This window comes from Mauremys reevesii, linkage group 17 (assembly GCF_016161935.1).
Source record: "Mauremys reevesii isolate NIE-2019 linkage group 17, ASM1616193v1, whole genome shotgun sequence".
Taxonomy (NCBI): Eukaryota; Metazoa; Chordata; order Testudines; family Geoemydidae; genus Mauremys; species Mauremys reevesii.
In genome coordinates this window covers 16,586,794-16,657,314 of record NC_052639.1, presented here as the reverse complement: position 1 = coordinate 16,657,314, position 70,521 = coordinate 16,586,794, and the positions used below count along the sequence as shown (strand labels likewise).

Here is a 70,521-nt window from a genome sequence, read left to right as displayed (position 1 = left end):
CCATCTCCCTGCCACGAGGCACCGGCCGTTGCTACAGCAGGCTCGGCAGCCAGCAGCAGGGTGCCGTCTGCAGCCGGGCAGGCTGAGGAGTCCAGGGGACCCACGGAGGCGGGAGCGGACGCAGCAGGAGGGTCGGTGGAGCACGGGGAAGGGGAAGCAGGGGTGAGGTCGGCTAAGTCGAGGCCCGTGGGCAGAGGGTCGTCCTCCCCCGGGGTGACCGGGGTCAGACCCAGGGCCTCGATCTCCGCGAAGATGGAGGGGAGCTCACCTCCCACCACCCCGGGGTCCTCCCCACTCGCACCTGAGGCGACGCTCACCTCGGGTATTGCGGGGGGCAAGGGGACAGGAGGGGCTTCATCGGAGGCCTCCGCAAGAAGGGACTGCGGAGGAGGGATGGTGGTACCTTCCGGTGCTGCCACGTCTTCCCTAGCCGTCATCGGCAGATGGGTCAACCCCTGGGGCACGGCGGAAGGCTCGGTGTCGGCGGCCCCCTTTCTGGTCTTACGGGGGGCTTCCGCCTCAGGTGGCACGGGCGGAGCTCGAGCCTTCCGCTTGCCCCGCTTACCCTCCACCCGGGTCCAGCCCTCCATGGCATCATCATTGGGCCGGTCGACAGGGGTTGGGTCGGGGGGCAAGGATGCCAGTTCAGGGGCTCGGAGAGGCACTGGGGGGACAGCAGGAGAGAGGGACGAGTCCCCCTGGGGAGAGCCCTCTCCCACGCCCGGCAGTATCCCTGCCGCACCCTCCTCCACAGGCCCCGCCAGAGTGCAGGCAGCAGAGTCAGGGCTCTCCCGCTCGGCTGGGCGCCCTGGAGGACGTACCCCTGAGGCCCGAGCGGGAGCGGTGATGGGCTGAGGAGGAGGAGGGGCGGCTCTGGGTACCGGGCAGCCGGGGGCGCCGGCGATGACAGGGCCGGTGCTGTGCCGGGGCTCGGGGGTCCCGAGAGCTCCTCCGAGCCGGGCCAAAGGGCAGTCCCTCCGGACGTGCCCCGTCGCCCGGCAGAGGTAGCACCGGGCCTCCCGTGGAATAGTGCACCGGTACTGGGCCCTGAAGGGGACCAGGAAGACCCCTCGAGCGCCTCCGCCACGTGCCGCCGGCGGCAGCTGAAGCTGCACCTGCCGGCGGAACGAGAGGACGTGACGGAGGGCGGGGTCCTTGCAGCCCAAGGGGAGAGGGCTCACAATGGAAATGGGCTTCCCCAGGGTCGAGAGGGCAGGTAACAGGGCAGCATTGGGCAGGAAGGGAGGGACGGAGGTCAAGACGACACGGACCCCCAGGTCCTCCAGCGGCTCCAGGGGGACGAACACGCCCCCCACCGCCAGGCCCTTCTCCACCGCCTCCTGGGCGGCGGCCTCCGAGGCAAGGAAGAAGACCGCCTTGCCGTACATTTTGGAGGCCGCCACGATGGCCGTGGGCCCCACCACCCTCGCCAACGCCCGCACGTAGGTCTCCACGTGGGGCGAGGCGGGCACCAGGAGGCAACGGACGCCGTGCTTCCGGGTCAAGGTGGGGAAGGGGCCCCGGCCGCTGTAGATGGTAGCGGAGGCGGCGGTCGGGGGAGATGACGTAGCGGCGGGCGGGGGGGCCGCCGCCACCTGGGCGTACGCTCTGGGGGCCGAGGGAGGGACACCCGCAGAGCTGGTGGAGGGAACAGCGGGAGGACGCGCGCCGGTGGCGGGGCCGCAGCAGTGGTGGCAGGCTCCGCCATGGAGGGCTTAGGCTGCCTAGCGGGGCCCTTTCCCTTCTTTTTGCCCCGACCCTTTCCGCCGGCCGGGGGGGCTCCCCCAGAGGCGGAAGGGGCGAGGGACGTGGCAGCAGCAGAGGGCACCCCGTCGGTCGCCGCTGCCGGCGCCTCAGCGGGAGTGGTGGCAGGCGGTCCAGCAGCGGCGGTTGAGGTCGAGACCGGGAGGCGTGTGGGGGGAGCAGGCGAGGGAGGGGGGACAGACGTCGTCCCGGGAATCCCACCCGCCACGCCACCCGCCATGCTGAATGGGGAGGGAGGGCAAACACCGGAGAAAGGGGGCGGGGGGGAAGAACAGGTCACCCACTCCTCCCTGCTAGGCTGTGGGCAGGGAGGAGGGTGCCAACAATGGGGGGGGGGCAGATACGGGGACTATCGAGGACTTGGGGGGGCGGGGTCAGGTACCGACACAGGAGCAAAATCCGGCTCCTCTAGTTGCACTAAGGGAGGGGGCGGGAAACAAGAACAATGGGGGGTGCAGTGCAGGAGAGGCAACTTAAACAGGGGAGAGGCACAAGCGCACAGATGGGACTATGGGCGCACGAGGGGAGGGGCTAATCAGGGTAAGGGGCCACGGAGGGAGGGGAGCAACCAGGCTGGGAGTGGGGCAGAGGGATCAAGGGGCTGGCCTCAGGGCTGGGGCAGGACAAACAAAGCTTCAAAGGGAGACGGGCGGGGCAGGCCAACACCCTGAAGCTGGGCGGGGGGGGGAAGGCTACAAGGGGCAAACCGAGCCGGCAACACGGGCCAAGCCTCGGGGGCCTGGTGCCGCGGGGACGGGGTCAGTCCAGGGGACGGGGGGGGGGCGTGCACCCACAAGCACTTGTGCACAGTCAATGGCTAGCTGGCTGCCGCTGGAGGCCCAAACGGTGGCAATAGGGCGTGGCAGGCCAGGCGAGCAGCTGAGTCCCAGAGGCAGGAACTGAGGCAGATGGTAAGGGGACTGCAGGGGTGGTGGAGGGGGCAGCGGTGGTGGTGGGGGTCGGGGGGGGGACACAGATGGACCAGGGGGCAGGCTCCACGCCACACCCCCGTGTCCCCACAAACACAGTCTAAACCCCCACCACTAGAGCACAGTCAAAAAGTTACTCAGTTTCTAAGGCCCCCTCCACAGTGGTCTTCAGATTTCTGTGCACTTCCCAGCAGCCGGTGGTCTTCTCAGCCCTCCTCCAGGCTCCAGCAGCTCCCCAGGACAAACAGAACTCCAGCAGCAGCAGCAGCCTCTCCTCCTCCAGCAGCCCTGGTGGTCAGGCAGGAAGGACCCCCCCAGGTGGTAGCTGTAGTGGTGGTGGTGGGGTCCTGGCTTCTCCCTCCAGAGGTGGGGGAGTGGGGGCTGGCCAGCAAGGCCCCCCCACCCCTCACTCACCCACTCACTTGCTCAGCAGTTGTAGCAGGAGCAGCAGTCCTGGGAAGAAGCACTCCAGCCAGCAGCAGCAGCCCAGGAAGGGAGAAGGGGCTCCAGCCAGCAAGGCAGCCAGAGAAGGGGGGGCACTCCAGCCAGCAGGGCAGCCCCAGCAGACAGAGAGGTCCCTGTACTATTGGGTTATCCGGGAGAGGGGGCGGGCGGAAGCCCGCCCCATGCTAACGGATCCCCCCCCCAGCCTAAGGGGAGGATCCACAGGGCCACGGAAACCCACTAAGTGCGGGGGACAACTAATAAAAGAACAGGGGCAGGAGTGAGGTCAAAGGGTCAGAAGGAGGGAGCCTGATGGGGACACCGAGCAGAGAACCCCGGACAGCGCCCACTGCTCCTTGAAGGCGTCAAGGGAGCCAGCGGACGCCGCCCAGAGGAACTCCGCCCGGAGACGTGAGCGGACAAGGGACCGGAAACAAGCCCCACAGTCGCAGGAGTCTCCGTCGGCCAACCTCCTCTCCCTGGTCGCGTGGATGGCCTTTTTAGCCAGGGCGAGGAGGAGGTTGACCAGGAGGTCCCGCGACTTTGTGGGGCCACGGATAGGGAGTGCATGGATAAGGAGGTGGGGGGAAAAGTGTAACCAGAAACGCAAGAGGATATTAGTGAGGAGCCGGTATAGGGGCTGCAACCTGGCGCACTCTAGGTAAACATGCGCCAGGATCTCCCTCACGCCGCAGAAGGGGCAGGTGTCCGGGACAGGGGTGAACCGCGCCAAGTACACGCCCGTGCTCACGGCCCGTGAAGGAGCCGCCAGCTGATATCCCGGCGGGCCTCGGGACCAGGGTGGAGTACAGGCTGGCCCACGGGCTCCTCACCTCCACAGGTGGCAGAGGTCCCGCCACTTGGTGTCGGGCGGGACACGAGGTGAGGAAGTGAACGGTATGGAGCACGAGCGCGTAGAGTTGTTTCCTTGGCGCGGTTTGAAACGGACCGCTGCAGATCGTGCAGCCGGCTGGCGGAGAAGGGGCGGGGCCGGTCGGGTCCACGGGCAGGGGCCCGGCGAAGAGGTCCGGAGGGCTCGGGGTGGGGTGGGCGGGCGTGCCTCACGCAGGACCCGGTCGAGGTAAGCCCGAGCAGCGGGCAAGCGGCCTTCACCTCCTGTAGTACGCGCCGGGAGTACAAGGTCTGAGAGCCCCATCCGCCGAGCGAGCGTCAGGGGATCCAGCCAGTCTCCCGGTCGTAGTCAGGAGGTCTCCGACCCTGGTGGCTTCTGCCAGGACCAACCTCTGGCGCATCGCGGGACTCCGCCACCTGCACACGGAGCTGAGGGTTGTGTAGCAGGGGCTCCGCGAGAGGTCTGCCCCTCGGTGGCCGCCACGGACCTGGTCGCAGAGAACAGCTTCCAGGTCCGGAGGAGGTCCTGGTAGAAGACCGCAGCCCGGAGAGGTCTCGCGGAAGGCCCTCGGGTCGAGATAAAGGAGCTGCCGGTCGTGTCGGAGCCCTCGGAGCGGCGCAGGAAGGCGTGCGCCAGGGCTCTCCATGCCGGACTACCCGCACCATAAAGGAGCCTCTGCAGTGCCTGGAGGCGGAAGACGTGGACCTGAGTGCGGAGGCACTTCAGGCCCTGCCTCCCTCCGCCAGGGGCAGGTGGAGTACCCCTGCAGGGACCCAGTGCAGTCCTGGCCAAAAGAACTCCAGCACCACCCTCCGAGGTCGGTCAGGAACACCGGGCCGGGACCAGGGTGTTGAGCCGGTACCAGAGCATGGACAGGACCAGTTGATTGAGCACCAGTGCCCTCCCTCGGAGGGAAAGGCACCGGAGGAGTCCTGTCCATTTCCGGAGCCGCTCCGCCACCCTGCCCAGCAAACCTTGCCAGTTCTCCGGCGGAGAGGGATGCGTGGCAGAAAGGTAAACGCCGAGATAGAGCAGCGGACCCGCGCTCCACCGGATGGCCTGAAGCGCTGGTGGGAGGAGCTCGCCTGCCACCCGTCCCCGACCACCAGGCCAGAGCTCTTGACCCAGTTGACCCGGGCGGAGGAGGCCGCCGAGTACACGGCTTGGCAGGCCTCCACCCGCGCCAAGTCGCCCGTGTCCTGGACCCCGAGGAGCACATCGTCGGCGTACGCCGACAGTACCAGCCGCAGCTCCGGCTCCCGAAGCACCAACCCAGTCAACCTCCTGCGGAGGAGACAGAGGAAGGGCTCGATCGCCAGGGCGTACAGCTGGCCCGAGAGGGGGCACCCCTGCCGCACTCCCCGCCCGAAGCTGACCGGCTCGGTCAGGGTCCAGTTGAGCCTGACCAGACACTCTGCGGAAGCGTACAGCACCTGGAGAAAGCCCACAAACTGGGGTCCGAAGCCTAACGCCTGCAGAGTGCCCAGGAGATACCCGTGGTCCACCCTGTCGAACGCCTTCTCCTGATCCAGGGACAGGAGGCGAACGACAGACCATCCCTGCACCCAAGCTCCAAGAGATCCCGGACCAGATACAGGTTATCGAAGATGGTACGGCCCGGGACGGTGTAGGTCTGGTCTGGGTGGATCACGTCCTCCAGCACGGACCCTAGCCGAATCGAAATGGCCTTCGCAACAATTTTATAGTCCGTGCTGAGGAGCGAGATGGGACGCCAATTCCGTAAATCGCGGAGGTCCCCCCTCTTCGGCAATAAGGCGAGCACGGCTCGCCTGCACGAGAGAGGGAGGACCCCGCTCCGCAAGGACTCGGCCCAGACGGTGACTAGGTCTGGGCCGAGGACGTCCCAGAACACGCGGTAGAACTCCACGGTCAGCCCGTCCATGCCCGGGGATTTATTGGTGGGCATGCGACGGAGGGCTTCCGAGAACTCGGCCAGAGTGAGAGGCAGCTCTAGCCGGTCCCGGTCGCCCGCGCTGACCATCGGGAGTCCGTCCCAGAGCACTTTGCAAGCGGCAGGATCGGTCGGGTCCGGGGAGAAAAGGCGCGCGTAGAAGGTCCGGGCCCTCTCGCACATCTCCGCCGGATCCGTGAGGGGGGAGCCGTCCTCCGCCAGGAGGCAGGTGACGTGCTTCTTGGCCCCCCTCCGTTTCTCCAGGGCGTAGAAGAAGCGGGAGCCGCGATCCATCTCCCGAAGGAGGCGGATGCGGGATCGAACAAAGGCGCCCCGGGCCCGATGGTCTTCCAGGACCCGGAGCTCCTCCGCTTCTCCGGCACGCTCCGCAGCGGGATGGATCCTCGGGCTGGCGGCCAGACGCCTCTCCAGCTCTAAGACCTCCCGCCCAACTGCCCTATCGCCGCATCCTCCGCCGGCTGGCGCCCGGGTGTAGTCACGGCAGAAGAGCGGCGCGCACCTTCCCACGCCCCACCACCGCCGCGCCGAGGGAAAGGCTCGCCGCTGCCCTCGCCAGGCCAGCCAGAACTCCCGGAAGGACGCCACGAAGCCCCCATCCTCCAGCAAGCTGTTGTTGAAGTGCCAATAGGCCGGCCCCGGCCTCTCCGCGCAGAGAGGCCGTCACGGTGACGAGGTGGTGGTCCGAAAAAGGGGCCGGCCGGATGCCGGAGGACTGGGCCCGTGAGAGATGGAACCGGGACAGATAGATACGGTCCAACCGGGAGTGGCACGACCGATGGGCTCCCACCCGACATAGGTGTACGTGGAGGCGCTGTCCGGTGGTGGTCGCGCCAGACGTCCACCAGGGAGTGGTGGGCGACGATCTCCTGAGGACGCCCGCGCGCGGCTGGGCTCTGCTCGGTCCCCGAGCGGTCCCGCTCCTCGAGGACGGTGTTAAAGTCCCCGCCCAGGACCAGGCACTCGCGAGGATCCAGGGAGCCGAGGAAGGCGGACGCCTGCCGAGCAGAACTGCAGCCGCCCGGGGCAAATGCCGGGCATAGATGTTGATGAGGTTGACCACAAGCCCCGCCATGCGGACCCGGAGGTGCAGCAGGCGGCCCGGCACAGCCTCGGCGACCCCCAGCACCTCTGGCCGTAGGTCGGGGGAGAACAGGGTAGCCACTCCAGCCTGATGGGTGGTGAGATGGCTGAAGTAGACCCCGTCCCCCCACTCCAGCCGCCAGTTAGCTTCGGCGGCCGGATCCGTGTGGGTCTCCTGCAGGAAAACCACGGAGTACCCCCCCTCCCGAAGGAAGGAGAGCACCTGGCTCCTGCGGAAACCCACCCTACAGCTCCGGGCGTTTAGTGTGGCAAAGGTGATGACTGCCATGAGGAGGGCTGGGGGGGATCCACGGCAGCAGGGGCGCTCACGGCCCCCGTTGGGCCACGCAGCAAACCGTGGCCCACCCCGAAGGCGAGCAGGGAGTCACGGAAGCCGCGCGCCCGGTGGTAAGCGACATTCTGCTTCCCGGTCCCCTTGCCCTCCCTATGAGGGCCCGTGGCCAGGAGGATCCGGTGGAAGTCCCCCCAGCGCTGGAGAGCAAGCACGACCTTGTTGCGGGAGCCCCGGACGTCCTCCAAGAACTCCCGCAATTCCTCTCGCAGCGTATGGGGGGATGGAGCCCCTGGCGCAGCCCCGTGGCCTACTGGGACGGGCAAGCAAGGGGCGGACCCCGGCTCAGTGGGGGGCGGCGGAGGGAAGATTGCAGCCCCTAGTGGGTCGGGACTGTGGAACTCAAAGGCCGCTCCCTGGGAGTCATCCTCCTGGAAAGGGAAGGAGACAGCCCAGGGGCGGCAATAACATCACGGGAGGTGGAGGGGCAGGGCTGGGGTCAGGAGCAGGGGCGGGGAGGGAGAGAGACGGGACCCTGGGCCTCAGGAGCCGAGCCATCAGTAAGTGGCTCCTCGCGCCAGGTACGGGAGTTGGAGGGGTAGGGAGGGGTCCCCAGTGACACCGGGCTCAGGCTCAACGGCAGGCAGAGCAGCCCCGGCACGGGAGATGTGGAACCTCAGGGGCTCCCACCCGGGAAGGAACCCGATTGCCCGCACCACCGAGGGACACCCCGTAGCCCATCTCCTGCCACGAGGCACCGGCCGTCACCTCAACAGGCTCGGCGGCCAGCAGCGGGTGCCATCCGCAGCCGGGCAGGTCGAGGTGTCCAGGGACCTCGGAGGTGGGAGCAGACGCAGCTGGAGGGTTGGTGGAGCACGGGGAAGGGGAAGCTGGGGTGAGGTCAGCTAGATCAAGGCCCGCCGGCAGAGGGTCGTCCTCCTGGGGTGACCGGGTCAGACCCAGGCCTCGATCTCCTCGAAGATGGAGGGAGCTCGCCTCCCACCACCCCGGGTCCTCCCACTCGCGCCCGAGGCGACGCCACCTCGGGTATTGCGGGGGTACAGGCGGCAAGGGACCAGGAGGGGCCGCAGCGGAGGCCTCCGCAGGTGGGGACTGCGGAGGAGGGATGGTGGTACCTCCGGTGCTGCCACGCCTTCCCTAGCCGCCATCGGCAGATGGGTCAACCCCTGGGGCACGGCGGAAGGCTCGGTGTCGGGCGGCCCCCTTTCTGGTCTTACGGGGTTTCCGCCAGGTGGCACGGGCGGAGCTCGAGCCTCCGCTTGCCCCGCTTACCTCCACTCCGGTCCAGCCCTCCATGGCATCATCGGTGGGCCGGTCGACTGGGGTTGGGTCGGGGGGCAAGGAGGCCAGTTCGGGGGCTCGGAGAGGCACTGGGGGGACAGCAGGAGAGAGGGAAGAGTCCCCCTGGGGAGAGCCCTCTCCCACGCCCGGCAGTACCCCTGCCGCACCCTCCTCCACAGGCCCCGCCAGAGTGCAGGTAGCGGAGGCGGGGCTCTCCCGCTCATCAGGGCGCCCTGGAGGATGACCCCTGAGGCCCGAGCGGGAGCAGTGATGGGCCGAGGAGGAGGAGGGCGGCTCTGGGTACCGGGCAGCCGGGGCGCCGGCGATGACAGGGCCAGTGCTGTGCCGGGCTCGGGGTCCCGAGCTCCACCGAGCCGGGCCAAAGGGCAGTCCTCCGGACGTGCCCGTCGCCCGGCAGAGGTAGCACCGGGCCTCCCAGAGTAGTGCACTGGTACTGGGCCCCTGAAAGGGGACCAGGAAGGACCTCGAGCGCTCTCGCACGCGCGCCGGGCGGCAGCTGAAGCTGCACCTGCCGGCGGAACGAGGACGGACGGAGGGCGGGTCCTGCAGCCCAAGGAGAGGGCTCACAACGGAAATGGGCTTCCCCAGGGTCGAGAGGGCGGGTAACAGGGCAGCATTGGGCAGGAAGGGAGGGACGGAGGTCAAGACGACACGGACCCCCAGGTCCTCCAGCGGCTCCAGGGGGACAAACACGCCCCCTACCGCCAGGCCCTTCTCCACCGCCTCCTGGGCGGCGGCCTCCGAGGCAAGAAAAAGACCACCTTGCCGTACATTTTGGAGGCCGCCACGATGGCCGTGGCCCCACCACTCGCCAACGCCCGCACGTAGGTCTCCACGTGGGCGAGGCGGGCACCAGGAGGCAACGGACGCCGTGCTTCCGGTCAAGGTGGGGAAGGGCCCCGCCGCTGTAGATGGTAGCGGAGGCAGCGGTCGGGAAGATGACGAGTGGCAGGCGGGGGCCGCCGCCACCTGGGCGCACGCCTGGGGGCCGAGGGAGGGACACCCGCAGAGCTGGTGGAGGGAACAGCGGGGAGGGACGCCGCGGCCGGTGGCGGGGCCGCGGCAGCGGGGGCAGGCTCCGCCATGGAGGGCTTAGTTTTCTTAGTGGGGCCCTTTCCCGTCTTCGTGCCCTGGCCCTTTCCGCCGGGTGGGGGGGCTCCTCCAGGGGCGGAAGGGGCGAGGGCGTGGCAGCAGCAGAGGGCACCCGTGGTCGCCGCTGCCGGCGCCTTAGCGGAGCGGCGGCAGATGGTCCGCAGCGCGGTTGAAGTGAGACCGGGAGGCGTTTGGGGAGCAGGCGAGGAGGGGGACAGACGCCGTCCGGGAATCCCACCGCCGCGCCTCCCGCCATGCTGCGTGGGGGCGGGAGGGCAAACACCGGAGAATGGGGGGGGGGGGGAAGAACAGGTCACCCACTCCTCCCTGCTAGGCTGTGGGCAGGGAGGAGGTGCCAACAATGGGGGCAGATACGGGGACTATCGAGGACTTCGGGGGGGGGGGTTAGTCACCGACAGAGGGTTGACAGAGGAGCGGCCGGCTCCTCTAGCTGCACTAGGGGAGGGGGCGGGGAAAACAAGAGCAATGGGGGGTGCAGTGCAGGAGGGGCAATTTAAACAGGGGAGAGGCACAAGCGCACTGATGGGACTATGGGCGCACGAGGGGAGGGGCTAATCAGGCGAGGGGCCGCGGAGGAGGGGAGCAACCAGGCTGGGGTGGGTCAGAGGGACCAAGGGGCTGGCTTCAGGGCTGGGGCAGGACAAACAAGGCTTCAAAGGGAGACGGGCGGGGCAGGCAAACAAACTGAAGCTGGGCAGGGGGGGTGGGGGGGGAAGGCTACTAGGGGCGAACGGGGCAGGCAACAAGGGGCAAAGCTAGGGGGCCTGTTGCAGAGGGGAAGGGGTCAGTCCAGGGGAAGGGGGGGGTGCGTGCACCCACAAGCACTTGTGCACAGTCAATGGCTAGCTGGCTGCCGCTGGAGGCCCAAACGGTGGCAATAGGGCGTGGCAGGCCAGGCGAGCAGCTGAGTCCCAGAGGCAGGAACTGAGGCAGATGGTAAGGGACTGCAGGGGTGGCGGAGGGGGCAGCGGTGGTGGTGGGGGTTGGGGGGGACACAGATGGACCAGGGGGCAGGCTCCACGCCACACCCCCGTGTCCCCACAAACACAGTCTAAACCCCCACCACTAGAGCACAGTCAAAAAGTTACTCAGTTGTTAAGGCCCCCTCCACAGTGGTCTTCAGATTCCTGTGCACTTCCCAGCAGCCGGTGGTCTTCTCAGTCCTCCTCCAGGCTCCAGCAGCTCCCCAGGACAAACACAGCTCCAGCAGCAGCCTCTCCTCCTCCAGCAGCCCTGGTGGCCAGGCAGGAAGGACCCCCCACAGATAGTAGCTGTAGTGGTGGTGGTGGTGGGGTCCTGGCTTCTCCCCCCAGAGATGGGGGAGTGGGGGCTGGCCAGCAAGGCCCCCCCCACCCCACACTCACTTGCTCAGCAGCAGCAGTAGCAGTCCAGGAAGGAGTCCTCCAGCCAGCAGCAGCCCAGGAAGGGAGAAGGAGCTCCAGCCAGCAAGGCAGCCAGAGAAGGGGGGGCACTCCAGCCAGCAGGGCAGCCCAAGCAGACAGAGCGCTCCCTGTACTATTGGGTTATCCGGGAGAGGGGGCGGGCGGAAGCCCGCCCCATGCTAACGGATCCCCCCCCCAGCCTAAGGGGAGGATCCACAGGGCCACGGAAACCCACTAAGTGCGGGGGACAACTAATAAAAGAACAGGGGCAGGAGTGAGGTCAAAGGGTCAGAAGGAGGGAGCCTGATGGGGACACCGAGCAGAGAACCCCGGACAGCGCCCACTGCTCCTTGAAGGCGTCAAGGGAGCCAGCGGACGCCGCCCAGAGGAACTCCGCCCGGAGACGTGAGCGGACAAGGGACCGGAAACAAGCCCCACAGTCGCAGGAGTCTCCGTCGGCCAACCTCCTCTCCCTGGTCGTGTGGATGGCCTTTTTAGCCAGGGCGAGGAGGAGGTTGACCAGGAGGTCCCGCGACCTTGTGGGGCCACGGATAGGGAGTGCATGGATAAGGAGGTGGGGGGAAAAGTGCAACCAGAAACGCAAGAGGATATTAGTGAGGAGCCGGTATAGGGGCTGCAACCTGGCGCACTCTAGGTAAACATGCGCCAGGGTCTCCCTCACGCCGCAGAAGGGGCAGGTGTCCGGGACAGGGGTGAACCGCGCCAAGTACACGCCCGTGCTCACGGCCCCGTGAAGGAGCCGCCAGCTGATATCCCGGCGGGCCTCGGGACCAGGGTGGAGTACAGGCTGGCTCACGGGGCTCCTCACCCTCCACAGGTGGCAGAGGTCCCGCCACTTGGTGTCGGGCGGGACACGAGGTGAGGAAGTGAACGGTATGGAGCACGAGCGCGTAGAGTTGTTTCCTTGGCGCGTTTGAAACGGACCGCTGCAGATCGCAGCCGGCTGGCGGAGAAGGGGCGGGGCGGTCGGGTCCACGGGCAGGGGCCCGATGAAGAGGTCCGGAGGGCTCGGGTGGGTGGGCGGGGCGTGCCTCACGCAGGACCCGGTCGAGGTAAGCCCGAGCAGCGCGGGCAAGCGGCCTTCACCTCCTGTAGTACGCGCCGGGAGTACAAGGTCTGAGAGCCCCATCCGCTGAGCGAGCGCCAGGGGATCCAGCCAGTCTCCCGGTCGTAGTCAGGAGGTCTCCGACCCTGGTGGCTTCTGCCAGGACCAACCTCTGGCGCACGCGGGACTCCGCCACCTGCACACGGAGCTGAGGGTTGTGTAGCAGGGGCTCCGCGAGGAGGTCTGCCCCCGGTGGAGCCGCCACGGACCTGGTCGCAGAGAACAGCTTCCAGGTCCGGAGGAGGTCCTGGTAGAAGACCGGCAGCCCGGAGAGGTCTCGCGAAGGCCCTCGGGTCGAGATAAAGGAGCTGCCGGTCGTATCGGAGCCCTCGGAAGCGGCGCAGGAAGGCGTGCGCCAGGGCTCTCCATGCCGGACTACCCGCACCATAAAGGAGCCTCTGCAGTGCCTGGAGGCGGAAGACGTGGACCTGAGTGCGGAGGCACTTCAGGCCCTGCCCTCCTCCTCCAGGGGCAGGTGGAGTACCCCTGCAGGGACCCAGTGCAGTCCTGGCCAAAAGAACTCCAGCACCACCGGAGGTCGGTCAGGAACACCGGGCCGGGACCAGGGTGTTGAGCCGGTACCAGAGCATGGACAGGACCAGTTGATTGAGCACCAGTGCCCTCCTCGGAGGGAAAGGCACCGGAGGAGTCCTGTCCATTTCCGAGCCGCCCGCCACCCTGCCCAGCAACCTTGCCAGTTCTCCGGCGGAGAGGGATGCGTGGCAGAAAGGTAAACGCCGAGATAGAGCAGCGGACCCGCTGCCCACGGATGGCCTGAAGCGCGGGTGGGAGGAGCTCGCCCGCCACCCGTCCCCGACCACCAGGCCAGAGCTCTTGACCCAGTTGACCCGGGCGGAGGAGGCCGCCGAGTACACGGCTTGGCAGGCCTCCACCGCGCCAAGTCGCCCGGGTCCTGGACCACGAGGAGCACATCGTCGGCGTGCGCCGACAGGACCAGCCGCAGCCCGGCCCCGAAGCACCAACCCCGCCAACCTCCCGCGGAGGAGACAGAGGAAGGCTCGATCGCCAGGGCGTACAGCTGGCCGAGAGGGGCACCCCTGCCGCACTCCCGCCCGGCTGACCGGCTCGGTCAGGGTCCAGTTGAGCCTGACCAGACACTCTGCGGAAGCGTACAGCACCTGGAGAAAGCCCACAAACTGGGGTCCGAAGCCTAACGCCTGCAGAGTGCCCAGGAGATACCCGTGGTCCACCCTGTCGAACGCCTTCTCCTGATCCAGGGACAGGAGGGCGAACGACAGACCATCCCTGCACCCAAGCTCCAAGAGATCCCGGACCAGATACAGGTTATCGAAGATGGTACGGCCCGGGACGGTGTAGGTCTGGTCTGGGTGGATCACGTCCTCCAGCACGGACCCTAGCCGAATCGAAATGGCCTTCGCAACAATTTTATAGTCCGTGCTGAGGAGCGAGATGGGACGCCAATTCCGTAAATCGCGGAGGTCACCCTCTTCGGCAATAAGGCGAGCACGGCTCGCCTGCACGAGAGAGGGAGGACCCCGCTCCGCAAGGACTCGGCCCAGACGGTCACTAGGTCTGGGCCGAGGACGTCCCAGAACACGCGGTAGAACTCCACGGTCAGCCCGTCCATGCCCGGGGATTTATTGGTGGGCATGCGACGGAGGGCTTCCGAGAACTCGCCAGAGTGAGAGGCAGCTCTAGCCGGTCCGTCGCCCGCGCTGACCGCCGGGAGCCCGTCCCAGAGCACTGTGCAAGCGGCAGGATCGGCCGGGTCCGGGAGAAAAGGCGCGTAGAAGGTCCGGGCCCTCTCGCACATCTCCGCCGGATCCGTGAGGGGGAGCCGTCCTCCGCCAGGAGGCAGGTGACGTGCGCCTTGGCCCCCTCCGCTTCTCCAGGGCGAAGAAGCGGGAGCCGCGATCCATCTCCCGAAGGAGGCGGATGCGGGATCGAACAAAGGCGCCCCGGGCCCGATGGTCTTCCAGGACCCGGAGCTCCTCCCGCTTCTCCCGGCACGCTCCGCAGCGATGGATCTCGGGGCTGGCGGCCAGACGCCTCCAGCTCTAAGACCTCCCGCCCAACTGCCCTATTGCCGCATCCCTCCGCCGGCTGGCGCCCGGGTGTAGTCACGGCAGAAGAGCCGGCGCGCACCTTCCCACGCCCCACCACCGCCGTGCCGAGGAAAGGCGCCGCTGCCCTCGCCAGGCCAGCCAGAACTCCCGGAAGGACGCCACGAAGCCCCATCCTCCAGCAAGCTGTTGTTGAAGTGCCAATAGGCGCCCCGGCCTCTCCGGCGCAGAGAGGCCGCCACGGTGACGAGGTGGTGGTCGAAAAAGGGCCGGCCGGACGCTGGAGGACTGGGCCCGTGAGAGATGGAACCGGGACAGATAGATGCGGTCCAACCGGAGTGGCACGACCGATGGGCTCCCACCGGACATAGGTGTACGTGGAGGCGTCGTCCGGGTGGTGGTCGCCAGACGCCCACCAGGGAGTGATGGGCGACGATCTCCTGAGGACGCCCGCGGCCGGGCTCTGCTCGGTCCCCGAGCGGTCCCGCTCCTCGAGGACGGTGTTAAAGTCCCCGCCCAGGACCAGGCACTCGCGAGGATCCAGGGAGCCGAGGAAGGCGGACGCCTGCCGATAGAACTGCAGCCGCTCCGGGGCAAATGCCGGGGCATAGATGTTGATGAGGTTGACCACAAGCCCCGCCATGCGGACCCGGAGGTGCAGCAGGCGGCCCGGCACAGCCTCGGCGACCCCCCAGCACCTCTGGCCGTAGGTCGGGGGAGAACAGGGTAGCCACTCCAGCCTGATGGGTGGTGAGATGGCTGAAGTAGACCCCGTCCCCCCACTCCAGCCGCCAGCTAGCTTCGGCGGCCGGATCCGTGTGGGTCTCCTGCAGGAAAACCACGGAGTACCCCCCCTCCCGAAGGAAGGAGAGCACCTGGCTCCTGCGGAAACCCACCCTACAGCTCCGGGTGTTTAGTGTGGCGAAGGTGATGACTGCCATGAGGAGGGCTGGGGGGGATCCACGGCAGCAGGGGCGCTCGCGGCCCCCGTTGGGCCACGCAGCAAACCGTGGCCCACCCCGAAGGCGAGCAGGGAGTCACGGAAGCCGCGCGCCCGGTGGTAAGCCGCGACATTCCGCTTCCCGGTCCCCTTGCCCTCCCCTATGAGGGCCCGCGTGGCCAGGAGGAGCTGGTGGAAGTCCCCCCAGCGCTGGAGAGCAAGCACGACCTTGTTGCGGGAGCCCCGGACGTCCTCCAGGAACTCCTGCAACTCCTCTCAGCACATGGGGGTGGGGCCTCTGGCGCAGCCCTGTGGCCTACTGGGACGGGCAAGCAAGGGGCGGACCCGGCTCAGTGGGGGCGGCGGAGGAAGAGTACAGCCCGAGTGGTCGGGACTGTGAAATTCAGGCCGCTCCTGGGGTCATCCTCTGGGAAAGGGAAGGAGACAGCCCCAGGGGCGGCAAGAACATCATGGGAGGTGGAGGGGACAGGGCTGGGGTCAGGAGCAGGGGTGGGGGGAGGGAGAGAGACGGGACCCTGGGCCTCAGGAGCTGAGCCATCAGTAAGTGGCTCCTCGCGGCCAGGTACGGGAGTTGGAGGGGTAGGGAGGGGGTCCCCAGTGACACCGGCTCAGGCTCAACGGCAGGCAGAGCAGCCTCGGCACGGGAGATGTGGAACCTCAGGGGCCCCCACCCGGGAAGGAACCCGAGTGCTCCGCACCACCGAGGGACACCCCCGGTAGCCCATCTCCTGCCACGAGGCACCGGCCGTCACCGCAACAGGCTCGGCGGCCAGCAGCGGGGTGCCATCCACAGCCGGGCAGGTCGGGGAGTCCAGGGGACCCGCGGAGGCGGGAGCGGACGTAGCAGGAGGGATGGTGGAGCATGGGGAAGGGGGAGCTGGGGTGAGGTCGGCCAGGTCGAGGCCCGTCGGCAGAGGGTCGTCCGCCCCCGGGGTGACCGGGGTCAGACCCAGGGCCTCGATCTCTGCAAAGATGGAGGGGAGCTCACCACCCACCATCCCAGAGTCCTCCCCGCTTGCGCCCGAGGCGACGCTCACCTCGGGTATTGCGGGGGGCACAGGAGGCAATGGAACAGGAGGGGCTCCATCGGGGGCCTCCGCGGGAGGACTGCGGAGGAGGGATGGTGGTACCCTCCGGTGCTGCCACGTCTTCCCTAGCCGTCATCGGCAGATGGGGTATCCCCGTGGGCATGGCGGAAGGCTCGGTGCCTGCAGCCCCCTTCCTGGTCTTACGGGGGGCTTCCACGGCAGATGGCACGAGTTGAGCCCGAGCCTTCCGCTTACCCCGCTTACCCTCCACCCGGGTCCAGCCCTCCATGGCATCGCCTGCGGGCTGGTCAACAGGGATTGGGTCAGGGGGCAAGGAAGATGGTTTGGGGGCTGGGAGAGGCACTGGTGGAACAACAGGAAGGAGGGATGGGTCCCCCTGGGGAGAGCCCTCTCCCACGCCCGGCAGTATCCCTGCCGCACCCTCCTCCACAGGCCCCGCCAGAGTGCAGGTAGCGGAGGCGGGGCTCTCCCGCTCATCAGGGCGCCCTGGAGGACGTACCCCTGAGGCCCGAGCGGGAGCGGTGATGGGCTGAGGAGGAGGAGGGGCGACTCTGGGCACCGGGTGGCCAGGGGCGCTGGCGATGACGGGGCCGGTGCTGTGCCGCTCGGGGGTCCCGAGAGCTCCTCCGAGCCGGGCCAAAGGGCAGTCCCTCCGGACGTGCCCCGTCGCCCGGCAGAGGTAACACCGGGCCTCCCCCGTGGAGTAATGCACCCGGTACTGGGCCCCCTGAAAGGGGACCAGGAAGGACCCCTCAAGCGCCTCTCCGCCACGTGCCGCCGGCGGCAGCTGAAGCTGCACCTGCCGGCGGAACGAGAGGACGTGACGGAGGGCGGGGTCCTTGCAGCCCAAGGGGAGAGGGCTCACCACGGAGATGGGCTTCCCCAAAGTAGAGAGGGCGGGTAACAGGGCGACATTGGGCAGGAAGGGAGGGACGGAGGTCAGGACCACTCGGACACCCAGGTCCTCCAGCGGTTCCAGGGGGACGAACACGCCCCCCACCGCCAGGCCCTTCTCCACCGCCTCCTGGGCGGCGGCCTCCGAGGCAAGGAAGAAGACCGCCTTGCCGTACATTTTGGAGGCCGCCACGATGGCCGTGGGCCCCACCACCCTTGCCAACGCCCGCACGTAGGTCTCCACGTGGGGCGAGGCGGGCACCAGGAGGCAACGGACGCCGTGCTTCCGGGTCAAGGTGGGGAAGGGGCCCCGGCCGCTGTAGATGGTAGCGGAGGCGGCGGTCGGGGAAGATGACGTAGCGGCGGGCGGGGGCCGCCGCCACCTGGGCGTACGCCTGGGGGCCGAGGAGGGACACCCGCAGAGCTGGTGGAGGAACAGCGGGAGGACGCGCGGCCGGTGGCGGGGCGCGGCAGTGGTGGCAGGCTCCGCCATGGAGGGCTTAGCCGTTCTAGCGGGGCCCTTCCCTTCTTTTGCCCTGGCCCTTCCGCCCGGCTGGGGCTCCCAGAGGCAGAAGGGGCGAGGACGTGGCAGCAGCAGAGGGCACCCGTCGGTCGCCGCTGCCGGCGCCCGGCGGAGCGGTGGCAGGTGGTCGGCAGCGGCGGTTGAGGTTGAGACCGGGAGGCGTTTGGGAGCAGGCGAGGAGGGGACAGACGTCGTCCTGGAATCCCACCCGCGCCTCCCGCCATGCTGAATGGGGAGGAGGGCAAACACCGGAGAAAGGGGCGGGGAGGAACAGGTCACCCACTCCCCTGCTAGGCTGTGGGCAGGGAGGAGGTGCCAACAATGGGGAGGGGGCAGATACGGGGACTATCGAGGACTTGGGGGGGGGGGAGTCAGGTACCGACACAGGAGCAAAATCCGGCTCCTCTAGCTGCACTAAGGGAGGGGGCGGGGGAAACAAGAGCAATGGGGGGTGCAGTGTAAGAGGGGCAACTTAAACAGGGGAGAGGCACAAGCGCACTGATGGAGCTATGGGTGCACGAGGGGAGGGGCTAATCAGGGTGAGGGGCCGCGGAGGGAGGGGAGCAACCAGGCTGGGAGTGAGGCAGAGGGACCAAGGGGCTGGCTTCAGGGCCGGGGCAGGACAAACAAAGCTTCAAAGGGAAACGGGCGGGGCAGGCAAACAAACTGAAGCTGGGCGGGCCGGGGGAGGGGGGGCCACAAGGGGCCAACGGAGCAGGCCACCAGGGGCTCAGCTAGGGGGCCTGTTGCAGAGGGCATGGGGCCAGGCCAGGGGAAGGGGGGGGGGCATGCACCCACAAGCACTTGTGCACAGTCAATGGCTAGCTGGCTGCCGCTGGAGGCCCAAACGGTGGCAATAGGGCGTGGCAGGCCAGGCGAGCAGCTGAGTCCCAGAGGCAGGAAACTGAGGCAGATGGTAAGGGACTGCAGGGGTGGTGGAGGGGGCAGCGGTGGTGGTGGGGTTGGGGGACACAGATGGACCAGGGGCAGGCTCCACGCCACACCCCGTGTCCCCACAAACACAGTCTAAACCCCCACCACTAGAGCACAGTCAAAAAGTTACTCAGGTTTTAAGGCCCCCTCCACAGTGGTCTTCAGATTCCTGTGCACTGCCCAGCAGCCGGTGGCCTTCTCAGTCCTCCTCCAGGCTCCAGCAGCTCCCCAGGACGAACACAACTCCAGCAGCAGCAGCAGCCTCTCCTCCTCCAGCAGCCCTGGTGGCTAGGCAGGAAGGACCCCCCACAGGTGGTAGCTGTAGTGGTGGTGGTGGTGGGGTCCTGGCTTCTCCCTCTAGAGGTGGGGGAGTGGGGGCTGGCCAGCAAGGCCCCCCCCACCCCTCACTCACTTGCTCAGCAGCAGTTGTAGCAGTCCTGGGAAGAAGCACTCCAGCCAGCAGCAGCAGCCCAGGAAGGGAGAAGGGGCTCCAGCCAGCAAGGCAGCCAGAGAAGGGGGAGTACTCCAGCCAGCAGGGCAGCCCCAGCAGACAGAGAGGTCCCCGTAGCAGGGTGGACCCTGCTCCGGCCCTGAGGGCTTGGAAATGCTGCCTGACAGGGCTTGAGAGCTGCAGCTGGAGGCTGGGCTGATTGGGGAAAGTGGCTGCAGCTGGAGGCCACGCCCCAAACTGAAGCCTTGGGGCTTATAAGAAGCAGAGAAGCCAGAGCCCAGGGAGTCTCTCTCTGCCTCCAGAGAGAGATGGGCCTGGCTGCTTAGGGCTTGAGCGCAGATACCTGAGTGAAGCAGGGCTGGGGAACAGGCTGAGGAGCTAGGGAAGCTCCAGCCAGGAAAGCCCCAGGCTGCGGCCTAGCAGTGGGCCATAGGTACTGTGGGTTGCAGAGGGCAGCCCAGGGGTAGGACGAAGCAGCAGGTCCAAACCCCCTTTGCCTGTGATGAGTGGGCTGATACTGCAGTCTGCCCCAGGGTGTGGGGCTAGACCATGACTGACAGTAGCCACTACTGAGGCAAGGCGGGGATAGTAGCGTGGGGTCCCCCTGGGAGGGGGAGACCCAATTATAGATAGCGGGCACCGGGTCCAGGGAGGGACGCCGGGGCCAGAGAACAGGCGGGTCACCAGCCTGCCGAGGGCGCTCCAGGGCCGGACCGAGGGACATTCTGGGACCGACCAGCAGGAGGCGCAGCAGGGGTGAGTACCGACCCTGTTACACACAGTCTTTGTTTAATCCTGAGCTGATGGTGTTAAATTTGCAGACGAACTGGAGCTCAGCAGTTTCTCTTTGAAGTCTGGTCCTGAAGTTTTTTTGCTGCAGGATGGCCACCTTAAGATCTGCTATTGTGTGGCCAGGGAGGTTGAAGTGTTCTCCTACAGGTTGTTGTATATTGCCATTCCTAATGTCTGATTTGTGTCCATTTATCCTTTTCCTTAGCGACTGTCCAGTTTGGCCGATGTACATAGCAGAGGGGCATTGCTGGCATATGATGGCATATATTACATTGGTGGATGTGCAGGTGAATGAACCGGTGATGGTGTGGCTGATCTGGTTAGGTCCTGTGATGGTGTTGCTGGTGTAGATATGTGGGCAGAGTTGGCATCGAGGTTTGTTGCATGGATTGGTTCCTGAGCTAGAGTTACTATGGTGTGGTGTGCAGTTGCTGGTGAGAATATGCTTCAGGTTGGCAGGTTGTCTGTGGGCGAGGACTGGCCTGCCACCCAAGGCCTGTGAAAGTGTGGGATCATTGTCCAGGATGGGTTGTAGATCCCTGATGATGCGTTGGAGGGTTTGAGCTGGGGACTGTATGTGATTGCCAGTGGAGTCCTGTTGGTTTCTTTCTTGGGCTTGTCTTGCAGTAGGAGGCTTCTGGGTACACGTCTGGCTCTGCTGATCTGTTTCCTTATTTCCTCGTGTGGGTACTGTAGTCTTGAGAATGCTTGGTGGAGATTTTCACCACGATTTCAACAGCTTCCACCCCTCCATCAACCTCAGCCTGGACCAATCTACACGGGAGGTCCACTTCCTAGACACCACGGTGCAAATAAGTGATGGTCACATTAACACCACCCTATACCGAAAACCTACCGACCGCTATGCCTACCTTCATGCCTCCAGCTTCCATCCCGGACACACCACAAGATCCATTGTCTACAGCCAAGCACTGAGCTACAACCGTATCTGCTCTAACCCCGCAGACAGAGACCAACACCTAGAAAATCTCCACCAAGCACCTGGCATTGGCCACTGTCGGTAGACAGATACTGGGATAGATGGACCTTTGGTCTGACCCAGTACGGCCTTTCTTATGTTCTTATTTTCTTATTTGACCATGCACTGCGTGGCAAGGAAAAGACGGCATGGAAAGCCTTCCACTTAGTGGCAATACATTTTCTCGGAAACAACAAGGCAGACAACTACAGGTTGTTGGTGGAAAACCTCCACAAGGCTTACAAAAGCCTTGGTTGCAACATGTCACTAAAGAGACATTTTTTGCACTCTCATCTAGATTTTTTTCCCACCCAACTGCGGAGCAGTGAGCGACGAGCATGGCGAGCAATTTCACCAGGACATTGCAACAATGGAGAACCGCTATCAGGGCAAATGGAGCCCATCAATGCTGGCAGACTATTGCTGGACAGTGACAAGAGATGCTCCATTTAATGAATACAAGAGACAAGCCAAGAAGCGCCGAGTAGAGACTGAATAGGACTAAACTATGTACAGAATAGCTTTTTGCCTTTTGTTTCCTAATACATTTAAGCTAGATAACCCTTTTGCTGATTTTTAAATTGTTACATAAACAGGAGAGGTGAAATATTATCATGTAAAGCAACCATAAACACACAAAAAGACCTAGGTTTAAAATTGATGATTAAAACTCTGCTATCTACACAATATACATAGACATAAAATGTAAAAGACTTAAATATCTTAGAAACAGAAGCCAATCAGTTGTTTTAATTGTCATAATTGAATTGAGCAAATCAAAATACATTCTAAATAGCACATTTGATCTCTGAAGCAGACGACTTCTGAAAAATTGTAGCCCAGTGTAAGCCAAGCAACCCCCTCCCTTGCTTTGTGCTGGGTGCCCAGCTGTGGGCTTGTGTGTGTGTGTGTGTGTGTGTGTGTGTGTGTGTGTGTGTGTGTGTTGGAGGGGGGGGTGTTGTGAGCACACTCCAGTCAGGGAAGGGGTGGAGTTGGCCAAAGGGGAAGGTTGAATCTTTAGCAAAGAATTCCTTTCTCCTTTGTGTTAGCTAAGTGTTGCTATTAAATGTCGTTAGACTAATGCAACATTTGAAACAATCTGACACTATCCCCACTGCCATCTCTGTTGCTGTAGTTCTCACACCCTCTCCTCTTGTCATGTCACCACAAAGCATGGTGTCTTATTCCCATAGCGTCCTGTAGGTTAGACAGGACTTAAGTTTAGAAGGGGAAAACTGAAGCATAACTTCCCAAACCCCTCATTCCCAGCCCCAACCCAGAGCCCGCATCCCTGGAGCCCTCACACCCCTGCACCCCAACCCTTTACTCCAGCTCTCAGCCTCTCATCCCCAACCCCACCCCACACACTGCACCCCCAGACAGAGCCCTTTCACCCCACCCTCTGCCCTACCTCAGACCCCTCCACACTCCTAACACTTCAGCCTCACCCTGCCACACACCATCCATCTGCAGAATGAAGTTTGGAATGAGCACCAATAGACAGGTGAGGTGTCACACCTCACCTCCGTATTGGTGCACTCAGCAAAATTCATTCCGCACACGGACATAGCAAATTAGAGGAAACAATGCTCTTACCTTCTCAAAGGGAAGTTTCTTTTCAGCACAATCCATGGTAGGAAAGGAGAAAACTCCACAGTCTTTCCTCCTCATGCTCACATCCATGAATCTGAATTCTCTCTCAGCCCTCGAGGAGAGACCTCGCGAAGGAGACTTGCGGCAGCAAAGCCGGGAGGTCTCAGAGACAGACCTGGCCCTGCACCTCTGTCCTGCCCGGCTGATGTCGGGGTCTCTCTCTGAGGTCACCCTCCCCACCACCTTGCCCAATAGGCCGCGGTCCTGCAAAAGGCCTTTGTGATGTCACTGCCACACCCACCCCTCCTCAAAGCTGATGTCCTGCCCTGGCCAGACTCGTTGGGTCTTTGAGTTGTTTCCTGGATCTGGGGTTGCCAACTTTCTGACCCAACAAAACTGAACACCCTCATCCCGCCCCTTCGCAGAGATCCCGGACCGCTCAATCCATCTCCCTCCGTCGCTCGCTCTCCCCCACACTCACTCACTCGCTCCTTTTCATCGGGCTGAGGAGGGCTGGGGAGGGTCCCTTTTCAACTGGGTGTTGAATGGACACACACACTCCCTTGTATCTCAACAGATATTTAGTTTTACTCTTGGTAAACTACAAGGCTAAAGGGACGGGCGGTGGCACCACATCTAAGGAATGAAACACAACACAATCATCATCCTTATGCCCATCGGTGCCTCTTGATTCTTCCTTTGTCTCTCTCTGACCACCGTCGCCCTCTGTCGGTTCACTGAGAGTGCCACACTCACTGCTTCCGACACACAAAGATTCACACACACATCTTGCATGCAAAACCTCACCAAGGAGTCAGATGCACCTGCTGGTTCCCTGCACCCCTGTTCTACAGAATCCAATCCCAGGGAAAGCTTGTCAGGCCCACAGCTGGTGGGGAGTCCTGGGCTGGAGGATTTAACCTACAGTGACGGCACTCGCAGGAAAGATGCTGAACGAGTGCAAGTTAAACATTGGGAGTTCCGCTTCCAGTCCCCTCACAGCTCAGTCCATCTCTCCAGGAAAGGGGCATATCTGAATTCGCAGCTGACACAGTCTACCTGAGTAGTTCTTGTTTACACCCAGTCAGCTCTGAGGCCTGTTTGGCACCCTGGGTTTGAGGAGACCGTCAGAACTGACTCTCTGCAATAGCAAAAGCAGGAGGCCGTGTTATTGCTCCTGTCCCAGCACAGACAGACAACGAGGGAAATGGTCTGTGTTGGAGGGTGGGGCTCCCTGCCCTTGGCTAAAGACCAGCACCTTCCTTTTCCCTTTGTCACTCGTGAAGCTTTTCTTTCAGCAGCGAGCCCTAGAGCTCAGTTGCTGGAGCGCTGCGTTTGTCACTGACGCTCGGGGAGCTGCACCATCACTGGGCTCTTCTGCCAGCAAGTCCAATGAAAGGACTGATTTCCTCATGTAGCCTGCTCCGGGACCGTCAAAAGGATCTTGTCCAATTCTTCTTCATGGAAGGCCATCTTGTAGCCTGCAACAACATCCATGGTGTGATGGCAGCCCTCAACATCGTTCACAGTCCACATGAGTGGAGACTGTTCGTTGATTCATCGAAGACAAGTCTTAAAGATGTTTTACTGCATAATGGCAATGTTTTGCCATCAATTCCACTTGGTCATGCAGTCCATATGAAGGAAACCTATGACAACATGAAACAACAACATGAAACCTCTCTGAGGCTCTTCTCTGCTCCACAGGGACGTCTGTCTTCTCACTCAATTAGCAGTGGAAAGGGAAAACCCCAAGGAGGCTCCTCCTCGCGCTCACAGGCGTGACCCTGTATTCTCTCACTCCTCAAGGAGACCTTGAGAAGGAGACTCCCTGCAGCAAAGCCATTTCCCCCACCCTGAAGCCTCTTTACCTGCCCCTGCTCATAGACTCTCTGTGAGGTCACCGCTTCCCAACCTCCTTTGACCAATCAGCCCAGCTCCTGTAAAAGGCTAGTGTGATGTCACCGCCCTGGACAGCCCCTTTGCATCTTTGAGCTGCTCCTGCTGTGTCACACCCACACCCCACTCACTCAGTGTTACTTCTGGACACGAAGCAGGCGACACATGAAAACATCACAGGCTGCTCAATGGCCCATACTTAGTTTTGCAGAGATTTGTAGACATTAAGGCAAGTAGAGACCTGTGGATCATAGAATCATAGGACTGGAAGGACCCCAAGAGGTCATCGAGTCCAGTCGCCTGCACTCAAGGCAAGACTAAGTATTATATAGATCATCTCTGACAGGGCTTTGTCTAACCTGCTCTTAAAAATCTCCAAGGATGGAGATTCAACAACCTCCCTAGGCAATTTATTCCACTGCTTAACCACCCTGACTCTTAGCAAGTTTTTCCTAATGTCTAACCTAAACCTCCCTTGCTGTAATTTAAGCCTCTTGATTCTTGTCCTATCATGAGAGGTTAAGGAGAATAATTTTTCTCCCGCCTCCTTGTAACAACCTTTTAGGTACTTGAAAACTGTAATGTCCCCTCTCAGTCTTCTCTTCTCCAGACTTAACAAATCCAATTCTTTCAATCTTCCCTCATAGGTCATGTTTTCTAGACTTTCATCATTCTTGTTGCTCTTCTCTGGACTTTCTCCAATTTCTCTGCATCTTTCCAAAAATGTGATGCCCAGAACTGTACACAAGAATCCAGTGGAGGCCTAATCAGCACGGACCTAGGCTGGGGAGACCTACAGAAGGAGACTCTCTGCAGCAAAGCCCCGGGGGTCTCTGAGATGGCCCCAGCCCTGCAGCCTGTCCTACCTGGCTGTTGTCATGGACGCTCTGTGAGGTCACCGCCTCCCAACCTCCTTTCACCAATCAGCTGAGGTGCTGCACAAGGCCCTTGTGATGTCACCGCCTCACCCACCCCTGCCCTGCAAGGCTAATGTCCTGCCCCTTGCCAGCCCCTTTCATGTTTCAGCTGCTCTCCCTGTGACACCCCCACGCACTCAGGGTTAGTGCTGGGGATCAAGCAGGCAGCACATGGAAACCTCAGAGGCTCTCAATGTGCCACACTCAGTTTTGCTGAGATTTGGAGACTAAGGCCACAAGAGACACTTAGATCATCTCATCTGACCCCTCTGCACAGCCCAGGCCTCCTGTATGGCACTCTAGCAAGTTTTGGACCAAAGCAGACTCCACAAAGGCACCTCATCAAGGGATGGATGGAGAAAGCACCACTTCCCTTGGTGGTCTGGAGGAAATTGATGCTGTCGGGGGCAGGGAATTCACCCCAAGGCCACGCTTGGGAGTCTGTATCATAACACGCATGCACAACAGCACTGCACAAAGTTTGTACACGTCACCTTAACTATGATGTTTCATAAAGTTTAAAGGCCCCAGGTGCAACTTGGAGCTGGGGTACCGCTGAGCCCTCTGTCTCCCCAGCCTGGGCTCCTCTCACACAGCTGCTGGGAGAAGATGCAGCTCGCTCCCGGCCCTGCACTCACACAAACCTTTGCACAGGCAGGGACACACCCAGCTGCAGGGTATGCTGTCCTCCCTCTCAATGTTTAAATTTGGCGTGGAGAGTGCCTGGACATTTCCCAACCGTCTCCCCTGAATTCCTAGTTTAAAGCTCTTTTGATCAGATGAGCCAGCCTCCCTCCTAGAAGTCTATTTCCTTCCCTACTCAGGTGGAGTCCATCCCGTGAGAAGAGTTCTCTGTCCCCGAAAGCCTCCCAGTGCCCATACGTCCCAAAGCCCTCCTTATAGCACCACTTCCTGAGCCAACTATTTATCATCACAATCCTGTCACCCCTTTGTCGCCCTTCCGTAGGGACAGGTAAAATCCCACTGAAGATCACCTGAGCCTCAATTTCCTTGAGCGTCTTACCCAGCCTGGCATAGTCTCCCTTGATCCTCTCTAGCGAGAATCTAGCCGTGTCATTCGTTCCTACATGAAGGATGATCAATGGGTTCTTACCTGCTCCTTTTAGGATCCTTTTCAACTGCAGGTCCACATCCCGTATTTTAGCGCCCGGTAGACAGCACACCCTTCTGTTCTCCGGATCGGCCCTGGTCACAGGCCTGTCCAACCTTCTCGGTATGGCATCCCCAATCACGTAGACCTGCCTTTGCCTGGTGACAGTGCGGTCTGCTAACCTATCCCCCGTTCCCCCTGATTGCAAGCTCCTTCCATTCCTATCCTCCCTTGTAGTCCCCCTTAAGCCATCCTGCATCCTCCCGGGGCCCAAAGTCGGTGCTGTCACCATCGACTCCTCCTCTTTCTATCGGACTAGCCGCTATTCTCTTCTTCCTTGGTCTCCCACCGTCAGCTACCACCTGCTGTACCCCTTCCTCATTCTCCAAACCTTCAAACCTGTTCCTTAGCTCTATTTCTCCCTCACTGGCTCTCCTTTTCCTCGGCCTGCTTCTCACGATCACATGCTTCCACTGCCCATGTTCCCCATCCAGCATTCCCGCCTCACAGGCCTTAGCCCCTGCTTCCCCCTGTACCCCTGAGCATTCCCCTTCAGCCACAGCTTGCCTTTGCTCCATCAGCTGCTCAAGACCCCTTCTAATCTCTACCAGGGTTTCTACCTGCATCTCTAGACCTACGATCTTTTCTTCCAGCAGCTCTATTAGGCGGCACTTCATGCATACATACCTCTGTTCCGGTGCCCCCACTAGGACCATGTACATTCTGCAGCTGCTGCATGCAATCATCCTCGTTGTATCCTCTGCTGCTTGGCTCATGGCTGCTGTTGTCTCTGCCTCTATCAGCCTTCTCACCTGGGGAACACAGCACCGCACCCCCTGCCCCTTCCGACTCCCCCTGTAAACTAACTCCCACTCAAACTCCCCTGTTAGCAGCCCTGTTCGCCGGCTCCTGTGCCGCTGCCTGGCTGGGCGGCCGCTTTTATAGGCCCCCTCCTCAGCCTAGCTCCGCCCCCTACTCAGGGCTCGGCTGCCCGCTCAGCAGTCTGCCCCTACGGATAGATAAGTGGGGTTAAATCAGTTCTCAGCCTGAGTCCTTTGCTCTTAATCCTGAGGATATTGTCCCACCATGGGGCCATTTCCCGCCTCTCTTTCCTAGGGAAGAACAATTTTCCTTGCACAGACACAGGAACAGCAAGATCCTTCTCTGTCCCTTGTGCAAAGCAGGGGGCCAAATTCCATGGAAACAATGGACAAGCAGGGGGCCCTGGGCACATCCAGCCCTGGCCGTGAGATGTTCCCTCCTCTTTCTTTATGCCCCTGTTGTTATTTCATGGATTGTCTGGGATGGGGAAAAAGCTCAGTTCACTCCAGGAGGAGGGGGAAAGAACCCTGAAAGTCTCAGGACCCAACTCCTGCTACCAGGATCACTGAGGTGCTGGGAATCTGACTGTGTGAATTGTCAAGGTGGGGAATGAATAACAATTTACAACAAGATCCACCTCATTAATCACTGACACAGGCTAATCCTGCCGCAGATAGACGGGAAACTGGGAGTGATTCTTTGCTGTGCAGCCATGGAAACAGTGACCCAATTGCACCGCAGTGAACGTACTGGGGAAAGCTGGACTTTACAGGCAGGTGGAAAGAGCAGATCCTAGAAACACCTGGAGCTTCCCACACCACTGCTACCACCAGAGTCAGGCGGTGAGCGACTCACAGCACCCCTCCCCTCCCATTACCTTCCAGCAGGGGGTGGCAGCACCCCCCACCCAAAGCAGGGGAGAGGGCTGAGTGTATCTCTGCACCCTGAGTCCAGGGCACCCACTCTCTGCCCCACACATCGAATCTGGCCCTGCTGAAATGTGACCCCAGAACCAGCAGCCTCCAGGACAGCAGATTTGGCCTCAGAGCCGGGAATGTGTCCCTCATGCTGCTCTTAGGCCACTGGATATTCTGGAAACAGGAGGGCTCTGAGTGTAACCTATAGCCCACATCATCTATCTGGGGATGTAGCTCAGTGGTAGAGCACATGCTTTGCATGTGTGTGGTCCTGGGTTCAATTCCCACCATATCTAGGTTCCTTTCACCCTGCTGCTTTGCTCATGCCCAGAGAGGATGTGACCCTGCAGGAGTTTCAATCCTGCTCAGTGAGGGGCAAGTGCCAATTGCATGGAAGGTCTGGGTGGGCTTTCTGCTCCTAAGACTCCTCTGTACATTTAAGATTCCCACCAGTTGTGCTGCTTGGGAAAAGAGTAGATGAAAAGGGAGAATCCTCCACCACTGGAGGGAAAGGTCCCATATGCACAGACTGAGAGGCAAAGACTAGACTTATTTTTGTCTGGGCCCAATCTTTTCACCTGGTACAGCCCTTGTTCCAGCTCACGTGGTAGCTAGGGATGTCTCATGACTGCAGCCATGTTTGTTCAGTTCCACCCCCTTATACAGCTTTGGCACAAGGCAGGAATTTTTTGTCTCTCTCCTGAGGAAGAGCCCCAGGTTTAAGGTGGATTCCTGTACCAGGTGACATGGTCACATGTCCTGTGAGACCCCCCGCAAGCCTTCATTCTTCCTGGCCTGACTCACAGATGGTGCAGGACAGAGCCATCTCCAGTCAGTTGTCCTGGTTAATGGGAGCATTCAAGAGTCCAAACCACTACTAATGGCCCACACTTTGCATCATTACAACAGGACCTCAGAGTTATAGTTCATATTTCTAGTTTCAGATCCAAGAATGATCAGTTCATACAAATAGGATGAACACACACAGTAGATTATAAGCTTTGTAATGATACCTTACAAGAGACCTTTTGCATGAAGCATAGTCCAGTCACTTTATATTCACACTCATTAGCATATTTTCATAAAATCACACGGAGTGCAACATCACAGCAGGGAAAGGGTTTTACTGCGGCACCTGGAAGCAGTCAAGTTTCATGTTCTGGCTGTGGTATGAGTTCCTCCAGCTTTCTCGTAAGCACACATGTACCTTAGCGGGTGCTCTCGATACAGGAATGGCCCCGACACGGTAAAGTGATGGGGATTGCATTTTCCTTTTTTATTTCTGTATTTCCAATGACATTTCTGTTTGTGATTTCGTTTTGCTTTGTATATCTGTGTTTTCTCCTGGAGCTAACTTAAAAAAGAATAAGGCCTCAGGGCGCCGGATGGAGGAGCAGGCTGGGGCTAGGACTGCTAAGAGAGCGAGAGTAGCAGGTTTTCTGTATTGTTTCCTGCCCACATTTTCATGACGAGTTTCTCTGCTGCATGAAATTTGCTTTTGTTAAATGTGAGCCTGGCTAGCTCAGTTGGTAGAGCATCAGACTTTTGATCTGAGGGTCCAGGGTTCAAGTCCCTGGTCAGGTGAAGAGGGAACAGTTTCCCCTCAAAATGAAAGACAGAATCTCTCCAGGATGTTATTTGACATCACTTCTTTTCACTAGGAAGGGCCAAGTACTGCCTGGGACTGAAGGGGCAACTTCCTCACATGCCTATTGGCCTTTCAGTCTGGATTAAGAAAGGCCTCTGGGAGCTGCAGCAAACTGCTGCATGACAACTTGGTGAGTAAATGCAGGGCTGCCCCCACAGAGTCATCCTCGGCAGAGGTCTGGGGGTTCCCTATTGGTCCCATGGTGTACAGGCCAGCACTGGGGACTTTGAATCCTGCAATCTGAGTTGAAGTCTCGGTGGGATCTGAGGACAATTCCTTGTGCCCCCTGTGCCACAAACCCTGCTGGGTCTTCCAAGGCTCTATCTTGCTTTCTCAAATGCCATGAAAGCCTGTCTTTTGCCCACTAGCTGTTGTGACTTGAGCACAAGAGGGGACGTTTGATCCAGAAGCCTGGCCATGCCTGGAGTTCTGTAGATAGGGATGCAAGCACCATTTCTGCTGAGTCCTGAAGCTGGGCTGCAGCCTGGCCTAGGAGGCAGCCCTATTGGTTGACCTACTGGCCCAAAGTCACTTGGGCAGTGTTGGTGTTCCCCAGGGATGCTGAAGGGCCTAAGGGAGGGAGGCTCAATACTCCCCCCTATCAGTCAGGGCGGAAGAGGAGGGCTGCAAGAGTGGGCAGGTTGATGGCTGGGCCTTCTAGCGTTCGGTTGGGGACATGGTGGGGAACACGAACTGGGAGAAATGGTTGCTGGCCTGTGAGGAATGGTTTGGCCAGTGGCGTAAGTGGACCTTGTCATTACCTACAAGGTTGTCATGCTCAAGACCCATCTGTGGGGAATTTCCTCAGCCAGGTATTTCCCTCTGCTCCACGAGTGCTGCTGAGACCGAACACATAAGAACATAAGAAAGGCCGTACCGGGTCAGACCAAAGGTCCATCTAGCCCAGTATCTGTCTACCGACAGTGGCCAATGCCAGGTGCCCCAGAGGGAGTGAACCTAACAGGCAATGATCAAGTGATCTCTCTCCTGCCATCCATCTCCATCCTCTGACGAACAGAGGCTAGGGACACCATTCTTACCCATCCTGGCTAATAGCCATTTATGGACTTAGCCACCATGAATTTATCCAGTCCCCTTTTAAACATTGTTATAGTCCTAGCCTTCACAACCTCCTCAGGTAAGGAGTTCCACAAGTTGACTGTGCGCTGCGTGAAGAAGAACTTCCTTTTATTTGTTTTAAACCTGCTGCCTATTAATTTCATTTGGTGACCCCTAGTTCTTGTATTATGGGAATAAGTAAATAACGTTTCCTTATCCACTTTCTCAACATCACTCATGATTTTATATACCTTTATCGTGTCCCCCCTTAGTCTTCTCTTTTCCAAGCTGAAGAGTCCTAGCCTCTTTAATCTTTCCTCGTATGGGACCCTCTCTAAACCCCTAATCATTTTAGTTGCCCTTTTCTGAACCTTTTCTAGTGCTAGAATATCTTTTTTGAGGTGAGGAGACCACATCTGTACACAGTATTCGAGATGTGGGCGTACCATGGATTTATATAAGGGCAATACTATATTCTCCGTCTTGTTCTCTATCCCCTTTTTAATGATTCCTAACATCCTGTTTGCTTTTTTGATCGCCTCTGCACACTGCGTGGACATCTTCAGAGAACTATCCACGATAACTCCAAGATCTTTTTCCTGACGCGTTGTAGCTAACTTAGCCCCCATCATGTTGTATGTATAGTTGGGGTTATTTTTTCCAATGTGCATTACTTTACATTTAGCCACATTAAATGGCCTTCCACTTCTTGTGCGGCAATAGGACATCCCTACCTAGTCAGGAGAAGTGCGGCTTTTCTGCCGTATTAGAAGAGGGCTGGGCTTGGTGGGCTTTGAAGACTTTTATAGCTCTACTGTTTTGTTTTTCAATTTTCAGTGAGTGGCTGAGCTGGAGGGCAGGTCAGGCCTGAGGGGAATGATGGGGCAACCGCACAGAACGCAACTGACTCTTCCGATATGGCCGTATTTTTTTTATCCCACTGGGTGCAGCACCGGGTATGGGGATGGCCGATGGTGGGGGAAGGGGGAGCCCCCCCCTCTAGTGTTCTTCTACTCCCACCTTACACCCTACAGGATTTTCAGTGGGTGGCTAGGTGGAAGGTGCTTGCAGGGTGGCTACATACGCAACAGTGGGAGCCCTCAAAGCGGCGGCCACAGATTGGCTCAATCTGAACAGAGGTCAATGTACCACTAGGTGAGACAGGCCAATTTTAGGAGCTTCCTCTGAAGGTGAGCAACTGTCCCCAGAACTTACTGACAGGAGCTTTAAAGTATTTGCAAGTGTGCATGACCAGCATGTGCAGAGCAAAGGCTGACGATGTGAACTGTGTCAGGCTCTGGCAACGCTTGAGACAATGGACCATCTTCAGCCACCAGGTAACCTAGGATCTGAGACAGGAATGGGGTAAGGAAGCAAGTCAAGCTGAGCAAGGCAGGCAAAAATTCATCTCGCCTTCATGGGTGCTTGCAATGATGCTCTTTTCGTGTGCCAGGGCTGACAAAAACTTCCCAGACAGAGAAGCAGCAGGCCCAAAAAAGTGCTATTCGGGTGCTGACTTAGCTCTTTATGCTATTATGTGCCAGCAATGCCCCTCTGCCAGGTACATTGGCCAAACCAGGCAGTCTCTACGTAAAATAATAAACGGACACAAATCAGACATCGAGAATTATAACATTCAAAAACCAGTCAGAGAACACTTCAACCTCCCTGGTCACTTGATTACAGACCTAAAAGTTGCAATATTACAACAAAAAACCTTCAACAACAGACTCCAATGAGAGACTGCTGATTTGGAATTAATTTGCAACGTGGACACCATTAAATTAGGCTTGAATAAAGACTGGGAGTGGATGGGTCATTACACAAAGTCAAACTATTTCCCCATGTTTATTTGTCCCCCTACTGTTACTCACACCTTCCTGTCAACTGTTGGAAATGGGCCATCCCGATTATCACTACAAAAGGTTTTTTTCTCCTGCTAATAATAGCTCACCTTAGCTGCTCACTCTCATTATAGTGTGTATGGCAACACCCATTTTTTCATGTTCTTTGTATATCTATATCTTCCTGCTGTATTTTCCACTGCAGGCATCCGAGGAAGTGGGTTTTAGCCCATGAAAGCTTATGCTCAAATAATTTGTTAGTCTCTAAGGCACCACAAGTGCTCCTTGTTCTTTTGCAGATAAATGAATGGAGGTTAAGTCCATGAATGGCTATTAGCCAGGAGGGTAAGGAATGGTGTCCCTAGCCTCTGTTTGTCAGAGGGTGGAGATGGATGGCAGGAGAGAGATCACTTGATTGTTACCTGTTAGGTTCAGTCCCTCTGGGGCACCTGGCATTGGCCACTGTTGGCAGATAGGATGCGGGGTTGGATGGACCTTTGGTCTGACCCAGTATGGCCATTCTTATGGTCTTATAAAGGGAGGGCAGAGCCTTGTGGCAAAGTTTCTGTGGTGTAGGGGTTATCATGTTTTCCTAACACGCAAAGGTGCCTGGTTTGAAACCAGGCAGAAACATGGTGGCTTATTCCCAGCTCCTACTGGCCTGTCCCTGCTGTTGTAGGAGCAGCAGTGATTTCTATGCTCAAAAGTTCTCTTATACTTCCCCTGCTCCCACTTTTGTCTCCTCTCCTCTCTGAATGCCTGTGAAGTGGCTTTCTCCCTCCCGCTCCCTCCTGGAATGCTGGTGGGATGAATGGGCTGGTTGAAGAGCAGAAGAGCTCCCAGGTAGACAAGGTGTCTGGGACTCTAATTAGGCAGCACTCACGCACCCAGAGCATGGACACTGCCCAAGGTGGAGTGTGACCAACCAGATGCAGCCAAGTCATCTCTAGTCTCAGGACCTGAGGTGCAGGCCCTTAAAATGGGAAGGGGCCCTGTGCTCAGGAGAGCACTCACAAGCTTGTAGCTCCAGTGAGGCCCTTTGCCCGGAGCGCCTGGCCAGTGGTTCTCTGCGTTGTATTTCATTGTGCCTCAGGGAGACTTACCTTCATCGCACCGTCCATAGCTGCGCTGTGGGACACTTACCTTGCAGAATCCTGACATCTCCAGCGCTGTGCCTGTCCTGGGAGCGTGAGTATGCGAGTGCGAGTGTGACTCCCCCCCGCCCTGCTTATTTTGAGCTTAACTGTCAGTATAATAAATGTGCTGCTTTCTGCCAAACTCTGGTGGGTCATTAGTCCTCCCTTTGCTTACTGGCTGGCCCAATTTTGGGTAACACCTGCGATAACCCCAACCCCTGCATGGCAGAGGGTGGTGAAATGAGCTGAGGAAAAAGCCTTGGCATCAGCAGGGGAAAGCTAGAGGATCTTGGCCAGTCACCTTTTGAAGCCTTGTGGCTTGGCTTCCTCTGCCCTTGGATGTTGGCCTATGGCGGCCGGCTCTTCTGCGTGACTTGGCCAATGGGCGCTGCGGAGTCGGTACTCGGGGCAGGGGCAATGAATGGAGACACTCCCCCCACCCCAGGGGATGCTGGGACATGCCGGCCATTTCTGGGAGTGGCACAGAGGGACGGAGGCAGAGTGGGCAGGGAGCCACCTCAGTGCTGCTGGCACATCTCTGCACACCCATGGGGGGAGGGGAGCAGAGGGCCTCCATGTGCTGCCTGAGGTAGGGGCAGTGCACAGAGCTGCCTCCCCTCCCGGGTCTATTACAGGAGTGGGTGGGTGGGGTCTTTTGGCCTGCGTGGTGCAGCAGGTCGGACTAGATGATCACACTGGTCCCTTCTGACCTTAAAGGCTCTGAGTCTAAAAGGGAGAGGGAAGTAAAGGAAATACTTTTTCAAGAAGTTAACCAAACATTGTAATGCCAGGATAACTCCAACAGCTCATTGTATAGTCCCACCCCTTTCTTCTTTCATTGTGTGTTGAGTGACCCGCAGCACATGGATTCTGTCATTCCATTGATAAAGTGATACAACATGATTGAAATTAAACCAGCTCCCAAAGGAGAGAATATCACATCCCTGTATTGGCTGGGAATTGAACCCAGGTCAACTGTTTAGAAGGCAGCTATGCTCACCACTATACCACCGGCAAAAGTGTTCCTTATGCTTGCCCAATGAGGCTAGACCAGCATTGAGGCATTTTTCTGCCTGTTAAAATGTACTGGATGCTCATCACTTAAAAAAACACCTCCATCTTCACCTGGGTTTGAATCATCAGCCTTCAATTAGCCACCAAAGTTGTTAATCTCAGGGTATGTCTACACTACGGGATTATTCCGATTTTACAGAAACTGTTTTTTGGAAACAGATTGTATAAAGTCGAGTGCACACGGTGACACAATAAACACATTAATTCGGCGGTTTGCGTCCATGTACCGAGGCTAGTGTCAATTTCCAGAGCGTTGCACTATGGGTAGCTATGCCATAGCTATCCCATAGTTCCTGCAGTCTCCCCCGCCCATTGGAATTCTTGGTTGAGATCCCAATGCCTGATGGGGCAAAAACAGTGTCACGGGTGATTCTGGGTAAATGTCGTCACTCAATCCTCCCTCCGTGAAAGCAACGGCAGACAATCATTTTGTGCCCTTTTCCCTGGATTGCCTGGGCAGACGCCATAGCACGGCAACCATGGAGCCCATTCAGTCTTTTTTCACTGTCACCATATGTCTACTGGATGGTGCTGACAGACGCTTAAAGAAGAGAATGACCTGGGAGTCATTCCCATTTTTGCCCAGGCACCCCCGGCTGATCTCACCGAGGCTAGCCAGGAGCACTCATGGGACAGCGATGACGGATACCAGTCCTACTGTACCGTCTGCCGTCCGCCAGGAAGGGAAGAGGATGGTGCTGTGTAGCGCTGCAGCACCGTGTCTCACAGCAGCATCCAGTAGACATACGGTGACAGTGAAAAAGGTGAGAAACAATTTTTATCCTCGGCTTTCACGGGGCGGGAATGACACATACCGGAACCACCCACAACAATGTTTTTGACCTTTCAGGCTTTGGGAACTCAGCCAAGAATGTAAATGGTTTTCGGACAGTGCGGAACTGTGGGATAGCTACAGTCATCAGTCGCCCTCCTCTGTGAGTATCCATTTCATTCTTTGGCTTTCTGGTACACTTGTCTCAGCTCCTTAAGTTTCAGCACTGTGTTGAGTCCCTACTGTAGCCTCTGTCCATCATAGCCTTGGAGATTTTTGCAAATGTTTTGGCATTTTGTCTTTTGGAACGGAGTTCTGATAGAACGGATTCATCTCCCATGCAGAGATCAGCTTCAGTATCTCCCGCATGGTCCATGCTGGAGCTCTTTTTGGATTCTGGGACTGCATGGTCACCTGTGCTGATCAGCGCTCCACGCTGGGCAAACAGGAAATTAAATTCAAAAGTTCACGGACTTTTCCTGTCTACTTGGCCAGTGTATCCGAGTTCAGATTGCTGTCCAGAGCGGTCACAATGGTGCACTGTGGGATAGCGCCTGGAGGCCAATACCGCTCATTGCGGCCACACGAACCCTAATCCAACATGGCAATATCGATTTCAATGCTACACCCTCGTCGGGGAGGAGTACAGATATCGGTATTAAGAGCCCTTTATATTGATATAAAGGGCTTCGTTGTGTGGACGGGTGCAGGGTTAATGTGATTTAATGCTGTTAAATTCGATATAAACTCGTAGTGTTGACCAGGCCAGAGAGAGCAGCAGGTTTCCCCTATTGTTTCCCGCTCTTGTTTTCTTGACTAGTTTCTCCTCTGCACCAACTTGCTCTTTCGCTTTGGGAGCCTGGTTAGCTCAGTTGGCAGAACATCAGACTTTTAATCTGAGGGTCCAGGGTTCAAGTCCCTGGTCAGGTGATAAACTACTCCCCAAGATCTTACACTGTCTTGCTGGAGTCCTCTTGGAGGTTACTTTTTCTCTGCAGGATTTTCCTTTCCTCAGAAGGGCCTTTTGTGTTGTTGGGTTTGAAGGGGCAACTTCCTGACAGCCCCTCTGTCCTTGCAGCCTGAAGGAATAAAGGCCTCTGGGCATAGAGCATGTTCCTCCCCTGCACACACACACACACACACACACACGAACACACAGAATATCCCTAAGGAATTAGAATCACCTGCTGCCTTCCCCTGTCCTGCTGGATCCCCAAATGAAGATGCTCTTCAGCCTAAACCCACGTCCCCTCTTTTCCCAGTGCCCTCAGACCCAACCTCAGTCCCTCCTATGCTCACTGCTCCTCACTCCCAACCAGAGCCTGCTCCTCTTCACCCTTCTCCTCAATCCCAGTTTAAACAGCCACACTGGGCTGGACCAAAGGCCCACCTAGCTCTGTGTTTTGTCCTCTGTCAGTAGCCAATACCAGGTGTCCTAAAAGTTAACCAACAAGGCACCACTGGGAGTTGAACCCAGGATCTGTTGTTTACAAGACAGGTGCTTTAGCCAGCTAAGCCATGGTGCCTGCCTGTGGCTAAAACACACTGTCTGCCCACACCTGACTCTCTGCCATCCCCACTGGGGCCTGACAAGCTTTGCTTGTGTTTGAATTCTGCAAAGCAGAGGAGCAGGTGACGTTTTCCTTGCAAGCTCTGTGTGTGTGTGTGAATCTTTGGCCAGGTCTGCACTGCAAAGTTATTTCAGCATCATTATATTGCTCAGGTGTGTGAAAACACACAACGCTCCCTCGGTTGGCAGCTTTTGGCTGGTGCACACACTGCAATGCCACGTCTGGCGACAAAATTGCCCTGTTTTGGTGACAAAATAAAACCACCTTGACGAGAGGCCTAGAGCTTTGTGCAGCAAACTTAAAGTGACAAATTTTCAGTGTAAATGCTGCTGGTCATTATATCACTATAATGGCCTCCACCAGTATCCCATAATGCCCGCCGTGAACTCGCCTGCCCTGCATTCCTGCTACAGAGGCTGGGCCCCTCCCCTTTCAGAGCCCTCCCATTTTTAAAAGTCCTGGGGTGTTGTTCTCCCCCTGTTCAGGCACCCCTGGGGCCCTGCACTTCACACAGCTCTCCCTGATTTCAGCTGTTAGTGAGGGAGCCTCACTGCTAGCGCAGACTGGGCAGTTTCTTGCATGACAGACACTGTCCCAAAGCAGGACTAAAATTTGGGACTAGATTCATAGACTTAAGGTCAGAAGGGACCATTATCTCACCCATCCACTCCTGTAACAAAACCCTAACCTATGTCTGAGTTACTGAAGTCCTCAAATCGTGGCTTAAAGACCTCAAGGTGCAGGGAATCCTCCAGCAAGTGACCCGAGCCCCACGCTGCAGAGGAAGGCGAATGTCCGAGAACAATTCTAGGGGCAGGTGAATGCAGAGCAATGACACTGGAGGTGCCCAGACCTCCAATGGGGGCAGCGTGGAAATTAATAATGGGAAGATCATTTGTGAAATTAGTCGTCACTGACAAGCTTTGTCTCTGTTCCTGTTTCACACTGTGGTGTTAGTTAGAGGAATCAGTACAGATTTGTACTATATTAATTAAACACTTAATTTTATTTACCCAAGCCAAAAACTTAGTGTCACTTATTTTTTCTCTGTCCTATCAAGAATGAATTGAATTTCGTGACTTTCTGGAAAGTGCAGCGAGATGAAATGTGGGGAATTCAGTCTGTGTGTTTGTGAGCTGATGTTTTCCTCTCACAGGTCAGTGCCTGCATTGAAATACCAAGAGGGATCTAAGGGCTGGTGTACGCTGGGCACTGAACTGACAGAGTGACGTCTCTCAGGGTGTGAACCCAACCCAACCCAACCCAACCCATCCCATAGAGTTAAGGTGACCTAAGCCCTGGTTAGATAGTGGTAAAGAAAAGGAAGAATTGTTCTGTCAATGCAGCTATTACAGGGATGGGAAAACCTCCAATCACTGTTTACTCCAAAGTGCTATAGCAATGCCACAGCAGCATTTTAGGTGTCCACAGAGTGAAAGTAGATCTGGCTCCAGTTTGCACTGTGGATGCTCAGGCACTAAGATTAGAGTGATAATAACAACAGCACAGTGCTTGTGTAGTTGGCAGGATTTGAACCTGTGCGGGGTGACGCCAATAGATTTCTAGTCCATCGCCTTAACCACTCGGCCACAACTACTTGACATACAATTATTCCACTACATGATGATTCTGTTCTCACTGAATTGTCACTTCAAATTGCTCAGACCAGCTTCCCAGCACGCTCATGACTGCGCATCAGTGTAAGTGTGCCCTTGGGTGAACAGTGAGAATTCCTGCCCATTTCCCTTCCAGCTGGAGCAGGATGAGAGTGTGTTTGTGTGAACGACATTGCTGTAGATTGTTGTTCATTCCCCACTCTGACAATTCAGACAGTCCCTTTCCTAGTCAAATCTCCAGCACATTGTTCCAGGGGCAGGATTTCTCTGGGGCACTGAAATATTTCAGGGGGCTGGTGCGTGAACTCAGCCTTGCATTCCACCCTTGATGTTACATGGACTAACAGCAGCAGCAGAAAGAAAGAGCTGAGCCAATAGCTTCCTGCCAGGGATGCAGGTGCCACAACCCCTCTGTCTGACCATTGCCATTGCAGGAGAGAAGGGTTCACTGGAATCGAATGCCCTGGTTCAGACCAGAGACACAGGAAGATTTCACTGTTCATGGATCTGTGCAAAGGAAATTGTGTCTCTGTGAAATTGAGGTGGGAAATGAAAAGTCCACGTGGTGGCCCAATGCTCTAGGGAATGTGGGTGAAGGACTCGGGCTGAGAAATGATTTAACAGGGGTTTGTTTCAATGTATTGCCCCGATTAAAATCGATGGCTAAAAGGCAGCCATGTTGTTAGCACTTGTACCGGTGTTGGGACATCCCAGTGGGTGTCAAGTCCATTGCCTTCACCAGGGGCAGTCAATTATTTTATCAAGGTACAAATTTCTTGGCCAAGGTATAGTCAAGGTCTAGACGCCAGAGAAAATAATGCACTGCTGATAAGAAGAAGTACATAAAAAGATTTTGCAGCCACCATGGGCATAACAATGATGTGCCATGTTTCACTCTCCTTTCCCTTTGGTGCCACCTCCTTTCCCTTTGGCCTTGTAGTTGACCAAGGGCAAAGCTAAACATCTCCTCAGATACCAGGGAGTGTTTATGTCCATTCCTGCGAGCTACACAGGGGTTTGATGTTGCTGCTTTCAATCCTCTGGCTCTGCCGGGATAAGGAACAATTCAAGCTGTCACTGAACTGAAGGAGGAAGATCAGTTTTTGACAGGAGAGGGACACCTCCTCTTCAAGGAGTTTGGCTGGCAGTCCTGGTCCCCAGGTCTCACCCGTGGGGCTCCAGCAGTTTTGGGACCGGGTCACTCCCTTGGCCCCACCTGCTGCCCCCAGGCGCTCCCCCCCAGGAGCCCCAGCAGTGCAGCGGAGCTGAGCAGCATCTGCCTGCTCACTCCAATGGCTGCCGGCCCCTCTGCATGGCAGGGCAGGGTGGGTCTGTGCCTCCGCGCGCTTCCCCCACCCCGAGCCCCTGCAGCCAATGGGATGCTGCGGGGGTGATGCCTGGGGGCAGCAGAACGTGGAGGCCCCCCAGCCCACCCCACCTTGGACACCCCGGTAAGCACCGCACCCCTTACTCCCTCCCAGAGCCTGCACCACCATCCCCTCCCCACATACCCCTCCTCCTCCCCGCAAACTCCATCCCAGAGCCTGCACCCTCTCCACACACACCTGCCCCCAACTCCCTCTCCCTCCACACACACCCTCCTGCCCACCCTAATCTCCCTCCCAGAGCCTGCACCCCCACCCCTCCTCCTGTTCCCCCTACTCCCTGCCCCAGCCCAGAGCCTGCACCCAGCCCCCAAACTCCCAGCGCCCTACCAGGAATTTTTGTACTCACGGCCAGGGCCGGCTCCAGGCTCTTGGGCTGCGGGTCCTGAGTCCCTGTCGGAGGGAAGTACCTGCCACTGAATTGCCACCGCCGCTTCATTCATCCTTCGTGGCAATTCGGCAGCGGTCCCTGAGTCCTCTCGGAGAGAAGGTCCCACTGACGAACTGCCACCGAAGAAGTGGCAGGGGTAGAGCTGCCGCCGGCGCGCCGCGGTTCGTGGTCGAGCTGCGCCCCTCCAGGGTCTGCCGCTGAGGCAAGTGCCTCCCTCGCCGCGCCCATGTTACGGCGCTGCAAACTCCCTCCCAGAGCCTGCCCCCCGGACCCCTCCCCCACCCAAACTCCCTCCCAGAGCCTGCCCCCCAGAACCCTCCCCACCCAAACTCCCTCCCAGCACCTGCCCCCAGAACCCCTCCCCACCCAAACTCCCTCCCAGCGCCTGCCCCCCAGAACCCCTCCCCCACCCAAACTCCCTCCCAGAGCCTTAGGCAGGTGAGGGGCAGAGTTTTGGGGGGCGGGTTCTGGGCGGTGTGAGTGACATTATTGGCCCACTGGGAGGACTGGCACTGGCCCTAAGGTAAATTGAGGTTGAGACCCATGTGTAAAGACCCATGTGTAAATTCACTGAACTTTTCAAACTCTCCACAGCTTTGCCAATTTTCACCAGGAATTTTTCTCCATTAACAAATTCTCACTTGTTCCCTACCAGTTGGTGACCATTGCACCAGGGGCATGTCAGTCTCAGGGTCCTGATTTCCCATTGACCCTTCCCCCTTCTATTGGGACTGGAAACTAGCCAACCAAAAACCCCACTAAGTTTTAGTAAAGGGCCAACAGTCCCTTACACAAGCCAGCCCTGTGAGAGTCACCAATGTGCAGAGAAGGCAGTATGAGCTGGTCCCATGGTGTAACGGGCAGCACTCAGGACTCTGAATCCTGCAATCTGAGTTCAAATCTCAGTGGGACCTTGTGTTAGCTGGTGGTAAAGATCTGGTGCTCAAAGTGCTTTCCTGTCTCCAGCTATGTAAGAGTGAATCATTTCCTCCTGCTGGGTGACTCCTCCCTACTGGAGTCAGGTCTTTGGTGGGGGTCTAGAAGTGGCTCTGGGGGTTGGGATTCTCACTGCTTGACCTGATGCCCACAAGTTTGGTGCTTGTGGCCACACTTTTCCTCTTGCCCACATGGCACTTGAAGAAAGCAGGGCCAGGCTTGGTAGGCAGGAGGGAGGAAGAGCAGGGCCGCCCAGAGGATTCCGGGGGCCTGGGGTCTTCGGCGGCGGGGGGCCCTTCCGCCCGGGACCCGCTGCCAAAGTGCCCTGAAGACCTGCGGTGGGGCCCCCGCTGCCGAATTACCGGCGGGGGCCCCGCCGCCGCCGCGCAGGCCGGTCTCCAGCGGAAATCCGGCGGCAGGGGAGGGCCCCGCCGCGGGTCTTCGGGGCACATCCGCGGCGGGTCCCGGAAGGGAAGGGCCCCCTGCCGCCGAATTACCGCCGAAGACCAAGCTGAACTTCGGCGCGGGTCCGCCCGCCTTCGCGGTAATTCGCCAGCGGGGGGTCCTTCTGCCCCGAGCGGAAGGACCCCCCCGGCGAAGACCGGGAGCGAAGAAGCTCCTGCGCCCGGCCCCGCAAGAGTTTTCCAGGCCCCCCGGAGCGAGTGAGGGACCCCGCTCCAGGGGCCCCGAAAAACTCTCGTGGGGGCCCCTGTGGGGCTCAGGGCCTGGGGCAAATTGCCCTCTTGCCCCTCTGGGCGGCCCTGAGGAAGAGTCCCAGGCTGGAGCCCAGCACACCTCTCCTCCTCTGGGCACCTAGAGCAGAGGCGGCTGGTGCTGACAGCTCTGAGGGAAGGCTTATAAGCCACAGAGCGACTGAGGTCAGGGCCAGAGGAGGGGAGGACCATGCCTATGCATGGACAGCAGATGGCCATGAAGACACCCGGCCAGCCTGCTTCCTGGCCTGGCAAACACCCACTGAAGTCGTGCTTAATCCACTTGCTGATCAGGGGGAAAACCTGTCAAAATCTGTGTGAGGAGAACCCGCTTGGGTCGGAAGGGAGCGAGGAAAAAGAGTGAAAAAAATAACCAGCAAGAGAGAGAGCAAGCGAAAAGAATGTGAAAGGCAGAGAAAGAAATAAAGGGAGAGAAAAAATATTAGAAAAAGAAGGAAAGAAAGCAAGAGCGTGAAAGGTAGAGGGGAAAAAAGAAAGCAAGGACATACAAGCTAGAGAAGGAAAGGAATGAAAAAGAGCAAATGAACCACAAGTGCTAGCTGAAGCTGGAATGAGAGAGTCAGAGAAAGGACAGACTGACCCGTTAAGCAAGGTTGCACCCAGATTCTCCATGTTGGGGGAACAGGCCCCCCATTTCCATCCTGGCCCTGCTTGGCGGGACCATCCATAGGTGCCTATTGGCACCCCCATGCTCTGTGGAGGGGGCAAGCCCCAAAATACCCTCCCCTCGGGACACGGGCTCTCCCCAATCATGACTCCCTTCCTGCACGCTCCTGGGAATGGGGGGGAAGGTGGGGGGAAGGCGTGTGCTGAGCAGCACCGTGGGTGTCTCTCTCTGGGGCGAAGGAAGAGGATATTTTTTGTACCAGAAGGAAAGAGCAGGGGGCGGGGGCGTTTGTGGAGCCGGGGCGCACACCAGAGAGAGGAACTGAACACAGCCCAGTGTGAGCCCAGTGCCAGTTGGAGCCCAGACGCCTGCATCTGGAGGACCATCTCCAGAACCTACCTTGATGGTGCTGTCCATCACTGCTCCCACGTGAAGCTTCCCACCTAGACCTCTCTGGACGAGGTGAGGTGGTGCATTGGCAAAGGGGGCTGTTTGAGCGGGGCTCTGTGTGTGTGTTTGTGTATATAATTTTGGGAAGTGAAGTCACAAACTGCTGGGGCTGGTTTCCTGTTGGTGTGAGGTTTTTTTTGGTCATCTTCTTGTTTTAGGGCTAGAGCTGGGTGGCTTTCTGCGTGCTGACAAAGGCAGCGGTACAAGGCTCAGGTGGAGAATCGGGGGAAGGGTTCACAGGGGTCACAGGGATAAGAATCACATTTAGCCCTTGCATGGCAATGGTGGTGCACTCACGCACTGCCACGCCTTTAGTATCACGACTACTTATCTGTACAACAGCAGCACCTACAGAGACCGGGGCAGAATCAAGGCCCCTGTTGTGCCGGGGGCTGCACAGACACAGAGACAGTCCCTGCCCCAGCTGAGATCAGGCCCCGTTGGGCCAGGCGCTGCCCAGACACAGCGAGAGACAGGCCATGCCCCAGAGAGTTTACAGGCTCCACACCCAAAAAGTGGGAGGAGAAACAGAGGCCCAGTGTCACACAGTAGCACTGAGAGTAGAACCCAGGAGTCCTGGTTTCTTCCTGTTTAACCACTAGACCCCACTCTGCTCCCAGAGTTGGAGACAGAACCCAGGAGTCCTGGCTCCCCAAAAGGGCAGGAGTGGAGTCTAGTGGTTAGAGGAAAGGAAGATGGGTGTCAGGACTCCTAGGTCCAGTCCCAGCACTGGGGTTAGAGTAGAGTCTCGTACCTTAGCACAGGTGAGGCTGGGAGCCAGGACTCCTGGTTCTTCCTGTCCCCAGAACCGTCTTGCACAGCAGGAGGGGGCTCGGCAGGACGTGCTGATGGGGTGAAACCGACCAAGAAATGCAAATCCTGGAAGGAGCCTGTGCCAGGAACTGGGTGGTGCCACGGTTCCATCCCCATCTCTACCCCCCCACCCCTTGTCTGGCTATGGATCGTGCCCCCTGTGCCCCCAATCCACTCCCTGCAAGCCCTGGGGGGCAGGGAATAGCCATGGTGCTGGGCCCCCCATCCAATTGAAGTATTCAGTGTCACACTGACCCAAGGTGTGTGCATAGAATGGGGATTGTGCGTGTGTGTATTGATTGATTGATTGATTTCTGCATGGGGTTTTGTGTGTGGGGAGGGGTGTTTGTGGCTGTGCAAGTATGTGTGTTCATGTGGCTGGATTTGTGCATGTGTTTGCATCTGTTAGCAGTTGTGTTGATGTTGGCTGGATTTGTGCGGATGTTTGTGTATATTAGCAATTCTGTGCGTGTGTGTGTCTGGATTCATGCATGTGTTTGTGTATGTTTGCAATTGTGTGTGTGTGCATGCTCTGCTGCCCTCTGCCGGCGCAACAACCGCTTTCTCTGTATGTCACAGCCCCATACCATTCACCCTGGTGGTGATTTCCATCTTACAAGGGCTGGCTGGCCTGACCCTTCTCCTCTGCGGAGTGTGGTGGGGCTGCAGCTCACTCCCTGTGGGGCAGGAGTGCCAAGATGCGGGCACCGGGCCCGATGCACCTGGAGAGCAGCTCACATGAGGTGGGGCAGGGCACGTGGTGTCCGTTCTGTGTTGCCTGGTGCTGGGCCGTTGCACAATCCCCAGCCGCACAGCGCATCCCGAGAGGGGCAGGGGCCAAGCAGATGATCCAGCACGAGAGGGGTGAGGATGTGTGGTTGAGGGGAGGAAAAGCCTTGGGCTGCACTGGGGAATGCAGAGCAGGGGTGACCCCCCAAAAACCTGCAGCAAAGGGATGGACAGGGGGGGTGGGTGGATAGAAGAGGCAGCGAGCCGAAAATCGACACGGGGAGTGTGAGGTCTGGTGGTCAGCGCGGGGGGGGGGGTGGTCAGAATTCCTGGGTTCTATCTCCAGCCCTGGGAGCAGAGTGGGGTCCAGTGGTTAGAGGTGTGTCGGGGGTAGCCAGGACTCCTGGGTTCTCTCCTGGCTCTGACTCTCTCTTGTGCAATCCCTCGGCAGTTACCCAAGTCACCAGCGTGTGTGAGTGGGGGGCTGGGGCCGAGTTGCGACATGGTGTCACGGAGTGTGGGGGAGTCAGGGTCCAGCTTCCTGCGATCACAGTGACTCTCAGCCAGCCAGTAAAGCAGAAGGTTTATTTAGACGACAGGAACACAGTCCAACACAGGTCTTGCAGGCACAGATAACAGGATCCCCCGTTAGGTCCATCTTGGGGCCCCAGGAGCCCTATAGCCCCCATTGGGGATCAGAGCCCTGTCTGTGCTTCCCTTCTTTCCCCAGCCAGCTCCAGTCTGCCCAACCCCCTCCAGCCCCTCCTCTCTGCTCAGCTTCTTTCCTGGGCCAGGAGGTCACCTGACCCCTTTGTCTCCAACACCTTCAATTGCACCTTTGCAGGGGAGGGGCCCAGGCCATCAGTTGCTAGGAGACAGAGTGTCAGGCATTCCCTTGCACTGGCCTTTTGCTTTGCTAGATACTTAAGAACTGCACTGGGGACACTGAAGCTTCACAGACCCCAGTAAGACCAGTCCCACTTCCTCACACATGGCCCAGAGTCTCATACTGCCCCTTTGTTACCCAGCCCGGGGCAGGGTGGGGGATGGCCTGGGAGACCTGCTAAGAAAGGCGCTTCTGGTGGGTTTGTGTGTGGGTCACGCTGCCCCCGGCTGGATAGACCCCTATGGTCAGAACCAGTCTCAGCCAGGGTCAGGCCCTGGAAGCCCAGCCCCCTCTGTCGCCACGGCTATGTCTATTGGTCTCCTGGAAAGGTCCATTCTCATTGGTAGCTGTCCAGTGGCAGTGAGTTCCACAGGCCTTGGCACATGCTGTATGGGGCAGGAGGTCCTTGTGTTGGGAGCAGTGGGAGTGAACTGTGTGCGGTTGTGTCTCTGAGCACAATTGTGAATATTCCAGTGTGTGTGTGATTGTGAGCATGGCTGGGGGGTGTGATTGTTTCTCTCTTTGGGGATGGAGCGAGCATGCCCTCTGGGTGTGTTGTGTGAGTGTTCTTGGGACTGTGTGAGTCCCTTTAGTGCATCAATGTGTGTGTCACTTGCTGCAGGATACAAAATCCTGCAAAGCCAACACACACACACACAGCGGGCTCAGCCCCACCAGCAGGGACACACATGTCTCTCCTGGGCCAGCTTGGACAATTTCCCATCTCGACCCGGCACACTGCTGGTGCCCCCACATGGGGTGGGCAGCGACTGGGCGGGGGCAGATATGCTGGATACAGAAGGAAGCACTTTGAGAAAATCAGTCAAGGCCCTTAGCAGAGCTGAGACACAGACCCAGTGACCCTGCACCACCCTGGGAGGAGTGGGGTCGAGTGGTCAGAGCAGGAGGGGGCTGGGCACCAGGACCCTGGGTTCTATCCCTGGCTCTGGGAGTGGAGGGGGTCTAGAGCAGGAGGACTGGGAGACAGGACTCCTGGTTCCATAGGGGAGACTGTTTTTTCCTGGGCTCCCCTCCCTAGAGATCCCAGCCCCCTAGCGGAGAATGAGTGGGAACAGGGGAAGTTGCTCTCCCACTTCAGAAACATGATTCAACCCCTCCCCCATGGGCTGTGACATCATGGACCCCCCCCCCCCAGGCAGACAGTAGAAGCCCCACCCCATCAGAGAAGGTGGGGTCTAGTTGCACCCACAACAATCCCACTCATGGTTGCAAAGAAACCGCACAAACCACTGCTAGGACAGGATCTGCTGCTCCCACTGCTTTCTTTTTCACCATGAGCTGCTCCCCGCCAGGCACCACACTCCATTCACACACCTTTGGTCAATATGCAGCTCAGTGGCAAACACTGCCCCGAAGTGACTCCGGTGCAGGCACCCACAGCACGAACTCCCCACACCGGATTCTGTCCACACGGAGAGAATTCTCTCCACCGGTCTCCTTCGGTTCATCTCGCTGCTCTCCGTCCTGCCGCCAGACACTGCTCATCTGCATAGCCCCGCCCATGGACACGTGACACCTTCTGTCCTTTTAGTCTCCAGGGACTGAGTTGTCTGCAGGGAGTGAGCACGTCACAGCCGCCGGGCGGGATTGTCCGTGAGCCCGCGCTGGGGCGGGGCTTCAGGGAGAGACCCAGCCCCATAGACGGCCTGGGGCAGGGAGATATTGGGGGGAGGGATGGGGGGCGGGGGAAGGGAGAGACCCAACCCATAGACCGGTAGGGGCAGGAGATCTTGGGGTCAGGAGGGGAGAAGGGGGATTGGCAGAGACCCAGCCTGGGGTGCAGGAGGAAGGGGTGGGGTGGAGGGAGACATGTCGGGTGGGGTGGGGTGTGTGAAATGTTGGTCCAGGGAAACTGAGTCACTCCCAGGACATCGTGTGCAGGGAGAGCACAGGGGCAGGAGAGAGCCCCAGCCCCAGAGAGCCCCAGAGGGATATTGGGGCAGGAGGAGATGGCAGAGGAGACACCCATCTCCATAGACCCCAGAGGCAGGAAATGAGGGGAGAAGGGGGAGGGAGGGATCCAGCCCTATAGACCGATAGGGGCAGGGAGATATTGGGGGCAGGAGGGTTGGCAGAGACCCAGCCCGGGTGCAGGGGCAATGGGGCGGTTTGGAAGGAACTGGGGAGGAGAAGAGACACATGGCAGGACAGGGAAACTGACTCACTCTGAATACATGCAGAGCAGGGCCGGGCGGAGGAAGATCAAGCTGGTCCCAGCGTAATTTTGGGGGGGTCTGATTCCCCACTCAGCCGGGGGGCTCCCCTCTGGGCTGAGGAGCCCTGGAGTGGGGCGGGTACAGGGGCTGTGTGTGTGTGTGTGTGTGTCAGGCTGGGGAGAACCCAGGAGTCCTGGCTCCCAGCCCCGCACCTCCCCCACTCCCCTCCCAGAGCTGGGGGAGAACCCAGGAGTCCTGGCTCCCAGCCCTGCCCCTCCCCCACTCTGCCCCCCTCCCAGAGCTGGGGGAGAACCCAGGAGTCCTGGCTCCCAGCCCTGCCCCTCCCCCACTCTGCCCCCCTCCCAGAGCTGGGGGAGAACCCAGGAGTCCTGGCTCCCAGCCCGGCCCCTCCCCCACGCAACCCCCCGCCCCGAGCTGGGGGAGAACCCAGGAGTCCTGGCTCCCAGCCCTGCCCCTCCCCCACTCTACCCCCCTCCCAGAGCTGGGGGAGAACCCAGGAGTCCTGGCTCCCAGCCCTGCCCCTCCCCCACTCTACCCCCCTCCCAGAGCTGGGGGAGAACCCAGGAGTCCTGGCTCCCCGCCCTGCCCCTCCCCACTCTACCCTCCCAGAGCTGGGGAGAACCCAGGAGTCCTGGCTCCCAGCCCTGCCCCTCCCCACTCTACCCCCTCCCAGAGCTGGGGGAGAACCCAGGAGTCCTGGCTCCCAGCCCTGCCCCTCCCCCACTCTGCCCCCCTCCCGGAGCTGGGGGAGAACCCAGGAGTCCTGGCTCCCAGCCCTGCCCCTCCCCCACTCTACCCCCTCCCAGAGCTGGGGAGAACCCTGGAGTCCTGGCTCCCAGCCCTGCCCCTCCCCCACTCCACCCCCCTCCCAGAGCTGGGGGAGAACCCAGGAGTCCTGGCTCCCAGCCCTGCCCCTCCCCCACTCTACCCCCCTCCCAGAGCTGGGGGAGAACCCAGGAGTCCTGGCTCCCCCATATTTCCATATGGCTCCATCCAACAGCCCCCCCCCCCGGGTGGGGAGACAGGAGGCCAAGGGAGAAGCAGGCGGGGGGGGGCAGGGCCAGGCGAGACCCCGGGACACGCGAGTTCGCGTCAGGAGCCGGAGGGGGGCGGGGCTCTCTGGGGGCGGGGCTGAGGAGTTGTGAGGGGAGGTGTCAGGTTGACCCAGGACCCGCCCTTCCTGGGCTCGAGAGGACGGAGGTGCCCCGGGCAGGCTGGGAGTTGTAGTTCCTGGCTCGTCTCAGAGCGGAAGTGCGCCGGTTGCTCGGACAACGCGCTCCCTCCCGGTGCACTCTGGGAAGCGTAGTTCTCTGTCTCTCTCACGCGCGGCCTCTATTGCAGGAGGGGCCGTAACTCGTCCCTTCGCCGCGCCCCTCCCCGCTCCCTGATTGGCGGAGAGAGCGCGGGACAGAGACTCGGCGCGCGGGGGGAGGCCCCGGTTCCCTCGCCCCGAGGCTCCCCTGGCGCGCTGCGCCGCTGGGATCCGTGGGATCCGGGCGGGGGCTCGGGCAGCGGCGGCACTTCGCTCCCGGGGGGCCCTGCGGCGGCGGGTGCCGCCGCGGCGGTAACTCGCCAGCGGGGGGGGGGGTCCTTCCGCCCCGGAGCGGAGGAAGCTCCTGGGCCCGGCCCCGCAAGGGTTTTCCAGGCCCCCCGGGGAGAGTGAAGGACCCTGCTCCAGGGGCCCCGAAAACTCCAGTGGGGGCCCCTGTGGGGCCTGGGGCAAACTGCCCTCCTGCCCCCGGGCGGCCCTGCCCCACATACCCCCCAGTCACTCATCACACGCTGAGCTAGTTCTTCAGGGGCCCCACTGCCCATCCAGGAGCCCCGTGGGCCTGTGGCCGGGAAGTGAGGGAAGCTCCCCTGGGCTGGGCTGGGGTGGGTGTGACTTTTCCTGCCTTGTGTGTGCTGGGCTCACCAAGGCTGTTTGCTCCTCGGGGTGGGGGTGGTTTGGCCACAGGTGACGTGGTTTGCAGCCCGGTGGATGCTGCGGGTGTCTGGAATGGGGCGTGTGTGTTCCCATCGTGCCCCTTCCTCTGCCTGCAGAGCTGAGCACAGACAGGCCTGAGGGGCAGAGCAGGAGCTCTGGGAAGGAGAAGAGCAATATGAAGATGGAGTCTAAGACGAGGCCAGGTGACTTCTGTGGAGGGAGACGTGCTGGACAGCGCCAAGGATTGGGGAGACAACCAGGTGTGAGCCCAGGCTGCAGATTTCTAATTGTAGCTGTGATGGCAGAATGGGAGGAGGGTTGAAGCCGGAGCCCTGGGGTGTGGGAGTAGTGAGAAGAGGAGCCTCGCCACCGTTGCTTTTTCTTTGTGTTGTGTTTCATACCAAGAGAAAATAAATCGCGGGGACGGAGTCCAGCCCTGAGGTGAGATGGAAAGTGAGCGAGAGCAGTGACTGCGTGAATCCTGTTGATGCCAGGCAAGACCTGCCCAGCTGGGATCAGAGTAGCTGTCTCTGTCGGTGAGATATGTATCTGGTTTGGGAAGGGCTCTGGTCACAGTCCTCCTGGCTCCAGGCAGGGACTTCCCGTTACCTGGGTGTGGGTTTCCAGACTAGCTGTGGCTTCAAGGAGATGATGTTGCCATTTGCGAGGGCTGATCATCTCTGGCCAGGAGTGGTGTGTGCTCCCTAGCAGAAAGTTGGATCCATGAGGGTGACTCCTGTTCTGAGTTTCTTTCTTCCTCCGAGGTTTCTCTATGTTGGCCAACTTACACTCAAACTCTCTCTCCCCTTTCATGGACACCTGTCATGTTCATTTGCCTGCATCCTCTTCCTCTGCTCCCCTCCCCAGTCTCCTATGGGCTCAGCTGGATCCATCTGCCCCGGGCAAGGTCTCTGCCATATTGGAAAGGATGTGTCCTGCCTGCCAGGATAAGGGGGTTGCTCTTCCAATCCTCTATCTTCGGGGAGACCTCATTGGTGTAACTGGGTCACAGCATGAGTGGCCAGTCATGTCTTTGGGGCTGTGGGGTCTGAGACTGAGAGGGGTGGGCTCGTGGTCATGGCTTTGGGCACAGGAGAAGTGGGGCTGGGATTAGAGATTCCCAGAACCCTCCTTATCACCCGCTAGCTCCATTACTGCATCACCCAAAAGCCTCACTCAGGGTCCACTATGCCTCCTTGTGCTGGGCACTGCAGGGACAATCAGAGGGACAGCAGGATGCATGAGGAAATAGATGAGTGTGTGAGGCAGATGGGTGAAGGGGTGTGTGGCATACATTGGGGACGGATGGGGTTGAGAGTTGGACGGACAGCGGGACAGATGGAGAGCTGCAGGGACGGATGGTGACGTCACAGGCTGGACTTGTGATGGGTTCAGCTCATGGCCGCTGGCCCTGTCATCTCCTGCCCCCATCTGCCCGTCTGACTCTGCCCCTGTCTCTCGCAGGCAGCACTCAGCAGAGTCTGGCCCTGTCGTTACACTGGTGCCTACATCCAGTGTACACCTGTGTGTTATGTGCTCCTGGAGAGCTCAGGCGGGACAAGCATGCGGCTCACGGCTGCTGAACCAGCTACTCCAAAACTGCCACAGATCTCCCCTCCTTGGGCAGCAAGACCCTGGCTGGGGGTTCCTGTCCCTCCTCGCTGCCAACGCATCCTGCTCAGCACAGAGACCGAGGTCACCTGCCTCCGCCCAGCCTCTAGCTGGAGCTGCTCCAGCCCCGAATTGCTGGTATCCAGCCTGGCCGGAGTTGGTGCGATGTCCTAGCGGAGTCCGTTCTTTCTCCCCGGTAGATGACGATTTTCCCCACTGCAGTTAGTTGCTCTTTCTCTGCTTCCCCATAGCCCCTCCCCAGTGATAGTGACCCCTGCTGGCCAGGCACGAGAGTGTCCTGTAGGGGGCCTCCTTGTAGGAGCAGTGACTCCTGGTGGTGAGGGGCAGCAATGCCTGGCATGTATCCCCCCTAGCATTGCTGCAGCGCCCCCTGGTAGCCACTGAGGGCAGTTGCCTATGTGACCCCACCATTGCCATTGTGCCTGTGAGCGCTGGTGGGTAGGTGAGGCAGCGCCCTGTATGTATATGAGCCATTGGGGCAGTGCCCTCTGCATAGCCCACTCTCATCTCGGTGACTCGTGTTGTCCCAGTGGGGCAGTCCCCTGTGTATTTAGTCCCCCCAACCCCTGCCTTGGGCCAGTGACCACTGGTAGCCAGAGGAATCAGTGCCTGAGGTGTGTTTTTCACCTCCCCCAAGGTGGCAGGGTGCCTGGGTCGCCGTGTCAGGCAGTGCCCTCAGTATCTTCCAACCCCTTTGTGGCAGTGAGCCCTGCTCCTGGTGTGTGTCACTCCCCCACTAGGGATGTGCACTGGTGGCCAAGTATGGCAGTGCCCTGTGTGTAGCCCCTCTCTCCCTGCCCCTGCCCCCAGGGTGACCAGATAGAAAGTGTGAAGAATCGGGACGGGTGGAGGGTAATAGGCACCTACATAAGAAAAGCCCCAAATATTGGGACTGTCCCTATAAAATTGGGACATCTGGTCACCCTATCCCTTCTACCCTGAGCCAGGTATGGCAGGCACTGATCCCTGGCATCTCTGTGGGGCAATACCTCTGTATATCCCCAATTGGGGCAGTGACCCCTGTTGGTCAGGTGGGGCAGTGCCCTGTGTGTTTGTCCCCTATTTAGGTAGTGACCCTGGTGGCTAAGTGAGGCAGTGGCCTTTGATTTCCTCTTCTCTCCCCCGCCCCCTCTCTCGCGGGGGTAGGGCCCCCAGCTGGGGCACTACCCGATGTGTATCTCTCCTAATTGGAGCAGTGACCTCCTGTGGTGCCCTGGTGTGGCAGTGCCCTATTGATATCTCCTCCCTCTCCCCACACCATTGTGGTAGTGGCCACTTCAGTCAGTGGCCTGTTTATCATCCCCTGCCCCAAACCACCACCATTGCAGCAGTGGCCCCTGGTGGCCATGTGCGGCAGTGCCCTGCATGTATCCCCACAACCATTGCTGCAGTGACCCCAGGTGCCCAGTTTGAGTAGTAGCCTGTGTGTACCTCATCTCTTGGGGCAGTAACGTGGGGCCACGTAGGGCAGTGGCCTGTATGTACCATCTCCTCTGGAGCAGTGACCACTGGTGTCTTGGTGCTAAGATGCAGCCACCTCTGGGGTACATGGTGGGGCTGTTTACAGGACAGTGGGGACAGGCCCCCTGTTCCAGGAAGCAGGGGAATGTCTGGTGTTCAGGGCAGAGCGTTCCACCTTCTATTGAACTGTGATGCTCTGAGCACCTTTCCCTGCATGAAGAAGACCCTGTGTGGCTCCAAAGCTGGTCCAGTAACAGGTATCACCTCACCTGCCTTGTCTCCTGGTATTCTGGCCAGTGTCCAACTTCCCTTCGCTGTTGGTCCTCAAACCTCCTCCAAGCAACCCCAGTCTCTTAAGATGCCAAACCTCCTGGAGCCCAACCCAGGGGAGGCAACCCACCTGAAAACCCTATGGCACCATGGGCGTGGTAGTATCCACTGCCTCCATGTGCCACCAGCGAGGACAGGCCCCACAGCACCTTGGGAGTGGTCGTGGCTCCTGCTTCCAGTTCCTGACAGCCGCTGCCAGGCAGGGCCCAGACTTCCCGTTTCTGGTGCGAGTCCGAAGCAGATGCTGCCATGAGGCGATGCTGGGAAGGGTGGTGCTGGTGTCAGGAGAAAGCAGGAGGAGTAGGTGGGGTCTGTGCTACTGTCCCCTAATCCCTGCTCCCCCTCTGGCACCCAACCCTGAAGCTCTGCACCCCTAACCCTGTGCCCTCCAGTTCCCCTAACCCCTGCCTCCTCCCGCACCCGTAATCCCTGCACTGTGCCCCTTTCCCTAACCCCTGCACCCTCCTGTGCCCACTTGGGGAAACTGACCTGGATGCACAGAGTAGCTGGCATTGCTGCTCGCTCCCGCCGCCCCTGAACACTGCTCCTCCGCACATCGCTAGGGGCTGTGAGAGGGGGCACGGAGGAACATTGGGGGGAGCAGTATCCGCTCATCACCGCTATCTCCCCCTTCTCTTCCACTTCCTTCCCCCCATGCTCCTATGCCGGGAGGGAGCAGGGAGAAATCTGGGCACCACCCCAAGCAGCACTCCCCTGCCAGCCGGGAGCAGTTTCTGACTTTACACCAGCAGCACACACCTCTCTGCTACCGTACAGCACCGCCCTTGACCATGGTACCCCTGGGCAATTCCCTGGTGGCACCCACCCCAAAGGCTGGCCCTGGCTATGGGCTTCAGAGGGAGTGAGCAGACCAGGCGGCCATGGAGAGGTCCAGCCCCTGTTCTCCTCTCCGAGCTGCTAGCAATCAGAGGCCAGGGACATGCTTCCATGCTGATGACAGGTACTGCTCGATAACGATGCCACCAACCGAAGATTGATTTTCCTGTCTAGTGGTTCAGGTTCTGTAGTGTCTGCATCAGAGTGTTGCTCTTTGAGGACTTCTGACAACGTTTCACACCTCGTCCCTCTTGGATTTTGGAAGGCTCTTCAGATTCTTAAACTTTGGCTCGAGCGCTGTAGCTGTCTCTAGAAATCTCACGTTATACCTTCTTTGCGTTTTGTCAAATTTGCAGTGAAAGTGTTCTTAAAGTGAACAACATGTGCTGGGTCATCACCCAAGACTGCCATAAAATGAAATATATGGCAGAATGCGGATAGAACCATGGAGCAGGAGACATACAGTTCTTCATCAAGGTCTTCAGTCACAAATTAACACGTTATTTTTTAACGAGCATTATCAGCATGGAAGCATGTCCTCTGGAATGGTGGTTGAAGTATGAAGGCATATGGATGTTAGCATATCTGGCACGTTAATACCTTGCAACGCTGGCTACAAAAGTGCCATGAGAGAGCCTGTTCTCACTTTTAGGTGACGTATATAAGACACGGGCAGCATTATCTCCAGTAAATGTAAACAAACTTGTTTGTCTCAGCGATTGGCTGAACCCGAAGTAGGACTGACTGGACTCTAAAGTTTTACATTGTTTTCTTTTTGAGTGCACTTATGCAACAAAAAAAAATCTACATATGCAAGTTGCACTTTAATGATAAAGAGATTGCACTATAGTACTTTATATTTTACAGTGTAAATATTTGTAATAAAACTATATATAGTCAGCACTGTACACTTTGTATTCTGGGTTGTAATTGTGTCAGCAACCTGCCCAGTTGCCTCGCTGCCAGGGGATGCAGACATTTCTGTAAGGCACATAAAGGGGCTATTTGGTGTTGAAGCAAATGCGAGGAATGTGCATTTATGAGAGGGAATTTCCATCTCTTCAGTAGCTGTACATCAGGGCCCCAGTGGCCTAATGGATAAGGCATTGGCTTCTGAAGCCAGAGATTGTGGGTTCAAGTCCCATCTGGGGTGAAAATCTACTTTCTTCCTGTATATTGCAAGGAAACCTTGGCCTTTATATTAAACAAGGAAGCTGGGAGATGTTTGAGCACAAAGTCCTGGATCTTGGGAACAATCACCAAGGGATATTAGAAGGCTCAGTCTGGTGACCTAATGGATGCAACCACACCTCCCCATCCCAGGGTAGTCCCATCTGAGACATTCCCCTCCTGCCCTGACAGGTGGGCTGTGCAGATGATGGTGGAGGGCAGCAGGAGAGGAGGTTGCACTAGTGCTGCCTGGGCTGTATCTGCACCAAAGATAAATGGAGGGGGTCATGCAGCCTGTGCCTGAAACTCCACAAGTGCTATGTTCACTCCCAGAACAAGTCAAATCCTGCACCAAGGATGGTGAATTCCCATGTGAGCACACAGTGCCCCTGTCCACCACACATGCTGCACACACATCAACTGCACCAAAAGAGACACAAACTGCACACTGAGGAGACAGCTGGTTTGTTTCCAGGTTGCTTTTATTTCCAAAGGTACTGAAGTGTGGGGTCTCTTCTTTTTCCGTGGGCAGAAACGCAATGGAGGAGAATCTCACATCCCTTAGCTGCCAGGTGACAGTGGCAGGAAGAAAATGCACTGCAATGAAATTTAAAAAACATAAATAATTTAACAATGAGAAGTAATTAAATAAAAATAATCCAATGGACGCACATGCCGGTGGCTTGTTCCCAGCCCAGAGAGTGAGAAGCAGGGAGTGTGTGAAAGGCGGGTGGTTAAGTCTGAGGGAGCATATTCATAGTTTGTATAAGTTAAATTATAGCAGACCGCTACAAAATACTCCATTTGGTAACATCAGTACAGAATATAGAAATCTACAAGCAATACAGCCATACACAGTTAAGACAGGGTGTCCACTTAATACCAGAGTTCCCACAGCCAAATAGCTGGAAATCCCTTCACAGTCACTGCTAAACAAAACAACCTTGTGCAGAGCCAAGAGCAGCCCTGCTGTGCCATTAGGAAGGCCTGCAGGAGACGCAGCAAATCCATCTAGATTCTGTGCTTCTGCTTAGTAGTTACCAAGTGTGATCAATGAAAGGGTAGGTGGGTAGCTCCCTTTTTTGGACACCCAGCCAGTAGCTATAAAATTCCTCTGAGGCCTTGTCTACACTATGACTTTAGGTCGAATTTAGCAGCGTTACCGCCATTTAACCCTAGACCCATGCACACGACAAAGCCCTTTTTTTCAACTTAAAGGGCTCTTTAAATCGATTTCTTTACTCCACCTCCGACGAGGGGATTAGGACTGAAATCAGCCTTGCTGGGTCAAATTTAGGTAGTGTGGACGCAATTCGATGGTATTGGCCTCCAGGAGCTATCCCAGAGTGCTCCATTGTGACCACTCTGGACAGCGTTTTCAACTCAGATGCACTGTCCAGGTAGACAGGAAAAGGGTCGCAAACTTTTAATTTCATTTCCTGTTTGGCCAGTGTGGCGTGCTGATCAGCACAGTTGACCATGCAGAGCTCATGCAGAGCTCATCAGCATGATGTGCACATTGCCAGGGCACATTGCCCGGCCTGTACTCTGTGAGAAGTCTATGACCATGTCTATGTCCTCATCACTCTTGTCACCGCACTGCTGTCACCTCCTTGCCTGTTTTCGCTTTTGCAGATTCTGGTTCTGCACTGAGAAAAGGCGTGAAACAATTGTCTGCCATTGCTCTGATGGAGGGAGGGTGACTGATGGCATGGCTTACAGGAAATTAAAATCAACAAAAGGGGTGGCTTTGCATCAAGGAGAAACACAAACAACTTTGTCACACAGAATGGCCCTCTCAAGGATTGAACTCAAAACCCTGGGTTTAGCAGGCTGTTGATTTCACAAAACAAAACAGGTCAATTTCTTGTTTTGATTCATCTAGTTTTACATCTTAGGCTGGTAGCAAACAGTACAGTACAACTGCTAGCCATTGTCATCTCCTGGTTGCTTGGCAGAAGATGGGAATGACCTGGCTGAGTCACTCCCATGTCTGTCCATGCGCCCCAACTGACCTCAGTGAGATCAGCTAAAAGCAAGAACTATTAACACAGAATTCTGTTCAAAGCCAGAGAAGTCTTTCAGCCTCCTTCCTCTTGCCGGTTTCTCTCCTTCCTTCTGTTCAAAGACAGTTCCCTGTACACTCCTAGTTTGCACAAACCCACCCACTGACCTGTGACTAACAATCTCTCGCTGCTAACTCTTCCAGGAAAACAGGCCAAAGAAAGTGTCTGCAAGCGCTGCACCGCAGCCCCAATACTCTTTTCAGTTCCTTCCCACAGAACTTTCACTCCAGACCAGTCCAGTGCCTTGCTGTTGCTTGTCTAACCACTGCCAGAGGCAGTGGTTTCCCCAGGAATTGAAATTAGGGGTGTCTGAATTTACAGGGGTGTCAGGACCAATGAGATATATAAAAGAGATATGAATAAAGTAAATGTTTCGTTAGGATTATGCAAATTTAACATAAGAATAATGCAAGTTACACCAAAACACATAACAGGTCTAGATTTCTAAAAAAATATAATTTTTTTTAAAAGGATTTAATTTAAATTGACTTTTGAAAAGTAAGCCATCATGGTGAAAGAAGAAAGTCCTCTCATGGATCAGTAACTGGTTAAAAGATGGGAAACAAAGGGTAGGTATAAATTATCAGTTTTCAGAATGGAGAGAGATAAATAGTGGTATCCTGAGGGGTCGGTACTGGGACCAGTGCTGTTCAACATATTCATAAATGATCTGGAAAAATGGGTAAACAGTGAGGTGGCAACATTTGCAGATGATACAAAACTATTCAAGATAGGTAAGTCCCAGGCAGACTGAGAAGAATTACAAAGGGATCTCATAAAACTGGGTGACTGGGCAACAAAAATGGCAGATGAAATTTAATGTTGATAAATGCAAAGTAATGTACATTGGAAAACAATCTCAACTATACATACAAAATGAAGGAGTCTGAATTAGCTGTTAACACTCAAGAAAGATCTTGCAGTCATTGTGGATAGTTCTCTGAAAACATCCTCTCAGTGTGCAGCGGCAGTCAGTGATTCCCAACATTCTGTTTGCTTTTTAAAAAAGAACAGGAGCACTTGTGGCACCTTAGAGACTAAGGCTATGGTTACACTTGCACTTCAAAGCGCTGCCGCGCCAGCGCTTGAAGCGCTATGTAGTCAAAGCGCCAGTGCTGGGAGAGAGCTCTGCCAGCGCTGTCCATACTCCACCTCCCTGTGGGGAATAACGCACAGCGCTGGGAGCCGCGCCCCAGCGCTGGGGCTTTGACCACACTGGCGCCTTGCAGCGCCGCAATTTGCAGTGCTGGAGAGGGTGTGTTTTCACACCCTGCTGCAGCGCTGCAAATTTGCAAGTGTAGCCATGCCCTAACAAATTTATTTGAGCATAAGCTTTCGCGGGCTACAGTCCACTTCATCGGATGTAGCCCACGAAAGCTTAGGTTCTTTTGCAGTACAGACTAACACGGCTGCTACTCTGAAACCTTCGCTTTTTAAGAAAGGGGAGGCAGTGACCATGAGATGGTCGAGTTCAGGATCCTGACACAAGGAAGAAAGGAGAGCAGTAGAACAGAGACCCTGGACTTCAGAAAAGCAGACTTCAACTCCTCAGGGAACTGATGGGCAAAGTCCCTGGGAGAATAACATGATGGGGAAAGGAGTCGAGGAAAGCTGGCTGTATTTTAAAGAAACCTTATTGAGGTTGCAGGAACAAACCATCCCGATGTGTAGGAAGAAAAGTAAATATGGCAGGCGACCAGCTTGGCTTAACAGTGAAATCCTTGCTCGTCTTAAACACAAAAACAGCTTACAAGAAGTGGAAGATTGGACAAATAACCAGGAGGAGTATAAAAGTATTGCTCAGGCATGCAGGAGTGAAATTAGGAAGGCCAAATCACACTTGGAGTTGCAGCTAGCCGGAGATGTTAGGAGTAACAAGAAGGGTTTCTTTAGGTATGTTAGCAACAAGAAGAAAGTCAAGGACAGTGTGGGCCCTTGCTGAATGAATGACGGAACCTAGTGACAGAGGATGTGGAGAAAGCTAGTGTACTCAATGCTTTTTTTGCCTCTGTCCTCACAGACAAGGTCAGCTCCCAGACAGCTGCACTCTGCAGCACGGTATGGGGAGGAGGTGACCAGCTCTCTGTGGAGAAAGAAGTAGTTCGGGACTATTTAGAAAAGCTGGACGAGCACAAGTCCATGGGGCCGGATGCACTGCATCCGAGGGTGATAAAGGAGTTGGCCGATGAGATTGCAGAGCCATTGGCCATTATCTTTGAAAAATCATGACGATTGGGGGAGGTCCCGGATGACTGGAAAAGAGCTAATGTAGTGCCCATCTTTAAAAAAGGGAAGAAGGAAGATCCAGGGAACTACAGGCCAGTCAGTCTCACCTCAGTCCCTGGAAAAATCATGGAACAGGTCCTCAAGGAATCAAATCTGAACCACTTAAAGGAGGGGAAAGTGATCAGGAACAGTCAGCATGGATTCACCAAGGGCAAGTCATGCCTGACTAACCTAATTGCCTTCTATGATGAGATAACCGGCTCTGTGGATGAGGGAAAGCAGTGGATGTGCTATTTCTGGACTTTAGCAAAACTTTTGATACAGTCCCCCACAATGACTGGGAATTTTCAGCTTAGAAAAGAGACGACTAAGGGGAGATATGCTAAAAGTCTATAAAATCTTGACTGATGTGAAGAAAGTGAATAAAGTAAATGTTTTGTTAGGATAATGGAAATTTAACATAAGGAAAATGCAAGTTACACCAAAACACATAACAGATCTAGATTTCTAAAAAAATATATAATTTAAAAAAAGTATTTAATTTAAATTGACTTTTGAAAAGTAAGCCATCATGGGGTAAGAGGAAGATCCTCTCATGGATCAGTAACTGGTTAAAAGATGGGAAACAAAGGGTAGGAATAAATTATCAGTTTTCAGAATGGAGAGAGATACAAGGGGTATCCTTGAGGGCTCAGTACTGGGACCCCTCAAGGGTCCTATTCAACATATTCATCTGGAAAAATGGGTAAACAGTGAGGTGGCAAAATTTACAGATGATACAAAACTATTCAAGATAGTTAAGTCCCAGGCAGACTGCGAAGAGCTACAAAGGGATCCCATGAAACTGGGTGGCTGGGCAACAAAATGGCAAATTAAATTCAATGTTGATAAATGCAAAGTAATGCACATTGGAAAGCAATCTCAGCTATACATACAAAATGATGGCATCTGAATTAGCTGTTAACACTCAAGGAAGAGATCTTGGAGTCATTGTGGATAGTTCTCTGAAAACATCCACTCCACGTGCAGCAACAGTCACAAAAGCAAACAATGTTGGGAATCATTATGAAAGGGATAGATAATAAGACAGAAAATATCATATTGCCTCTATATAAATCTATGGTACGTGCTCACCCTGAATAGTGTGTGCAGATCTGGTCACCCATCCTAAAAATATATATATTGGAATTGGAAAAGGTACAGAGATGGGCAACTAAAATGATGAGGGTATGAAACCGGAGGAGAGATTAAAGCGACTGGGAATTTTCAGCTTCGAAAAGAGATGACTAATGGGGATATGATAGAGGTCTATAAAATCTTGACTGGTGCGAAGAAAGTGAATAAGGAAATTTTATTTAATCCTTCACATAACACAAGAACTAGCAGTCATCCAATGAAATTAATAGGCAGCAGATTTTAAAAAACAAAGGAAGTATTTCTTCACACAATATAAAGTCAACCCAGGGAACTCTTTGCCAGGGGATGCTGTGAAGACCAAAACTATAACAGGATTTTAAAAGAACTAGATAAATTCCTGGAGAAAAGGTCCATCTGTGGCTATTAGCCAGGATGAGAGGGATGCAACGCCATGCTCTGAGTGTCCCTAGCCTGTTTGCCAGAAGCTGGGAATGGGCAACAGGATGGATCACTTGATGATTCCCTGTTCTGTTCATTCCCTCTGAAGCACCTGGCCTTGACCACTGTTGTAAGACAGGGCAATGGGCTATATGGACCATGGGTCTGACCCAGTATGACCATTCTTATGTAAAAATTAATTATAATAAAAATGTTTAGTACAGAAACTCCCCAACATAATGACCTCCCAAGATAGCAACAATGTGAGATAACAACCTTGGCAAATACTGCATTTTAAAAATCTTGGCCTACTGTAAACATATTTATATAAGTTTCCATTCCCAGTCACAAATCTAGCATTCTGGAGCAAAGTGACTAAAATATAGTCCAACAAACAAATGTTTATTTAACGTGCCCCTCACTTTTCCCTCCACTGCACTCCGCTCACTGGTGTTGTCCTTGGTCAGTGGAGACTCAGAGTTCAGAGGTGCTTTCACGTGAGTACACCTTCCAGGTGGGGGACAAAAAGGCAAAGTTTGCTCTGGCAACGGCTGTTCATTGTGCCACTGTTCACTCCACCACTCTGTTGCCAATGGCCCTGCACAGTCACCTTCTGCTGTCACCTACCACTGTGACCTCTGCGATTTGGTCTCTTGAGGTTCCACCAGCTCTCAGTGATTTCAACATTAACAAGTCACCGGGACCAGATGGCATTCACCCAAGAGTTCTGAAAGAACTCAAATGTGAAGTTGCGGAACTATTAACTAAGGTTTGTAACCTGTCCTTTAAATCGGCTTCGGTACCCGATGACTGGAAGTTAGCTAATGTAACGCCAATATTTAAAAAGGGCTCTAGGGGTGATCCCGGCAATTACAGACCGATAAGTCTAACGTCGGTACCGGGCAAATTAGTTGAAACAATAGTAAAGAATAAAATTGTCAGACACATAGAAAAACATAAACTCTTGAGCAATAGTCAACATGGTTTCTGTAAAGGGAAATCGTGTCTTACTAATCTATTAGAGTTCTTTGAAGGGGTCAACAAACATGTGGACAAGGGGGATCCGGTGGACATAGTGTACTTAGATTTCCAGAAAGCCTTTGACAAGGTCCCTCACCAAAGGCTCTTACGTAAATTAAGCTGTCATGGTATAAAAGGAAAGGTCCTTTCATGGATTGAGAATTGGTTAAAGGACAGGGAACAAAGGGTAGGAATTAATGGTCAATTCTCAGAATGGAGAGGGGTAACTAGTGGTGTTCCCCAAGGGTCAGTCCTGGGACCAATCCTATTCAATTTATTCATAAATGATCTGGAGAAAGGGGTAAACAGTGAGGTGGCAAAGTTTGCAGATGATACTAAACTACTCAAGATAGTTAAGACCAAAGCAGATTGTGAAGAACTTCAAAAAGCTCTCACAAAACTAAGTGATTGGGCAACAAAATGGCAAATGAAATTTAATGTGGATAAATGTAAAGTAATGCACATTGGAAAAAATAACCCCAACTATACATACAACATGATGGGGGCTAATTTAGCTACAACGAGTCAGGAAAAAGATCTTGGAGTTATCGTGGATAGTTCTCTGAAGATGTCCACGCAGTGTGCAGAGGCGGTCAAAAAAGCAAACAGGATGTTAGGAATCATTAAAAAGGGGATAGAGAATAAGACTGAGAATATATTATTGCCCTTATATAAATCCATGGTACGCCCACACCTCGAATACTGTGTACAGATGTGGTCTCCTCACCTCAAAAAAGATATTCTAGCACTAGAAAAGGTTCAGAAAAGAGCAACTAAAATGATTAGGGGTTTAGAGAGGGTCCCATATGAGGAAAGATTAAAGAGGCTAGGACTCTTCAGTTTGGAAAAGAGAAGACTAAGGGGGGACATGATAGAGGTATATAAAATCATCAGTGATGTTGAGAAAGTGGATAAGGAAAAGTTATTTACTTATTCCCATAATACAAGAACTAGGGGTCACCAAATGAAATTATTAGGCAGCAGGTTTAAAACAAATAAAAAGAAGTTCTTCTTCACGCAGCGTACAGTCAACTTGTAGAACTCCTTACCTGAGGAGGTTGTGAAGGCTAGGACTATAACAATGTTTAAAAGGGGACTGTATAAATTCATGGTGACTAAGTCCATAAATGGCTATTAGCCAGGATGGGTAAGAATGGTGTCCCTAGCCTCTGTTCGTCAGAGGATGGAGATGGATGGCAGGAGAGAGATCACTTGATCATTGCCTGTTAGATTCACTCTCTCAGGGGCACCTGGCATTGGCCACTGTCGGTAGACAGATACTGGGCTAGATGGACCTTCAGGGGGGGGTGTAAGGAAATCACTGGCCAGAGGTGAAAGTAAGCAGGTACGGGCCGGTACGGAGGGCCGGTAAGGAAAGGAGGCTGGCTGAGGGAGGGAGAAGCCTGTCCCCTGCATAAGAATAGTTTAAACTCAGCTGTTCCCTGAGCTGTTCAGCCCCCGGGGTTAGGAGCGCTTTCTGGCATTCTTGTTAATTTCACTCACAGTAGCTTGGGGGAGGGAGGAGAGTGTGTTTGACCATGGCAGGAGCAGTCCTCTTCTGCCCCCAGGATGAGGGAATCTCTCCAATACTAATATACACAACAAATACAAGCATTTGGCTGCACATCTTAAATCCAGAGCTAATAAAAGCAGGTGGAAGGGGAAAATTCACTGTACTGTACTGTACTGTACTGTCCTGTCCCCTCTCCCTCTCCCTCTCCCTCTCCTGCAGACAAAGCTCTGCATTCCTCCCCCTGCCCCCGCCAGCAGGGGCTCTGCTCAGTGCCAGACAGGAAGAAAGCATGGAGCCTAGTGTCTCCAGCCTCGCTGGAGGAGGAGGGAAGACACAGAAAAAAATGGAACAGTGAGTTTTCACTTTTTCAGGCTTATTCCAATAGTAAAGTTTTATTACAGACAGTACTGATAGTAGTAATAGTAGTTTTATTTTCTCTATCTATGTCATGCAATGGGAGGGATCCATGAAGTATGTAGGAGAGGTGGGTTGCTTGCGATTGGACTATATGGGTAAGAAATATAAATTACTTTCACCCCTGCCCAAACCCCAGGACTCCCAGCCACCTCTGTAGCTGTTAGCTCAGGGGTGATTTAAGGGCCCGGCTCCTAGCTTCAGCCAAATCCGCAAGCCCTTTAAATCCTAATTTAAAAGCCCCAGAATTTAAAGGCCCCACCTCTTCCAATAGAGGCCGCACCTCCTCCGGTTGAGGAACCATCCCCTCCACTGGACTCTGGAGTACTGCCAAGTCCTTTAAGTCACTTTTATCCCTGATCACTGCACACATCTGCTATACCATACTCTGAGCTGATTCCTGACTTGTATGCTCAATACAGCCTTACTGATCTGTGGTGCAGTGGGTCAGTATGTTTGTTAACGGAAAGGATGGTGGTTCAAGCCCCTGCAGGGACAGTAGTAAGCCTGTGCTACTTCCTTGCTCCCTGAGGCCTGCTGGGAGCCTCAAAGGCCCCATTTTGCTTCCTCTTGGCCTCAGTGCTTTCAGCTGGTGGCCCGAAGAGCGGGCTGGATGCCATTCAGAAACCCATCTCCCAGCAGCCGTGCCAGAGGCTCAGGCTTAATCCTCAAGGCCGAGCCCAAAAACTTTCAGCCAGGAACATTTTGCTCCCCTCCTGCCTCCACCCAAGCGGCAAGGGAGAAGCGGACGAGACACGCTGGCTTGAAGACGCCTCCCTCCCACTTCCCTGTAGGCTGTGCAAAGCTCTTGGCCTGCTTCATGCCTCGTCAGGAAAGTGCGGCCATGTGGCCCAAGCCTGAGTCACGTCCGCAGCCTGGCCCACCCCGGCTGACGGCGCGCAGAGCCACGTGCAAGGAGCAGATAAACAATCTCCAAGGAAAAGAGCTGGAATTTTTCATCTTATTTTCACCTAGTCCTTACTAAGGAAACTAGCAAACAATTGCCCTTTGTAAAGAAACACTGTACTACAGTACAAACCCAAATGAGCACAGCAGGAGGCTATCCCGGCTATCCACATCTGGCCCTGTTTCATTACAAACTTCCTTTCTGTAATGATGTTCTGGTAATAAGGGGGCAATCAGTTGTCAAAGGTAGCTCTTGCCATGGTAGCCAGGTTGCTAGTCATTCTCCCCAAGTGTAAGAACATAAGAACAGCCGTACCGTGTCAGACCAAAGGTCCATCTAGCCCAGTATCTGTCTACCGACAGTGGCCAATGCCAGGTGCCCCAGAGGGAGTGAACCTAACAGGCAATGATCAAGTGATCTTCCTCCTGCCATCCATCTCCATCCTCTGATGAACAGAGGTTAGGGACACCATTCTTAACCATCCTGGCTAATAGCCATTTATGGACTTAGCCACCATGAATTTATCCAGTTCCCTTTTAAACATTGTTATAGTCCTAGCCTTCACAACCTCCTCAGGTAAGGAGTTCCACAAGTTGACTGTACGCTGCGTGAAGAAGAACTTCCTTTTATTTGTTTTAAACCTGCTGCCTATTAATTTCATTTGGTGACCCCTAGTTCTTGTATTATGGGAATAAGTAAATAACTTCTCCTTATCCACTTTCTCAACATCACTCATGATTTTATATACCTCTATCATATCCCCCCTTAGTCTCCTCTTTTCCAAGCTGAAGAGTCCTAGCCTCTTTAATCTTTCCTCGTATGAGACCTTCTCCAAACGCCTAATCATTTTAGTTGCCCTTTTCTGAACCTTTCATGGAAACTGATGGACTACAAGCCGTCAGGAACAGTATCCCCAATAATGTCATGGCAAACCTGGTGGCTGAACTTCGCGACTTTGTCCTCACCCACAACTAGTTCACATTTGGGGACAATATATACCTTCAAGTCAGCAGCACTGCTATGGGTACCCGCATGGCCCCACAGTATGCCAACATCTTTATGGCTAACTTAGAGCAATGCTTCCTCAGGTCTCGTCCCCTAACGCCTCTACTCTACTTGTGCTACATTGATGACATCTTCATCATCTGGACCCATAGAAAAGAAGCCCTTGAGGAATTCCACCATGATTTCAACTATTTCCATCCCACCATCAACCTCAGCCTCGACCAATCCACACAAGAGATCCACTTCCTGGACACTACAGTGCTAATAAGCAATGGTCACATAAACTCCACCCTATACCGGAAACCTACTGACCACTATACTTACCTACATGCCTCCAGCTTTCATCCAGGACACACCACACAATCCACTGTCTACAGCTAAGCTCCAATCCCTCAAACAGAGACAAACACCTACAAGCATAGGCGCCGACTCCGTGGGCTCTGGGGCTGGAGCAGCCATGAGGAAAAATTGATAGGTGCTCTGCACCCACCAGCAGTGCCCTGCCTCGTCCCCACATCCCAGCTCACCTCCACTTCTGCTCTGCCTCCTCCCCAGAGCATGCCTCCACGTCCTGCTTCTCCCCACTCCCTTCCAGTGCTTGCGCCATGAAATAGCTGTTTCACGCGGCAAGCGCTGGGAGGGAGCGAGGAAGGAGGAATGCGGCGTGCTTTGGGAAGAGGCAGGGCTGGAGCGGGATTTGGGGAGGGTCCAATGGGGCAGGGCTGGGGGCTGGGGTTGGGAGGTGCAAGCAACAAAAAATTGGTGCTGTGCCTACAAGATCTCCATCAAGCATTCTTAAAACTACAATACCCACCTGCTGAAGTGACAAAAATGGATTGACAGATCCAGAAGAGTAGCCTGAAGTCACCTACCACAGGACAGGCCCAACAAAGAAAATAACAGAACGCCACTAGCCGTCACCTTCAGCCCCCAACTAAAACCTCTTCAGCGCATCATCAAGGATCTACAACCTATCCTGAAGGATGATCCTCACTCTCACAGACCTTGGGAGACAGGACAGTCCTCGCTTACAGACAGCCCCCCAACCTGAAGCAAGCACACACCATACAACATAAACACTAACCCAGGAACCTATCCTTGCAACAAAGCCCGATGCCAGCTCTGTCCACATATACATTCAAGTGACACCATCATAGGACCTAATCACATCAGACACGCCATCAGGGGCTCGTACACCTGCACATCTACCAACGTGATATATGCCATCATGTGCCAGCAATGCCCCTCTGCCATATACATTGGCCAACCCAGACAGTCTCTACAGAAAAGAATAAAAGGACACAAATCAGACGTCAAGAATTATATTATAAGAATTAAAACCATTCGGAGAAAAATTCAACCTCCTGGACACTCGATTACAGACCTAAAAGTCGCAATTCTTCAACAAAATAACTTTTCCAAAAAATTTCCCCATGCTAATTTTCCCCTAGTGTTACTCACACCTTCTTGTCAACTGTTTGCTATCCCGATTATCATTACAAAAAGTTTTTTTTTCTCCTGCTGATAATATCCCACCTTAATTGATTAATCTTGTTAGAGTTGGTATGGCAACTCCCATTTTTTCATGTTCTTTGTATATATATTTTCCTACTGTATTTTCCACTGCATGCATCTGATGAAGTGGGTTTTAGCCCATGAAAGCTTATGCCCAAATAAATTTGTTAGTCTCTAAGGTGACACAAGTACTCCTCGTTCTATAAACTACAATAGGGCCAGCATTTCATCCCATGATATCAAAATTCATCTTAGTAAAAGTATCAATGAATCAGTTTGCAGGATTTATATCAAGCATCCTAAAGTAGTTTACATATTGCTCTAATTAAGAGATCATCTCTCTGCTGGAGAATGTTATCTTAGGATAATGGTCTCCCGCTGCCGAAGCATTTATGGAAAAAATGTTGACGTGTGATATTTATTTTCAAAACAGAAGGCATTGTCGAAGAAAAACTCAGTTCTCACTTTTTGTTTGGATGCAGCAAAATCAAATACTTTATTATTTCTCCAGTAATTACCATGGAGGGAGAGAGTGCCATAGGACACAGGGTCCTGGACAGGTCTCTCAACTGGTAAAAAAATCACAGCAAGCCTTTATACCTTTTACAGACAATTTCTAGCAATAATACAGACAGTAAAAAACAACAAATACATTTTGTTTATACATAAGCTTTCCTCCTATCTCACTAGAAAAACAAGACTGCAAGACTGCACATTGCAAGGTCGTAATAACTTTCACACAATTCACTCTGTCTTATATTATCTTGCTTCCTCACGTCACCAGGGTCACAGTTAACCTAACTCATGCTAACTAACATTCATTAAGATCTCTTCAAAACCTTGTTAATTATTTACTGGCTTCCACACTCCCCCCTTTTGTACTTCTAGTACAACAAACATTTCAAATCCCAATTTGCATCAAACCATGGATATCAGATTCTACAGCAAATACGTCAATCTTAGGGTTTTCATGGGATGTAATGACAATGCATGATCAGCACGAACATGAAAGGTATTGCTATTCTTACGTTATTTACAACAACAACAACAACAACAATATAATCCTAAATTAACTAACAACATTACAAACAATAACAATCCCATAGGAATAATATAATGGGGCTGTTGTACAATTGCGAACACAAAGCACAAAACATCATACCTAGTACATAAAGTAAACACTCCATAAGCTGTATGATAGGCATTCCTTCCATCTTGATATATATTCTAAAGCATGGGAATTTGCCCTTGCAATTCAGAGATTCTTTGAACCTTTGGTAACAATGAAAGCAAATTTTGAAACTAATCAATCACGATTCTAGTCCAATCAAAATATACCTAAAATCTAAGAGCTACTTACAATATTCTATCTGCATTCTATCTGCAGGCCAGTAAATGATATAATTGCCTGCAGCAGTGGTAAGATCAATATGTATATCTTGTAAAGTGGTGTCATTAACGCACACACAGCTATCATTAGCTTGAAAAAGTGGGTGTCCCGTCAGGGTAGTTCCTTGACCTCCACCCTCTCAACAAATATTGTCATAAACAGTGATAACTTCCCCTAGCTTCAGTTTATAGATACACTGAGCTGTGGTGGTTCTAACGGCCAAAATGTCCATTGACTCTCTATTCTTATCCAAAATGTCAGGTGTCATTCCAGGGGTACTGTCTAGAAATCAGTTGGAGATACCAGGTGGTCTAATTTCCCCAGATGTCTCGGTAAACAATTACAGTCCCACAGGCATCCTCCCCATGGACCCAGCAGGATTCAGTATGTGGGAGCCCACACCCACCCTAACCGGTCCATATGCTTGGAAGGAGCACTGTGAATATCCACACTTCCATCCAGAAAGTGTCCAAGTATGTCTTCATGACCGCAGATCAGATGGTACTCCTGACGTGTCTGGAAGGGCAGTGGGCCAAGTCTGGTCCAGATCCCACTGCAATACCTTCCCAGCCTCAGTGATATGCAATACCATCTCTGTCAGTAACTTCTGGGTCATAGAACTAAGGGTGGAAATTACATGTAACTCAGCAACTCCAGCCTGTACTGAAGATAGCTGAGCTTCAAAAATAAGACTAGTGGCCTTTTCTAGTTGCCCCAATTTCTTATCATGTTCTTGGCCTGGAAGAATAGTCCAAATGGCTACTACACTATCGGCCAGATGAAATAACCCAGCCCACAGGGATCTGGTCAATTCCCTTTTTGTCCAGAGGAAATAACCCAGGCCTTGTTGTTGTGCTAATCTAATGGTAGCCCCTTGTGAGCAATGTGGGTATGTAGAAAACTGGATAAGGGCAATGTCAGGTAAAATCCAATTAGGGAGGGCAATACATACTGAAGGATTTATCCAGAACACAGGGCGCAGCCTGTAGAATAAACCCCAAAATCCAATTAATACCACAGTCCCAAGCATGGGTCCCACAAAGTTCTTCCTGCCAGTATGTAATTCTTTGTTTCTTCACCAGGGTCAGTTCTCAGTGTCCTTTTCAGTCAGGAATTCCTGGACTTTGGCAATGTCAGTGGAGTGAGTGTGTCTTCTTCTTTCCCAAAACAATCGAGGTTTAGCATCCTACAGGGAGAGGTTTCCAGCACATATCACCCTGTAATAGCTGTGCTCTTTTCTAGAAAAGTCTAAAGGCACAGTTGGTCTGTCAGTGGTCAAGGGAGCTTTTTCCCTGCTGTCCAGAAGTACAGTAGAACTAGAAGAAAGAATAGGCTAATCATCAATAGGAAAATTCTTCTGATGTGGAGGGGTCTTTTTTTGCAGTGAGAATCCTGGGTCCAAGCAGTCAGTTTGTGGCACTTCACAGCGGTGTCGGTAGTCAGCATGACTGGGAAAGGGCCTTTCCAGCATGGAGCCAAGGCAGTCTTTCGCTGATGGATCTTTATGTAGACCCAGGCTCCTGGTTCCAACGAGTGGCAAGGTTGCACAGGATCCTTTG

At 55.8% G+C, this 70,521-nt stretch overlaps 4 non-coding genes across 4 annotated transcripts; 3 read left to right on the top strand and 1 right to left on the bottom strand.

The window, feature by feature from the left end:
• Nucleotides 1-29,636: 29,636 nt before the first annotated feature.
• On the top strand, nucleotides 29,637-29,709 carry TRNAK-UUU. Its single transcript has one exon. It is a non-coding gene; the product is annotated as a tRNA-Lys (tRNA).
• A 9,035-nt stretch (nucleotides 29,710-38,744) lies between these two features.
• On the bottom strand, nucleotides 38,745-38,826 carry TRNAS-AGA. Its single transcript has one exon. It is a non-coding gene; the product is annotated as a tRNA-Ser (tRNA).
• A 2,637-nt stretch (nucleotides 38,827-41,463) lies between these two features.
• On the top strand, nucleotides 41,464-41,535 carry TRNAQ-CUG. The gene has a single exon. It is a non-coding gene; the product is annotated as a tRNA-Gln (tRNA).
• A 13,706-nt stretch (nucleotides 41,536-55,241) lies between these two features.
• Nucleotides 55,242-55,314, top strand: TRNAQ-CUG. Its single transcript has one exon. It is a non-coding gene; the product is annotated as a tRNA-Gln (tRNA).
• The last annotated feature ends 15,207 nt before the right edge of the window (nucleotides 55,315-70,521 follow it).